This window comes from Rattus norvegicus, chromosome 8 (assembly GCF_036323735.1).
Source record: "Rattus norvegicus strain BN/NHsdMcwi chromosome 8, GRCr8, whole genome shotgun sequence".
Taxonomy (NCBI): Eukaryota; Metazoa; Chordata; class Mammalia; order Rodentia; family Muridae; genus Rattus; species Rattus norvegicus.
Window position 1 is genome coordinate 98,998,352 of NC_086026.1, and position 72,089 is coordinate 99,070,440.

The 72,089-nt window shown below is 42.0% G+C and overlaps 1 protein-coding gene across 2 annotated transcripts; it reads right to left on the reverse strand.

The window, feature by feature from the left end:
* Positions 1–18,876: 18,876 nt before the first annotated feature.
* Minar1 (membrane integral NOTCH2 associated receptor 1) lies at positions 18,877–50,652 on the reverse strand. 2 transcript variants are annotated; one of them, XR_001839494.3, is made up of 5 exons: positions 49,765–50,652; positions 31,159–33,511; positions 25,823–26,077; positions 25,400–25,465; positions 20,915–21,042 (listed from the first exon to the last, which is right to left on the reverse strand). XR_001839494.3 is itself a non-coding variant. In NM_001377067.1 (4 exons), exons 2-4 carry the CDS (start codon positions 33,457–33,459, stop codon positions 20,845–20,847), a joined length of 2,754 nt encoding a protein of 917 aa, NP_001363996.1. In that variant the 5' UTR covers positions 33,460–33,511; positions 49,765–50,638; the 3' UTR covers positions 18,877–20,844. The 2 variants fall into 2 exon arrangements, 1 of the variants encoding a protein (NP_001363996.1); NM_001377067.1 differs by lacking the exon at positions 25,400–25,465 and having other exon boundaries at positions 18,877–21,042; positions 49,765–50,638.
* Between the last annotated feature and the right edge of the window lie 21,437 nt (positions 50,653–72,089).

Here is a 72,089-nt window from a genome sequence, read left to right on the forward strand (position 1 = left end):
TTGTTGAAGATATTTACTGGTCCTTTGAGGTGGGAGTCTTCACTCTCTTCTATACCTATTATCCTTAGGTTTGATCTTCTCATTGAGTCCTGGATTTCCTGTATGTTTTGGACCAGTAGCTTTTTCCGCTTTACATTATCTTTGACAGTTGAGTCAATGATTCCTATGGAATCTTCTGCTCCCGAGATTCTCTCTTCCATCTCTTGAATTCTGTTGGTGAAGCTTGTATCTACAGCTCCTTGTCTCTTCTTTTGATTTTCTATGTCCAGGGTTGTTTCCATGTGTTCTTTCTTGATTGCTTCTATTTCCATTTTTAATTCCTTCAACTGTTTGATTGTGTTTTCCTGGAATTCTTTCAGGGATTTTTGCGATTCCTCTCTGTAGGCTTCTACTTGTTCTCTAAGGGAGTTCTTTATGTCTTTCTTGAAGTCCTCCAGCATCATGATCAAATATGATTCTGAAACCAGGTCTTGCTTTTCTGGTGTGTTTGGATATTCCGTGTTTGCTTTGGTGGGAGAATTGGGCTCCGATGATGCCATGTAGTCTTGGTTTCTGTTGCTTGGGTTCCTGCGCTCGCCTCTCGCCATCAGATTATCTCCAGTGTTACTTTGTTCTGCTATTTCTGACAGTGGCTAGACTGTCCTATAACCTGTGTGTCAGGAGTGCTGTAGACCTGTTTTCCTGTTTTCTTTCAGCCAGTTATGGGGACAGAGTGTTCTGCTTTCGGGCGTGTAGTTTTTCCTCTCTACAGGTCTTCAGCTGTTCCTGTGGGCCTGTGTCTTGAGTTCCCCAGGCAGGTTTCTTGCAGGGGAAAAGTTGGTCCTACCTGTGGTTCCAAGGCTCAAGTTTGCTCGTGGGGTACTGCCTAAGTCCTCTCCGCTGTGGCAGCAACCGGGAAAATCTGTGCCGCTCCTTCTGGGAGCCTCCGTGCACCAGGGTTTCAGATGACGTTTGGTGTTTTCCTCTGGCGCCTGGATGTGCACAGAGTGCAGTCTCTTCTGGTTTCCCAGGCGTGTCCGCCTCTCTGAAGGTTCAGCTCTCCCTCCCACGGGATTTGGGTGCAGAGAACTGTTTATCCGGTCTGTTTCCTTCAGGTTCCGGCAGTGTCTCAGGCGCAGGGGTCCTGCCGCTCCCGGGCCCTCCCCTACGGGAACCCAGAGGCCTTATACAGTTGCCTCTTGGGCCAGGGATGTGGGCAGGGGTGGGCAGTGTTGGTGGTCTCCTCCGCTCTGCAGCCTCAGGAGTGCCCACCTGATCAGGCGGTGAGGTCTCTCTCCCACGGGGTTTGGGAGCAGAGAGCTGCTGCGGTCCGGGATCCGCCGGTGTGGGACTTCCGGTAAACACAGGAAGTGCCCGGCCTTAGAGGAATTTTGCCTCTGTGTGTCCTGAGTTCACCAGGCAGGTTTCTTGCAGGGGAAAAGTTGGTCCTACCTGCAGTTCCAAGGCTCAAGTTTGCTCGTGGGGTACTGCCTAAGTCCTCTCCGCTGTGGCAGCAACCGGGAAGATCTGCGCTGCTCTTTCCAGGAGCCTCCGTGCACCAGGGTTCCAGATGGCGTTTGGTGTTTTCCTCTGGCGCCTGGATGTGCACAGAGTGCAGTCTCTTCTGGTTTCCCAGGCGTGTCCGCCTCTCTGAAGGTTCAGCTCTCCCTCCCACGGGTTTTGGGTGCAGAGAACTGTTTATCCGGTCTGTTTCCTTCAGGTTCCGGCAGTGTCTCAGGCGCAGGGGTCCTGCTGCTCCCGGGCCCTCCCCTACGGGAACCCAGAGGCCTTATACAGTTGCCTCTTGGGCCAGGGATGTGGGCAGGGGTGGGCAGTGTTGGTGGTCTCCTCCGCTCTGCAGCCTCAGGAGTGCCCACCTGATCAGGCGGTGAGGTCTCTCTCCCATGGGGTTTGGGAGCAGAGAGCTGCTGCGGTCCGGGCTAAAATGTTTTAATAATGAAAAATGATAATTATGAAGATTAAATCTATTTTTTTAGAATTTAGAAAAAAGGAGAAAAGACGTCGATATAGTGCACATTGGTTGCTTTAATGAAAAAATGCCACATAATCCGAATAATCCTCAAAGTTTAACAATGCTTAAATTATGAGTAACTGATTAGTGAGTACAATTTATAACCGAAGGATACTTTTCCGTTCCAACCTCAAGCTGAACAAAGCTATCTTTAATTAGAGCCCCCTAGAGGCAGATGAGAATCTCCTCTTTTCATTCCTTTCTCTCTTTCCCTTCCTTATCTCTGGAACTACACACACATTCTTATATGCACATCCTGACTCTTCTTGTGATTTCCTTGTTTATTTTCTTTCTATAGTTGACAGCAATTGAGCTTTACGGGGCCAAACCTAAAGACTTATCTCTTCTCCCCTTAAATTTTAATTTTTGTGACAAATTGACCCTACCCAAGAATGTAAAGCTAGTTCCGTGTTTGGATTTATTAAAAGAAGACACATCAATTTGCAAGCATTATCATACACAGAATCAGAGACTTCTGAGGTACCTGCTCTGGCAGATAGCCCTCTTTCCAGCCTCGAGCCCTCTTTCAATCCTGCGTGTGCATCAGCATATTGGCAGAGAGGGTTTTGGAAAATGCCGATTATGTAAAAGATCATACTCCCAGGGCAGAGGAGGATGAAGCTTAATAATTTGTATTTTGACTTCATTCCAGGTGAAGCTCATTGGGCATTAAGCCTGTTAGTACACAGGTTCTAGGAGCACTGCAGACTGAGAAGGTGAAATACTCTTTAGGAATTGCCCACAGCCAAAGGCAGCATTCTCCTCCAAGAGAACAAAATGCTTATGAAGACATTTCTACATAGGCATGAAGACCCACATACCCACTTCAAGGCAGAACAAGGCCTCTTGGGATGGGATGAAATGTGGCCACAAATTATCATGGTTCAACTCCACTTCCTGCTCAGTCTCACGTCTTTGCTTCTCTAGATTGTATATGCTGAGATCTCCTGGTTTAAATAAAAACTGTCAGTAAATGTTGATACATTTTTTTGTTTGTTTCTTGGGAACCTAGCCTGAGATAAATTCTCAAACTTAAACATTTATCCCTGAAATGCATAGAGAGTCTTGCAAACAGCTATGTAAAGGAGGCTTTGAGATTTATTATGTTGTGTTCATGTAAAGGACTATTTTAAATCATGGTTGTGTCATTTTTATAGCACATGCAAACAGTTCAAGATAGTATGCAAGAGCTTGTGCACCGGTTCATTGATCATTCTCATCCCACACTGATACTCTTCCCAGTGAGAAGTTCTTTTCAACAGCAACATGCATTAGTTTTCACCTTTAAGACAAAAAAAAATGAGTAATGGAATATTTCTCTTTCAGCAGACATTTCTTGAAGGTCTCTGGACTTAATTCTATGCTGTATTATGATGATATAAACCATACTTAATTCTATTTTCACATTTAAAAAAACAGAAAAAGAAAGTTCATATCAGTGTCCTTCAAACTATTATGGATGTTATGTTATTAACTGATGGAATCTTAGGTGATGTCTGGTGAACTGATTTTGATATCAAGAAATATTCTTGAGTAGTTGACATGATGATGATAGAATTTAAGGAGAAGACCATGTATGTCAGATACAATCATGGGAGATTCCAAGGGGCAACACAAATTCAGTACCTTAGAAATAGAAAAGTAAGGGACTAAAGAAGAGATGATAGCATCTAGCCAGACATGCAGACTTTAATGTAATGGGGCCCAGTGTAGGGTGAGGTCATCAGGTGTCATCTGAAGAAGGTGAACTTAGATTTCTGGGTGGATGATGAACTGTAGAGGTGATGGAAAAGCAGAGACACCAAGAGGTCGTTGCAGCAATTCTGGTGGAAGAGTTTAGATATTTCACTGTGAAATATGAGTTGCTGCTGCTTTCTCTTCCTGGCTGTAAGCATATATTGACTCTTTTATATTATGTAGTAAGATGTATCAAATCTTTATTTAAACTCTCCTTGGTGCCGTGCTTAGGAAAGGCCCTTTTATTTGATGAGATTTTTTTTTGCTAGTACCTTAATGGTTTCTTGTATTTCAACATTGAATTCTTTAGACCATCTAGAATTCATTTGGGTGTTACTGTAAGGCATTATTCCAGTTTTCACAAGTGGCTAGCCAATTGTGCAAACAATTTACTAGATAATCCATTCTTTCCTGAGGTATAAAAGCCTCCTTTATATACCTAAATTTACATGTAATTACATCTATATCTAGAATCTGTTTTATTCAAATAAATTATTCACTATAGGAAAATTACTCTGAGTGCCAAAATACTGACTTTCAAACTAATCATTAAAGCAAGTGTACTCAAATAGGAATAGTATGTGGTTTGAGTGCAGCAAAAGTTATTCCAGTTACCAGCCTCAGTGTCTTCAGGAGCAAAATGGAGATAGTGACACTTCTCTAGTTCTGATATAGTCTTGCTCTGACTCTAGGATATCTGAACTTCTTTGCACTCAGATTTCGTTTATAGCTGTTCATGTATTGACATATTTTCTTCGTGTTTCAGGCAGTTTCCTTTAGCTATAGAAAACTACTTGAAATAGTGAATCAGTTTAAAAAGAGGGAAGGTTAATTTAGGTCATAATTTCTGTCTATGATCAATTGGCCATCATTTGGGGCTGTGGTGAACACATGGCAGGAGTGCAGGCAGGATACTTGCCAAAACTCTTCACCGCATGACCAGGATGTGAAAAACAGATGAAGAGATTGACAACCCAATGTTTCCACAGACAATGCCCAACTAACCTAGCTTCCTCCCACTAGGTCCTATTTCTTAAAGGCTCTATCATCTACCGGTAGTGTAACAGGCTAGTGTGCAAGACTTGCCAAAGTAATAGCACTGAGTTTGGGACAGTGTTTTCATTTAGAGCTTTTGGTAAACTCTTGTTCATACTTCAAGACCTAAATACCAACATTATTTCTTCTTAGTTGGTTTTTGGGTCCCTCGGGGTCACAAGCACTTCTCTCCTAATGACTTGGATTCATGTCTCATTGTGCTATAATTATTTATTTGTACATCTTTCTCCCATGGTGGACTTTAAGCTTCCTGGAGAATCTTTTGATTCCATTATTTTTCTCTGATCACAATATTTAACACTTGCCAGGATAAGTGAACAGGCAGATGAATGGATGACCAGGTGCAAGGCTAATTAAATGGTTCAGCAAACTCAGTATCCCATCCTGCCCTTGGCAAGTGTAGCCCAGACAAGATGCTTTACCCCTATGTTCTAGCTCCCTACATTCTTCTTGGGTTCCTGATATTGTACTCTCAATGACAGAACCTTTCACTGTGGAATCCCTGACCCTGGTACTGGATTCCTTGAAGGCTAGTTCAAGTTCTACCAGTAGCTGTCTACTTATTTGTCAGTATTTTGCTCTCTGCCTTCACTGTAGACTGACTTTTTATGCCCCTCTGGACTCGTATTTTCAAATATGATGGGTCAGTCCCTGGTCTGTGAGCTTTAAAGATCATGTTATCTGGGGGGTTTTGTCATTGGCTTGTAACTTGACCCTCAGATCCTACTACTAGGCTCCCAGTGTTCCCCTAGATCCATTCCAACCCTTCAAATTAGAGAAAGGTATCAACATCGATTGATTAATTAAGAGTCAGGTGCTTTCTGTATGGCTTTGTGTTTAATCCTCTTGAAATCTTATGAGATCTGGGTTATTTCCATTTATAGAACTCAGAGAGGATAAGACTTGCTCATATTTAAACAGAAGATGACAGATGGCTGTAATCAACCTTGAATTTGTCTGATACTAAGCACTATAACCCTTCCACATCTTCTTGTGAATGCTGGGTTGTTCCCTGGTAACTATAAATGCTATCCATTCATCTCAGCTATCCTGGAGAGCCTCATACACCACCGAGACTGCCCTGGACTGTCTGGCTTGCACCTTTCTCATTTTCTTCTGTCTGATGTTTTGATACCTGAGTCTTGTTAATTATCTAAGACTTAGTCAATTCCTAGATATAGTAAACAATTTGCCTATAAGAATATTTGTCAAAAGTTGACCAATTCCTCCAGAGCCCAAACACCAACCATCCCATGTATCCATTTCTCAAATTCTTGGCTATTCTACACTTACCTACACTTAAAGATCAAATTATAAATCCATTTGAACTAGCCAATCCTAAGCCTTCTTAACTTCCCTTGCCTATTTCTTCCCTTAGAAATCATGATAAAGCTGCTTGACCAAGGTTCCATTTCTCTTCCTTTGCCTCACGGCCAATTCCTAAGGCTTCGTCACATGATCTCCCTCCCCTCATGTACTGTAATCCCCTTCTCTTGAACACTTTTTCTCCCCAGTGGCAATCACCTCCTTGTCTGTTGGTCTTATGGCTCAAATTTTCTAGCTTGATGGGATATGGACCTAAGATTCAAGATACTAATTATATAATCCTAGACGTGTATTTGAGCCTCTGTTTACTCTACTGAGCATTGAGGCTACTGTTATCCTACTTAGACTAATTGTAGGAATTAAGACATAGGTTTCCTGATGTATGCTCAATGTTGAAAAGCTAACCGTTCGTGTAATCAGCACTGCTGAGACTCTGTACTCATTAAGTTCCTACCAAGATACAATGCACAAGTCATGGTGGATAGAAAGCAATGTTGAGTTGAACATTGACAATTGGTTAAGACTCCCTTCTCTGTGCATTTTCACATTGATCCAAACATAAATTAGTGCCCTGGGATGCTGAAGAGTTATAAATTTGTTTACATGAGGCAAGATTAGATATTTGCCAGTCTTGGAAATGAAACATAGTTGTACTAAATAGCTTACAGTGCCATACCAAATGCAGGTGCAAAAGTTTAATCTTACCATCAGATTAACTTAGATTTGAGAGACACTTGGGAGATTTAGTATAGCACAATACTCCTATAAATCTATGAGGACATTTCCAGCACCAGATTAGAAGAACACAGACTTCAAAGTTTAATACATGGTTTATTCAAAATTAAAAAATAAAAACATTCTGAATAAAGTTGCCTAACCCTATATTACTACTGGGTGTCCAATTTTACCTCTAGAGATTTTCTTCTTTTGTAGATCTACGGTGAGAGATATGAGCCAACCACATCCATACCCTCCCCCCCTTTTCCCCAAAGCAAACTGCTTCCTTTCCCTACCAAGATCATTCCTCTCGTTCCATGAATGGAGAATTTGTTTCCACACTGTAGACACCAGACTTGGCTCTATGGTTTGACTTTGCCATGAGATGTGAATACATAAACTGTGTGCCAAGAACCAGCATGTACTTATGCCATCTTTTTCTCCTCTGTGATGAGGCCAGCATGCCCTAGACACAGGCTGCTCTTTCAGCTTGGTTTCTGTGATGACAAGATGAAACCAAACTGCATCTGATCACAAAGAACATGCCAGGTGGGACATAAATACATCTTTGCTGATATAAGCAACTAAGATTTGGTGACTGTGTGTGAGAGAAAGATAGAATGACTTTGACTGACAGCCAAACATTTTCAAGGAAAATGATGCTGATCAGAATTTCACTGGCAAATAGGGGGTACATAACATGACAGCATGCAGTATGAACAGTACACTGAATTCACCAAAGTGTGGAGTTTAGGAGAGTCTTATAGAGTGAACAGAGTTGACAGTAAAGTACTGTGTATCTCAAAATAGAAGGGAGGATTTTGAATGTGCTCACCATACAGAGAAATATAGTAAGGCCTAAAGTGGTAGGTATGCTAATCACTCTGGTTTGACTCTTATACAATATATACATGAATTAAAATATGTCATATCTCCAAATATGCTAAAGTATTATATATTCAAAATGCATAAAGCCATCGTGTAAGAGCCCAGAGGAAGAAAAATCAGATGTCATATGTCTTAAAATCCTAGACAATGCTCCTTCTAATGTCTTCTTTAATAAATAAATCAGTTTTTACCCTATTCCTCAAACCTCAAACACCAGAGACATCCTCGATGTTTTTAATTTCTTCCCTTCCTTCATGTGCAAGTGCAGTTGGCTCTATCTACAAATATATGTTCAGATCTTCTGCCTCACTCAGATCCCGGGTTATTGCAAGCAACTCCTGACTAGTCTCTCTGTTTTCGCTCTTGCTTCTGTCACTGCAGTTGACACTGAAGACACGTGATCTGTTAATATATGGATGATGCTGGATGATATGGCTCCATGCTAGCAAACTTCCAATCTTCCAACCACATTTAAAATGACATTTTACCTCTTTACTATGGCCTAAAAGACTCTACAAATCTAGCCCCCAGACCCCTTAGTTTAATCTTCTAAGTTCAAGCTCCTCTGAGGTTCCCTTAGTCTTCATGCTTATTTAAGGTCCTTTGCACTATAAATGGTCTTCTTTAGTTGTTCAAACAGCATCACCTCCAGGAGGTTTTCCCTGGCCTCTCCAAATTGATTTCTTGCACAGCACTTCCTTTCCTTTCTTTCATTGTACATATTGGTGATTGAAATTATTTAGCTTCGCTATTAATTGTCTGAACACACATTCACACTACAGTTATGAGAGAACAGAGGAAAGGCTCCTTTCCTTACATCACTGCATAGTCAGTAAACACTTACTTGGCATCTGGTATATACAAGACTGATGGATCCAGAGGCATCACAGCTAACAAGTCAGCAACAAGCTGTTGCTTTGAATATACTGTTTAGTCAATAAATACCACTTGGCGAAGTACATAAATGAACAAGTCAAACAGCAGGAGGTGGAGGAAAGCAGTTGTTAAATCAGAAACTGGTACATAGGTCCATTGTACATTGTTAGTGGTGAAACAGGATTGTAATAAGAAAGCAACCAAATGCTAATTAAGTCTGTGGGTACATGTAGATCAAATATGGTTGACAGAAAATGGGTTCCTTCTTGGGACTCTTGAAATTATACAAGACTCTTTAAAATGTAGAACATAACTCTGAGTCACCAGCATGAAAATGCCACGTCTACTTCTTTATTAGTGTGGTGACCATTCGGGCATACAGGCATAATTTATTAAGTGCTTTCCATGATAAATGAAAGAAAACTGTATTTGTAATAACCACACTTGCACTGCTGCTTCTAACAATACTTTTATGTGCAGGACTTGATGAATCTTTTAGGAATTTTAATTAAACCACAATGAGCTGGAGTTCATGTTGAGATTCATAGAAACTGTTTATCAGGGACATTCTTCCACTGGCTGGATGCAGAGCCCGCTTCTGCCCAGAAATCTACAGGCTGTCTTCCAGTTTTTGGGTTCTAATTTATTTACCAATACTGTAGTGGTACTTTCTTATTGTTTTTGGGAAGGTTGGTGCTGTTATGATGTGGTTTTGCTTCTGGGTTTGGCTAGTTTTGAGAATGGGTCTCAGTCTTGGTTGGCTTGGTACTCACTATATAGGGCAGTATTCTCAAACTACTGGACGTCATCTTGCTCAGTGTTCCAAATGGTGGAGTTATAAGCATGTGCCACTGATCCAGCCCAATGTAGTGTCCTATGTGCAACATACAGCTTGTTCTGTTCACTGACATCACAGGGACTAATGAAGATACAAATAAAATCCAAGTTCAGCAAGATCTCAATGATTCATGTTCATGTTAGAGGAAGCCAGTGGGGAATTACAAAGCCTGAATTCTAGAGAACTAGGAAGTGATATGTGCTTTTCCAAAAAGTGCATTCAATAATGTAAAGTAAATTAACCAAGTATTGACTTTTGCTTCTACTTGGATGGAGGAAGCTAAATTAGTGATAGATTAAAATGCCTTTCAGGAGCATATTGCATATTGATTTGTCTCTTAGGGAGAACAGACATTTATTTTCCTACAAGATAGCTTACATATTTTTTAATTCACTTTTTCAAAGCACTTAGAAAAATGTCAACTCAGATGCAGTCCAACTAAATAAGAACCTTGGATCAGTACATCTGAATTAATATTTTATTAGTTTTTATTATTTTATTTTATTAATGTTTTGTTGCAAAACAAAAATGTATTCTTTACCCACCATTGTTTGTGTACCCTAACATTTTTCCAGGCTTGTCTCAGAGATTTCTGTTTAGATGTCAAAGTATTCATTACTTCTTCCAGTTGTTGTGACTCATACTTCAGGTAATCACTCTTTAATGATTCAAGCAGGGAAGTCAGTGACATTTGAGAAGAGTAGAAGGGAGAAAAGGAACCAGATACATCCCATATTCACTGTCCCTCAAGACATCATCTCACAGGTGAGATGTGGACTGAGGTTGCTTACCAAGTCAGGAGTCATTCACTTAGTTTATAGTTGAGGAATATCTAAAGCTTCTAGGAGTTCAACAAAATTATGTTGAAGTTGTGTTCACACAAGGAAAGAGTAAACCATTAGAGCAGGACAAAATTCCAAAAAAAAATCATATAAGCAATAACTTTACATTAATGTGAAAAGATGATATTTCTAATAAGTGGCCCTGGTTAATGGATGGCAAAAATGTTAAAAAAAATTCTTAATCTCCTATCTTACATCAAATACAAAAAAGAATTTCAAAAAGATTGCAGACATAACTAGGAAAAAATACCCTACAGCATCTTCAAGACTCTGGAGTCTATAAAAATTTTTGACCAGAACTCAATTGTCAACAACAAGGAAAAAATTATACATTTTTATATTAATATAAGAACTTCTGGGGTTGGGGATTTAGCTCAGTGGTAGAGCGCTTGCCTAGCAAGCACAAAGCCCTGGGTTCGGTTCCCAGCTCCAAAAAAAAAGAAAAAAGAAAAAAAAAGATTAAAAAAAAAAGAACTTCTATTTCTAAAAATGTATCATCAAGATAGTTGAAAAATATAGTTCACGTAGTGGAAAATAATATATATATATTACTATGAATATATTTATATCCATAAAGGAGTTAGTGGACATGATACAGAATTAATTAATTAATCCCTATAAATCAAGAAAAATGGCATACAACTCAACAAGGAACTGAGTAGGTATAAAGATGAATGAAAACTTCTGGGTAAAAAGACAGACAGTTGTCTTCATGTGAGTTAGTGGAGAAGTGGATCATCATCATCATCATCATCATCATCATCATCATCATCATCACCACCACCACCACCACCACTACCATCATCATTATTGCCAGGGGCCAGCCCTAGCAAGGGTCTTCTTTCTTGTTGGTTCTTCTTGAGGCAATGGATGGGGAAAAACATCAGCAGAGAGTAAAACTTCGCCTTATGAGATACTTAGTGGGGGGTTGGGGATTTAGCTCAGTGGTAGAGCTTGCCTAGGAAGTGCAAGGCCCTGGGTTCGGTCCCCAGCTCCGAAAAAAAAAAGAGAGATACTTAGGATTGCTGTATAATAATAAAAAGTTTATTTATCTAAGTCTAAGTTACTATGCTCTGTAGCTGACCTGCCTTCCATGTTTCTCTGAGGCCAGGAATTGCAATTTCTGGTTTAGTACCTCATCCTAAAACAGCAGGAAATTAAGTAAAGGATTAATTGTTACAGTCTTTTCTCTTTTGTCCAGATGCCTCTTGCTTGTCTGACTAGGGGGAAGTTTGGAGCATAAACTTCTATTGAACCAGGAGAAGAAGGTAACACTCACAGAAGGAAAAACTTTTACATAAACAAATATGCATAAACTCACATAAATTCACATACAGATTCATGCATGTGAATTTATACACTTCCATGCAACCAATTGGGTTCAGCTTACATACGTTCTCACAGTTCCATACTTACACATACACACACACACATATCCACACTTACATATGCATGTGGAGACCAAGCACCAGTGCAGAAAGAATTCACTCATTCTGGATGAAAAATGGGCTCCAATCTTTATTGCATAGAGAAAGAAAAGGCTTTCACCCTTTTAATGCTAAATTAATTAAACCCAAGTTTGTAAGAAAAAAGCTTTCTTCCTTTCAATAAGACTAAGCCTGCCTTGTTAGTAAGAAAGGACCTGTTCTATCCCATGCTAAGGAGAAGCCTGCCTGCTCCTTCTGCTCTCCACAGCTTCCTTTTTACCTCTTTCCCTCTTCATTCTGCACATTGCACTCTTAGTATTTTATGTTACCTATAGTCTCTAAGTTATTCCACTCTGCATTCTCCTAATCTTGCTCTCTACTCCTGCTCTGATGTCCCAATAATGCTCTTACTCTCAATGCCTTTTCTCCTAATGCTATGCCTATACTTCTAAATTCTTCTTGAATTCAGTTCTGACTAAAACGTGTTCTGTCTAAAAACTTCTCCTCAGCTCAGTTCCCTCTCATAGCTCAATTCTTCTCTTTGTCCTCAACACTGAAACATCTTTCAGAATACATGATCATATGCTAAAAAGTTCATCAAAAGTTCCCACACAAAATCAAATCATAAATTGAAATAAAAGTTTACAACAGTGAATGTTTACATAATTATCTGGCTAAACATCCATCACCTGTCACAGCTCCACAAGTTCATTGTAAGTTGAAAACCATAACTAAGTTACTAGTAAAGTTTTGTATAGATAAGCCCAATCAATATTTATCTTCTGTCCTAGTATCTATAATGAATTGTTAGTTACCTTTTTATAACCTGTGGTTAATTGTTTTACAACCTCTTGGAATGCGCTCTGAGTAGGAGAAAGTCTGGTTACTATCTAAAAGCAATTAACTGTGACACATGGGAGACTGGCAGAGTTCTCATTGCAGTTTTGACTATGAGAAAATGACCTAATAGCAGTCCCACTATAAAAAATCTTAATAATCACTGATATAATTTTAGGAATTCTTATAGGATCATCATTAAAAATTAAGAAGTCATCTACTTGTCTATAGAGCATCACAAGACAGTACATCTTTGTAGATCTATAAAGAGCTGCTCAAAAGGGGTGAACTAATACCTAGTGGTTATTATATATTTTTAATAATAACAGAAAAAGCATAGTAATAGCAGGAATCTTTTCTAAAATGAATTCTTTTATGACCTTGCAATATAAGAGCGAATCTGTTGCAGATTATAAAATAATCCAAAGCAGATCATCCCAGGAAGATTATCTGCTAGTTATTAGCTTGCCCTATTATGGCTCCTGAAAAATAATAACTAATAATAATTAATGATAATAACTCTATTGCAAAGAGAGGAAGAGCTTTAGAAATCTACCAAGGATGTGACAGGATACATAAAAAGATCAGGAAAGGAGCAGAAGAAAGAAGAAGAGAAAAAAAGAATTGTTTTAAGTTCTCCCACATCCAGACACAGAAATAGCTATCTACAAACAAGAGGCATTTAGCCACAAATAGACATGAGCAGAGCCAAACTACTCTGTGACATGTATTTGTTAAGATGTAAAAAATACAAACAAAAATATTAAATGGCATAAGGAAAAACAGTAACTCACAAAGACAGAAACATCAGTGCAACAGCTAATCTATCATTGGTAACCCCAACAGTTAGAAAAACATGAACAGTATATTTCAAGTCCTGAAAAAAATAATTGCCAACCAAGATTACTATGTTCAGAAGATCTGCCCTCTGAAATTGATGAAGGAATAAGGACATTTTGAAAAGAGTACAAATTAAGGAAGCTTATGACCACCACATAAGCACTACAGAAGGTACATAGTCTTATTCACAGTGGAGGAAAATAAGACAATATTCAATCAAAAGAACATGGGAAATGATAAATTTCATGCCAGAAACAGATAAGCAATGAAGTGGAAAGGAATCCATCTTGTTGGACATAGTATTATCAAATCCACAATACTTGCAGGGAGACAACCAACAAAATCAGAGTAATTAGTAAACATCTCTCAATAATAACTTTAAATATAAATGGACTCAATTCACCAATAGAAAGATCCAGACTAGCTAACTGAATTTAAAAAATAAATCTAATTATTTATCTAATGAAGATTCCCACTTAGAGACTGAAAAGACTAATAAATGGAAATCAAACACAAGCTGATACAGCTTTTTGATCTCTGATCAGGTAGATTTCAAAGAAAAGTTCATTGGAAACTGTAAAGAGGTCATTACATATCAATAAAGAAATCAATTTATTAATAAGATATAACAATTATTCACATACATAATAAATTATATATAAATAAAGAAATTATATATGGAGACTTATAGTTTTATAAAATAAGCATTAATGGACATAAAAATCTTATGCAATAACAGTGGTGATTTCCCTATCCTACTCTCACCTGTATATATGTCATCCAAACTAAAGCTCAATATAGAAACCTCGAAGTGTCATTGAACAGCTTCCTAATAACTTCTTATTCTACCTGCAGACTATTGAACCTCTCAACTTCAGCTTTATAGTAGAAGCTTCCTTTGCTTCTACCCTTTTTGTAGATGAAGACTACTACAGAGATTCACCCACAACTGGTCAAGGTAGAATAAGAGATTGCCTGATGGTTAGCAACCCTTAACACAACATCTACATTCTTCATGCTTCCTCCTCCTCCTCCTCCTCCTCCTCCTCCTCCTCCTCCTCCTCCTCCTCATCCAAAAGCTCAGGGATCATTGCAGAAGAGTGACAGAAAGGTTTTTAAAGCTGGACATAGATATGGTGGATGACTAAATGACAACTCTTTTTCAGACATGCATATGAACTCACAGATTGTAAAAGCATTCACAGACCTGCATAAGTTTAAGTCAGACAAAGTCCCAGCACAGGGAGGGAAGTTGGTCATGAAGTTCCACCCCCAGATAAAGTGCTGTTAACAACTGGTAGCTGCTGGGAGAACAGCCACTTTTCCTTAAGGGGGTGAGTAGCTCTTGATAGATTAACATTATTTCAGTGGAAAGCCATACATTCAAGAATACATGGGTTGCACAAAATTTAATTGATGTGCTTTTAAAAAACAACCCAAAGTTGGGAGTTGGGTGGGTAGGGAGGTAATAGTGGGTCTGGAAGGAATTGGGGGAGTAGGTAGATTTTATGAAAATACAATATATGAATTTCTCTAAGAACTAAAGACAGAAAAAGGAAAACCAGAATGCACCAAGAAGATCATACAGTATGACCAAGGTGGCTTCATTCCACAGATGCAATTTGATTCAATATGCAAAAAATCAATAAGTGAAATAATTCAGTAGACTTAAGAATAGAAATCATAAGATCATCTCAATAGAGGTACAAAAGGCATTTGACAAAGTTTAGCATCCTTTCATAATATAAGCCCTGAATAAATTAAGAATAGAAGGAACATACCTCAACATATTAATAAAGGGTATATGTCACAAGCCTACAGCCATTATTATATAAAATGGAGAAATACTGAGAATATTTTATCTAAAATCCAGAAAAAGGCAAGGGTATACATTCTCTCTACTTTTATTCAATATAGTTCTTTTTAAATTTCTTTTGCAGGAAAATGGATACACCAGAGATCATGTTAAGTGAATGAAGTTACAGTCAGATAAATATTGTAGATTTTATCTCATATGTAGATTCTTAATTTAAAATTATGCATGCATGTGTATTTGTGTGTCATAAAATTAGAAAGGTGATCATGAGAGGATCCTTATGAAAGGGGAAAATAGGACCTAATAGCATACATATGAAATGAAGGTAAGAAAGGGGACTAGTTGGCCATATGGAAATAAGTCAGAGTGGGGCAAGGTACACAGAAGACAATGAGAAAGTAATAATAGGGACATTCTAGGATGACACACCAGTATCAACATGTCATAGTAAAGCCTACTGCTTTGTATGCTATCACAAAAATTACTTTTGACTTTCATATCATTAAAACTATCTAAAGGACCACTTCACAAAATAGGATAGCCATTGGGTGATAAACAAAACAACAAATTCCATTATTCGTCAGAATAATGATATTTTATTTTATCATATTCACAGGTATGTGTGTGTCCAAGTACATGTATGTCACAGTGCACATGTAGAGGTCAGCAGAGAACCTCGAATATCAGTCCTAAACTTCTACTTGTATGAGGCAGGCTCTTTGTTATCTAGCACTGTGCTATACACCAGGCTAGCTGGCCAGTCAGTTCCTAGGAATTTACCTGTCTTCATCTCCCATTTTACTAAAGGAGGAGTGGGGCTAGTTATAAATGCTTGCTACCATGCACAGTTCAAATTCAAGCTTGTGCAACAAGTGTTTTACTCACTGAGCCATTTCTACAGCTTGGATATATTAAAAAAAATGATGTGCCAGCGAATACCCATTATAATGAAAGCAACTCTACACTCTGTTAGAAAGAATGCAGCAATTGACCCTCCACATATAAACCGAATAACAGGGCATATTTGCAGAACTGTATGTAAGAAGTCTTCAGCACTGTGTCCTAACCTAGCATTTAAGCATCTTTCATGACCCAACAGTCGTATATATTACAAAAAAGGCACATCAAGAATATTTATAACCCTAAACCCTTTTCTCCAGAAGCACCAATACTCATCTCCCAGCACATACTAGAATCAGGGGTCGATTCCAATTAACCATAGTACTCTTGCAGCGTGGACCTGAATATCCATTCTTTAGTAGAAAGGAGAGAGAAATAATGATATATTCACGAGTTTCTAAAACAACAGGAAACTGCTAGTGGAGATATTCCTCAATTATGTCATACTGAGTGACGGATGATGTTTTTCAGTAAGGTTTTAGTAGGGGTGAGGTGGGAGGGGGACTAGGTTTCTCACATATTTTGATTTTTACTTCAGAGTCATCCAATTTGAGAAAAAGAATCAAGACAGGCAGTTTAAAACATGTTCATAAACTGGAACCATATAGTTTATGGAGAAAATAAAGTCTCAATGGAAGTTACTGCATATTTCCATTTATTGTGATTATATTTGGAGAGGCAGATTTTACATGATAGCTTCAAACCAACATTAACCAAATTTTACACGAGCCATTTGAAAAAAGATCTAAAAATGTGCTTAGTTATTGGTATTATATAACATTTATCAAGCACCAAGAGTGTGCTGAGAGCTGTACAGAACAAACATAGAAAGACAATCCCTGCCTTCAAAGAAACCCATCCCTTTAGGGTCTTCACATAAAACTTTGCCTTACATTTCACCCTCTATTCATAAGGCATAAATAAGGAAGGTTGCTGCATTTCTCACTGTTGCTTAATAAATATCTCATACTCTTGTTATACCAACAGTTACTCAAATCTTTGCCTTAAAATACATATTTCTGTAGTACAATATAGAGTATATAATGATTTGGTATTCACACAATTGACCACAATATTCTTGTAGGTTTGGCTATAGTAATAATAGGAAACATGTTGAATTCCAACATTTATAAATTCTCATACCATTTGACCATTAGCAGAGGGGCTTAGTGCAAAAATATAAACAGATAAGATGTCACTGTTCACAAAATGCACACTGCCTGTGTCTGACAAGGAATTAAGACAATGGCAACAATAGTACACTTATTCAGAACACTGATTGTTTTATCATATCTATTAAGCTAGCCTTGCAGTTATTATTCACATGGATGCATGCCCTAAAATAATAAACAATTTATGATTAGCTGGCAGCGGACTATGTGTGATTGGCTTCTTTGTGTCAGTAGCTTAAACAAAGTAGTGCTGGAATAAAATGCCTGATAGCAGAGAGTGGAAAAGTTCTTTTGATTGGCAATTGCTTTTCTGCAAGGCTGTGTTCGAAACAGTTTCAGATTAGTGAAAAGGATGAAATGATTCTGAATTTCATCATTGGCTAGAGATATCTGCAAAAAATCCCTTCAATAATAAAGTCATCTGGTTAGTTTAAACACAAATTTAAATACAAAAGAAAGAGGAGGGAGGGAGGGAGGAAGAGTGGAAGGGAGGGAGGGAGGAAGAAAGGGGACAGGAATAGAGGGAGGACAGGAAGGGAGGAAAGGAAGGAGGGAGAGAAGGAAGGAAGGAAGGAAGGAAGGAAGGAAGGAAGGAAGGAAGGAAGGAAGAAAGGAAGACAAACCAACAAAAGTGGAGTGAATTTGTAATACAGTGACTTTAGATTTGGGTATGAAACATGTACATTCTGTAAAGATTACAGAGTGGTAGAAGGGGTTGGGGATTTAGCTCAGTGGTGGAGCGCTTGCCTAGCAAGCGCAAGGCCCTGGGTTCGGTCCCCAGCTCCAAAAATAAAAAGAAACAAAGAAACAAAATCAAAAAACAGAGTGGTAGAAGATTACATTCAGTACAGAAGGCCAGTCAGTCACCTGTGCCTTGGGAGTGTTGCATTCCAACAGGAGATGAAGGAAACATAGTGAGGGATGTATACTTTTTTTTCTACTAAACTTTGTCTTACTTCATTATGAATATTGAGGGGTTAGGGGAAGTTAGGGAGAGTCTAGGATATAATAAAATCAAGTTGGTGTCAAAAGGAAAGAGATCTAACTATAAACATAATCTTTTATGGATTCTGAGACTTGAGGCATCCATGAGCTCATAAACATGGCAAAGGTGTGGTTCATCAACACCAGACTTGATATGACCTACTTGAGGACAACCCCTTTCCAGAGACAGCCTCCATCCTTACTTTGACCTTTATGATCTGGATGCTGGGTCTAAATGCTCTCAATATGGGACAACATTGAGTTGGACTTAGAGCAAGTCTGGATTTCTTTGACTACCTCCACAGAAATGAAAAGGGTATTAGAAAATTCTACAGGATTGATTTGTTCACTTCTGTTCTTGAATTGGGCTTATAGTCACATGACCCATTAGAAATAGATTTGCCCTGGGGCAGTGACAACAATTGGAATGTGATTGGCTTCATTATTTCAGCAGTTTCCTCACAGGAGTGCCATCTGGCCTCTATAATTCCACTGGTCAAAGGGAGGAGTCAGGTTGGGATATGACAAGATACTTATTATTCTAGAAAGTACATCTCAGCTATTCAGCTAGCCACAGAGCAAGAAGTTGAAAAGTGCTCTTTCTGATACTTTGATAGCTTAATCTGTGGTGTGGGGCAGAATGGTTACATCACAGTGTGGCACAGAAGTCATTGCTTGCAGGTGGGCTGGAATGGAACAGGGACTCCAAAGGATGTAACCTAATATCCATTTTGAAGTGAAACAACCTTATTTGAAGTGCCCAATCTAAAACAGAGCACCAAGAGACTAAACTTCTGACAACAGACATATATGTATGTATGTATGTGTGTATGTATGTATGTATGTTTGCATGCATGCATGTATGTGTGTGTAAGTATGCATTCATATTCAATCATTTTCAATAAGTCCTCCATTCTAAGGCTTAAGTTTCAGTCGTCTAACTGAAGACCATTAGTAAACATAGCATATCAATAGAAATAGATGCCATGAAGACCTCTAAGGACGAAGGCCCCCTACAGGTGAGAGACTCTATCCCTCACCTGTTAGCATTATAAAATGCACTGACCACTCTTCACTAGTGACAACAGAATCTGGTGCAGCAAGCTCAGCATTATTTGGAAATATTTAGGATGGATGCTGGACCCCTATTGCTTTAGAAATTAAAAGGCTCCTCAGATTCCACTTGCAGGAAGAGTACATACTTCCCAAAGTGATTCCTACCAAATGTGTGTACAATCCAGTTTGTTATTAAATAGATTTAAGGTTTCTGATGACCATTTTTTTTATTTAACCTATAGTAAGACATTAGACACAGATGTTGATAAGGAGTCTTTCTGCCCAATTATTGTCAAAGCACCAATCAGGTGGGAACAGAGATCAAACGCTAATAAAATTACAACAGCTTCTTGTACACTTGGAAAAAATCTTGCTCTCGATATTTACTTAGTGAAGACAAAAATGAAACTCAGGTATTTAGACATAGGTAGATAAATGATTAAATAGATACTTTTTTTTCTTGCACTGCAGACAAATATTTAAAACTCTGGAGTAAATGTTATTGTAGCTGAGGAGAACTTGGTACCTTTACCACATTATTGAATAAGCATTCAAAATCTTGTTTAAAGCCACATAAGTGGTCGGTGCCATTGGTGGATGGAAATCATGGTTTATAATTAGAATGTCAAAGTGTCACCATTGTCTCTGCTCTTCAAGGCACAAGGACAAGTTCCAAACTCTTCAGAATAGAGCATCAGGTACCACCAAGATTTAGAAAAATCAGGGAACAGAGCCACATGCCAGAGCTAGAACCAAAGATCCTTTAGGGTGGCTGTGACCTTCGGATGTTGAACGTCCCCTAACCAGCAAGCTTCCCCACATCATTTTGGGAACAACAGGAAGGTTGCCTATCCTGAGTATCTTGGCCCATTCTACAAAAGTAGGATGCTGTATATCATGCTTGGCTTGGAAGTACAGCTCCTTCATACCTGGGCCAAAGAAGAAAATTCAGAAAGCTGCTATCAAGAGCTGCAGCAATTCAGATGTTCTACAGACAATGGCAGAAGGGCAAGAAGGAAGTCAATAGCCCTTGATAAAAGTCCAGAGAGAAGCCACATTCTTGTGGACACACATCCAGTCACATCGCCAACAACAAACTTAGAGTGTTAAGGAAACCTTTGCTTTTTTTATTATTATTATTCAATTGTTGTGTCCAAGTCAGTCAGCTCCTTCAAAGAGCAGCTATTTGGATCTGTTCTGTATAACTTAATGCCCACCAAGAATCATCATCTGAATGGAAGAGTCCAATTTTTATTTACTGATAATCCATGGCATTCCTTATGTGGAAAAGGATATTGTACTTTTGAAAATATATCGGAGGGTAGCTATGCCTGCGCTTAACAGCAAGGCAGATGTCGTTCCGGAGTACGTACTCTCCGATGATGACCTTCGGCACTGTAGAAAAGCATCCAGGATTTTGTCTCTATTCCAGCAGACTGTAGCCACAGTGGAATCAGCTTTTGAAATTAGAGAGAAAGTCGTTGGGAGTCATGAGCTGCATGTAACGCTGAGTCCACAGGTTCAGGACTTCATTGTGCAGATAGGTACAACAATGACAAGAATGACTGTGCAAGCAGCGGCAGTGATAAGAGCAGCAATCTTGCAAACCTTGGCTCGTCTGAATTCAGCTTCTTTCCGTTTTAGTAATGAATCATAGCCTGGAGTATAAATATCTTCCATCCAGTACTCTAAGTTGTTTGGGTTTAAAGATTCTTGGGTCTGAAAGCAAAGAGAAGGCATTAGAAGTTAATACTTGAAACCAGGTCCTGATGATTGTCACTCCTGGAGCACTTAATAGCTGTCTGCAGCATTGTTCGATGCTTCCCCACCAGGCCTGTGCCAGCAATAGGTTGCCAAGGACCCACCCATTCCATACATCGCAGACTGCACTGGCTCCTCCCTCACTAAAACTGATAGAACAGCTTCAACACAGGGGACCCCAGGGACCATCTCTACATAAGTAAGCAAAGTAGCCAAGGCAAACAAGACTCCGTCTCAAGGGGATGTGACCAAGAGTAGTTTGGCTCCACTGTAGGGGAAGCAAGAAAAGTCGTTGAAAATATTTTTTACCAGAAGCCTCTAAGAATAGGTCTGTTCGCATCAAGACTGTCTTGCAATTTTCAGTCAGCTAGTTCCTCAGAGCTTTTACTGAAAATCAGAGGCACCTCCAGCTTAATCAAAATGTAAAATATTTCCATTCCAAGCATTTGCAAGTACAGGTTAGAACACGGTTCAAAGTCAAGGACTGCAGACTCATAGCAGACAGTAGTCACCCTGGTTGGTGAGGATTCTACAACAAGTAGCACTTTCCCCCAAACCAACTCCTACATCAAACGCCTTCCCAGAATTAATGTACTGTCTGCAGAAGAAATATCATATTTAACCTATATTTCCCATGAACCCTATTGCACATTGATGACTATAATCTATTTCCACAAAGCAAAGCTGTGTTCTTGTTTTATAGCAAGCATTTAATAATGTGTCATGCACAAAAAAAGGCAACAACACATTACAGTCCCAAGTGAGGCCACCTAAACTTATAAATTACAAATCAAATACTCATGGTGAGAAAGGTTCGTGAATTGTTTGAGTTTCATAAACACAAGCACATTAAAGTTACACACAGAGAATCAAAATAACAAACCACCCCAGGCCCGCCACACTTAGAAAGCTCAGCCATGTCAACTGTGAATGGAGTGGGGATGGCTAATATGTGCTCATCTTTTCTCTCCTGCCCTGCTAGCTGCTTCCTTCTGCATCTTCCTCTGTGTCTCTGGAGCTACAGTGTGGGCTCAGTTGAGGGAAACAAGGGAAGAGAAAATTGGAGTGATGGTTCTCGCAGAAGTGGCACCTGCCAACAGGTAGGTTCCTACCAAACCCTAACTTATAGAGCTGTGTGCCACAGTGTGCTTCAGAAATAGCTCCCTGCCCTTGGCCCTTCGGACCCAATAAAGGCAACAGCTCTTCTCTCTCTTCAGTGCTAGTGTCTGGGTATCGCACTGGCTATTGTTGGCCCTCAACCTTCTCACATTTACAGTGAATGATCCTCTTTACCAGCTTCCCGTCATCTCTTTGGGCATGCCATCTGCTTACTGTAGGGGGCTGACAACCCACTGTCATTCAGTCTCAAGATTTCATCACCCTCCTGTTGATAACCACCATATATTTGAGGATGGAGGGGGTCCATAGACTATGGACTGCAGGCCAGTTCCATCTGGCCTCCAACTCAAAGTGGCTTTTCTACTTTTAGATCATTTAAGTAATTCAAATGAAGAGGACATTTAAGGACATGTAAGAAACTGTATGAAATGCTAAGTTTGATGTACAAAAAACAAGGCTATCAGAAGAGTTAGGCCCATTCATTTACAGATCATCTGGAGCCACTCTGGTGCTACTGTGGGTAGGCTGGCCAGACTGGACAACACTGTAGAGGCTAGAACTTATAGTGGCTGACTTCGACACTGTTCATAAGTCCTGCAAGCTAGATAAATGGGCAGAAGCTAGTGCTAGCTTCATACCCATGTACCCAAATATACACATGTGCAAGCACAAGCAAACATATATATGTACATGCATATATACACAAACACACACACAATTCATATGCGCATGTATATGTACATATGTACACATACAAGAGAGAGGGGGAGAGGGAGAGGGATGGGGAGGGGAGGAGGAGGAGAGAGAAACAGACAGACAGACAGGCAGACAGACAGACAGACAGACAAGACAGACATTAAGATTGAGATCTCTGTCCTTCATGGACACAATTGGGCTCCATTTGCTCTCCATGACACGAAAACCTTTCAGTTTTCCCTGTCAGTTTCCCTGCCAGAAAACCTCAAGCTGCAATGGCACCACACCATAGAGAGGTAATCCACAGGTTCCCAGGGACAGCACACAAACACTCAGTTGTTAATTAGGCCGGCCAAGTGATAAAACACCAAGAAGGAAGAACAGATCCGAAGATGGTCCTGTCTTGTTGGAATTCTGACCTGGTACATGAATGGTGTGCCCAGGAAGGTTAGGTTTCGGTGGAAGGCTAGTCAGGCAGCCTTCCCTGCCTTATAACCTCAAAGGCAAAATCTGGCCATTTATGGCCAAACAAACTGCTCTTTGCCCCAATTTTCCACAAGTTGGCCCAGGAAGGATGCAGTACATACAGGGAACAACAGACGTTGTGCTCCATTCTCTCCATCGTGGGTAGAAGGAAATCAGCCTCTTTTCATAGCTATCTACGCTTCCTTAGAGGTTAAGAGTCTGCCCATGAAGTAAACTAATTTTAAGCTCAAGCTGTAATGGCACCACAGCAAAGAGAGGTAATCCCCAGGTTCCCAGGGACAGCACACACATTCTCAGTTGTTAATTAGGCCTGCCAAATGATGAAAGCTAGGCTTACACCAGCGCCTGCCCCCTCCATGGATATCACCAATGGATTTACATATGGACAAAAAGGACCCAAGAAAGCTGTTCCATTGCTAACCTGGATCAGCACTTGAATCTCTGCAAAGCAATGCAAACAAACAAGCTAATGGCTTGCTGTCCCACCTCGTTCCATGTCAGCTCTGCCTTACTACCGACGTGTCACCAGGCAACGGGTGCTCTATCCCCTCAGAACATGTGGCTGGAGTTTCTGTCCTTCCATTTCTAAGCAGAGTCACCTAACGCTCTGTAACCCAAATGTCCATTTTTATTTTATTCTTTCTAATTTTATCTTTATACTTAAAAACATCCACACACCCAAATTACATGTTCTTGTAAATGCAAAATCCTTTCTCTGTCTCTGTCTCTGTCTCTGTCTCTGTCTCTGTCTCTCTCTCTCTCTCTCTCTCTCTCTCTCTCTCTGTCTAAACTTTCAAAATCTGTTTTCAAAGCCACCTTCAGAGCAGTGTGAAATATTGCTTATTAAAATCTGTTGAGCCGTTTCTAATTCTGACTGTTTTCTAACTGACAGGTTGCGATTCAAGGGATACCACATATAGCAAAGTCGCACAGAGGTCTGCTTGTGGGAGACTGCTTGTCATCAGGAGGATGACAGGAGAAACAGCATCCCAAAGAGACAAATGGCATGTAGTATGCATGGAGATATTATATACATGGAGTAGGCTGGGTGAGGGGAAGCTTAAAATGCTGCAGCTGCCACCATAGACCTCTTTCCCAGGATTGGGCCAGAGGTCCCTTGAATTGCTACCATTTAGGGGCCCAGATATGCAAGTATGATTGCAAGCCTTTTGTCTAAGTTAAAGTTCTGTCAAACTCACAACAATAGCAAAGGGGAAAACTACAGAGGGAAGAGAAAAGAAAGAACAGGAGACATTGTCCAATGGTCTAGCATAGACTTAGACATGTCTGACCTGGACCAACTCACTGAGCTTCCTGCTTCCGTTATTTCCTGCTTGGTAAATTGGACGTGGTCAGAGTAATGCCTGCCTCACAGGCAAATGTGTCTGAACCCAAGAGATAAACGTGGAAAGTACTAAGGACATTGACTGACTTCAGTATCCACTACCAACTCCTGAGAGCCATGTCTCTCAACACCTACTTGGTGCCAGCTTCTTTACATATACTATATTCAGTTCTCACAATGATACTATTAATGTCAATCACTAATGTCCATTTCACACGAGAGAGGACCAAAGCTAAAGCAGGTGACATAAGTGTTCCAGGTCACAGTGTTCTTAAGAAGCCTTGGATTAGGCCTTGATGCTGTTCAAATCTGGTGTCTTTCTCTGCCACATGCTGTACCTCCCATACCCTCTTTGTATGGAGCAAGGCCGTGACACAGGAACCTGGCTCTAGTGAGCCTCCAGACAGCTCTCAGCAACCATACTTCAGATGCTGGGGCTGTCTAGAGATAACTCATCCCCTTGGTGCTATGGCCTTGCTGTCCACACAGTCAAATCCACCATGGTGATTCCTTTGTAGTGATGGAGAGACAGACGTGCTGTGAGTGGGACCGCTTAGAGTTGCCCATCAAAACAAAAGTGCAGCCAAAACCCAGTCCTGTGGTAGGTGAACAAAAAAGCATGCCCTCTAGCCATAGTGGCATTCACAGACTTCCAGGGGTGGCTCTTACCTGGGGTTGCTCCATATGGAAACATAGTCCATAGCTTGGCTCCCATAAACATGCTTATCCCACGTGCTACATGTGGAAGGAGAGATCAGCTTGTGTTTCATTAAACAGTTTGGCTCAGGTCTTGTGAGCAAAGACTAGAATTTGCACTTGGTTTTAAAAGGATCATTAGCAAATCAGATGGCCAACAAACACATAAAGCGAGTACCCTCATTGTTAAATGCTTACAAATTGGCAAGGTATAAACCCCCTTGTTTAAAATAACAACTACAACAACAGAAAAGACCTCTCTGCTCTCTTGTTTATTAAAGTTTAGAAATCCATGGTAGGAACCCAGGGAGTTTAAAGATTGAGAGAGAGGCCAAATTGACACATCATCCATAGCCCATGACTGGGCTCCTCCCACCCAGGAACAGCGAGGCTCACCTGCAGGTCCAGGGCTGTCAGCTTGCCTTTGTCACCAGTGTTCCGAGCATATTCCTCAATGTTCCAAGAAGGCTGGCCCCGCTTCACCTCAGCTAGCTCGGTCAGACGCATGTCTGTATACAGGGGGTTGCTCTTCATGTGGGCCTTGAGGGAGGAGGGGTAGGGATGAGGGCTGAACACCTGTTCCACCAGGAAGCCATCTTTGGGTTGCTTGGGCAGTCGGTGCTGTGGGGGGATGTCATACTGCCTGTCTGCCTGCAGAAGAGCACAAAGATATCCAGAAAAGCCACAGAGATGCTATCAGGTCTCTTAGTGCATTTGAGTAGCTAGCCAGCTATTTATCAATGAGGCCCCAGTAGACACCCATGAAGCAACAAGAATTTACTTATGAACACATCAAAGACTGTCTGTGTAGGTTAATGTCATTATGCAGTAAAGGCAGGTACAGGATAGAATGAGGCCTGTCATTGGATGAGAAGGAAGGATAGACAGGAGATAAGTTTTAGAGAGGAGGAGACTGGAGTGAGGAGGGGGAGCAGCCGAGAGAGTACATGGCAGCGGATGTTAAGATTCCTCTCTGCACATCTACAAATTGTTATGATTATTCTTAAGGGATGGATGTACAGGGTTTTGCATGTCTAGATGAGCAAATTATATCTTATCAATTGGATCAGAGGTTATTGTGTTGTGTGTTCTTTCATGTGGTGATTTGAGTTCAAGAGAGTGTGTGCTGGCTGGACACACTGTGCCATCCCAGAATTGGGATTTGTGTGTCTGGCACGGTGGCAACCTGCCTTGGGAACTAGATGGGTAGAGAGATTGTTGCGTGGTTCAGAGAGTAGCTGTTGGCAGTGTGATACGGAATGGTGCTTAGCGGGTGAGACGGTTTGCTGACTGAGATGAAAATATCCAACAGATGCCATGCGGCACTATGGTGCTGACACTAGTTGGGTTAAAAGAAACCTCCTTTTTTAATTTTACAGCAACATGCCTGTTTGAGGATTCTCTAAAGAGGACTTCTGATCTTAATAATATCAATAAAATCACATTCCCACAACAAAAATAAGTACCTTATAACCTGTTCCTTACACCACCCTTACCAGAATTAACTCTGATTGTGCAGTTGGCCATTGGAACTCAGGAAAAAAGCCTCCATTATTTGTCCCAGGACACAGAGCTGATTAAAATTAGGTTTTAAACCCAATAAGCTATTTTTGGACCCTTTACTTGACTCCTGCATATTGACTCCTTTCTTTTCTGTCCCATTTTTTTTTTTAACCTATACTCAGTGAGTAAAAGACAAGGGTCATTCTGTATGGAATTACCCAAGAGCACTGCTGAAAGCCGGCTGTGGAAGGAAGAAACAAAGCTGGAAATCCCACGTGCAGAGTATCTAGTGACTCCCTGGTGCAGGTGGCCCTCTCAACATGTCTGTACAACACTTAAGATAAAGTAGAAGCTTGGGCAGCAGTGTGGAGGTAGGAGTGTCTGAAACAGCTTGATATCAATCATGTCCTCAGGCCTTGAGACACATCACAGTCCTCTCTATTCTCAGCAAACCTCCAGAACAGGGTCTCTGATCTTTTCTGTAGGCCATGGGGTTTCCACATAAATGGCCCTCCAGCAAGTGCTCCCTCATAAATGGGATGGCATTTATCTCTGTGATCTAAGAGGACCGTGGACAGACCCTTTAGCCTGAATTTGCCATGCTGACTTGAAACTGTTTGTCTGCCAGCCAGTCTCCTCCACTGGACTGTGACTTCCTCCGAGGCAGGGGAATAGCTTGTTTATGTTTTAATTCTGGCTCAAAAACAATGATACTAATAAATAGGTCAACCCATTGTCCAATGTTGTGGCTCTAGCATGTGAGGAAGGGAGCAAAGTATCCTGTACGGAAGTAACAGAAAGAGGGAAAATCAAATGTGATGAAAGCCATTTGACATGTGGGCACTTGAGCAAATGTGAGCAGCTGTGAGTGTGCCTATCACACCCCTGGATGCTGGCTAGAAGCACACATATCAGTGTACCTCATGCACCAGCTCAGAAGCAATGGGGAAACCTCGGCTATCAAGGCTATGGAAAGAGACAGAGATTTAGGTAAGCCAAACAAAATGAATTTCCTTCTTATTTTCTAACCCATCAAGGCCCAGGAACTTCTAAGGCTCCACTGGTTTTCTTTATTCTGCTCACGTACCATTTCCCAGTCCTTGCAGAGCTCCTAAAGTAAGCAGATCACGCACAAAGCCAGGGGTGGCAGAAATTCTCATGAGGATGACCTTGGTGGTGGTCACTGGGCTGACTGTGTGTACAGCCACTCTGACTGGGTGTACAGCCACTCTGCCTGGTGCCAGATGTGCAACATCTCATACCACTGACTCATTAACATTTCAAGCATCAGAATGGAAATTATTCCCACTGTGGATGTGGAAGACTGGGTCAGAGAGTTTAGGATGCTGCCTGCACAGCTATGAAAATGACAGAGCCAGGATTTGGACTCTCACACTCCTAAGAACATCTCACTGAGGGCAGGGTTATGCCTGCTACCCATGAGTCTATCCTCTAAGATATATACATATACATATACATATATATACATATATATATATATTAGTCAGTATGTATATACAGAATCTCTCTGAGATAGTAGTCAGTATGTGTATACATAATCTGTCTAAGATAGTAGTCAGTATGTTTATACAGAATCTAAGATAGTAGTCAGTATGTATATACAAAATCTCTCTAAGATAGTAGTCAGTATGTATATACAGAATCTGTCAAGGATAGTAGTCAGTATGTATATACAAAATCTCTCTAAGATAGTAGTCAGTATGTATATACAGAATCTATATGTTCGAGTAAAGGGTTTTGCTCAGTACATCTAACAAAGAGAACCGAATATTAGAGACCAAAGATCTACAATCTCTGTAGAAGAGTCCAGATATGTGTGAATGCAGAGGCCTTGAGGAACACACAGAACCCAGAGGCCAGAGAATGCAGAGATCAGCACCAGCCATTCTCACTTTAGTCTAAGCACAGAAGAAGTAAATCACACTATCTTGATGTAGAAATGATGTAAAGAAGTGTTTGATCTTCTAACAAGGCCTGGTTGTAGCAGTTCCTTAAATATTTACTATGTAGGTGACAGAGTGAATGGCCATGGCATTTCGGGGTAAATACAAGTAGACTCATCAAGGCAGGGTGGGCTTTGAGGTAAAATACAGCACTTTGGTTAGAAAGAAGTATGTGAAATTCAGGCTCAGTGGGTAGAGGCAATTGCCACCGAGCCTGATTATCAGAGTTCGATCTCCAGGACTCACATAGAAGACAAAGATAATCAGTTTCAGCTACTGACCTCTTCATGCATGAAAACACACACACACACACACACACACACACACACACACACACACACACACACACAGAGAGAGAGAGAGAGAGAGAGAGAGACAGAGACAGAGACAGAGACAGAGACAGAGACAGAGACAGAGACAGAGCTAACCGAAAGCTTCCAAAGTCTGGGTGAGAATTTTAAGACTTCTTGCAGAGGCAAAGGAGATCTGCAGAGGATGTGAGAACAAAAGTCATTGAACACTCATAGCAAGAGTCATTGCACACCTAGAGAGAATTCTTTTAGGGAAGTAAACACAGAAGCAGCCCATGAGATGAGGTGGGACATGGAGGGAACGTCCCCAAGCACCAGGTAGAATGTGAAAGCTGGACTAGAGGATGCCCAATAGCGAACAAGGTAGAGGTGCGTGAAAAATCACACAAGGTAAATACGTAGACGCTGACAGCTAGACTGGGAATGTGTGAGCCACAGCTCATGTGGAGCTCCTTAGCCAGGAACATTGCTGGGTTCTGGCCATCCCCTACAAGTGAAGTGAAGAAAAGACACTAGCTGCAAAGGAAAAGAATGTGTCATCTGAGAACCGAGGACTTTGAGAGCTGAGCATGGTGACAGGACATTTTGAGGGCCTGGTCTCCAGCAATTTCTGACACTGAATCAAAGCTGAGACAGTGACCAAAGCTGGTTACCCCAAGAAAGATCATCAACAAGAGGTGGCAAATATCAAGAGGAAAAGTCACAATAAAAATAGTTTTTATTTTAGCGGGGTTACTTCACACAATAGCTCCTTGATGTGAGGCATTTTAAGTGGGTCATACTTAAGGTCCTGCAGGTTTGGTGAGGCATTGGAGGTCAGGCTGGCTCACTTGGGTTTGGTAATACAATCACCTAACCACGTGAGTTCTCTAATGGCCATTTTTTTCAATGTTATATAAGATCCTGGGTTCCAGAAGTCTGGCCTGAGCCTGGTATTCATGGCAAGCAGTATAGGGAAAGAAAAGTACCATGATTCCATGGGCTTCCTTGGGGTCAGAAAAACATAATGCTCTTTCAACTTTCCCTTTCCTCTCATGTGGACCCTGAATTTAAACTGATTTTTGCAAGTTTGTCCTTCTGAACAGCACTTGGGAAACTCACACCTCTTCTTTGGCTCAGAATCCTTGAAGCCCATCCTATTCCTCCCTCCCACTGAGAGTCCAGACCTCAGAGACCCTGGGAGGGCAGCATATGGCCTGTCCAATGACCATAGAAGCTGAGAGTATCAGGAAGACAAGCTACTGTTTGAAACTGCATCTCGCTGGCAGAGAGGAGTCACTAGAGCCTAGCTGGAGTGAAGGGAACAGTCCCTTCCACCACAGGACAAAACAAGGAAGTGTCTGAACATATACACATGGATTCCAGCACTGGTAGAGTAAGGTCTTTGATAAATGGTCAGAAGTAACACAGAAGAAGTGCAGAGACTGTTATATAGGAAAGAGACAACTAAAGAAGAGGAGACATTGTTTACATTTGCTCGTTTTTCCATGGCTGAATAATGAAATTGTTTCCCTAAACTCTACTCATCTTAGAGTGAAAGGGCTCATATTTTCAAGAATATCATAATGCATGCAACAAAATTCATGCCAGAGACCTAACAGCAAGGACACTAGCAAGCCTCTTCCCATGTTTGCCTGGTACAGATCCCACTACTTCAGCAAGGACACGAAGATAACCTTGATGTTTGCTTGCCTTGATGCACTCCCCCTCCTGCAAAGTCCTTCTCACACCACCTGTCCAATATCCCAACTGTACTGTCTACTGGCGGCAGCATCCCAGCATGAGCTCCACCCAACTGACTGGCACCTTGGCAGAACAAACAGCCCGTTCACGTTGCCCTCTCTGTTCTAATGTGAAGAGGCTGCCAATTCTGGAAGGGAAACCAGCAAGAGGCAAGGCTTTTCATGGAATGTCTGAGGCTGAAACCAATCACAAGAACTTAGATTTTCATTACCTCCTTTGATTTCCGATGCCAGTCTTTGTTATTGGCTGGGCCGGCATCTTTTATCTCCTCCTCATTGAGGCTCATCCGGTTGGTATATGTGATGGTTCGCCAGTCTCTGGGAGAGTTCGAGATGCTGGCAATTTTGGACTCTGTGGCACTGTTCTCCTCAGTCAGGGACCTGGAAGATGGCCTGGTAAAGAGGCTTTTCTTTAAGGCCTTGACTCGCAGGCTTTCACTGTTACTTCCACTGACATCGGAGCAGCACCAGTCAGGACTATTCTCCAGCTTTGGTCCATGGGAGCCACTGTGTGCATGGAAGACCCTCGGAGAGGCGCTGTCATCAGAAGGTGCCTCGCTGGTCAAGGAGTTCAGGTCAATCTGCACATTCACTTTCTCTGGCTGCTGTATTTTCTGATCCAGTTTATTGAGTTTTCCAAGGACCTGGGAAATTTCCTCTCGGACCCCTGCTAGTGATTCCAGCTTTCGCTCGATCTCACCAATCCTGAGAACCAGTTTGCACACGCTGCTCTTCAGCTCTTCCTCGGAATGGTGGACGTTTTCAGGCCGGTTACATTTGTCTCCCTTGCTCCCGGAGACCCCATTGGTGATTTTGGCAAGGTTATGCTCTGGTGAACTATCACAGTCTGACTTATGAAGCTGAGACAAGGAGCCGGTACTGTTGTAGCAGGATGACTGTATCACTCCCGTGGAGCCGCTGATGCTCATGTCATCAAGAAACCGGAAAATGTCACTGATGTCGTCGCTGACAATTTCTGAGTCATCATCCGAGTGCTTCATGGCATGCCTGTCGCTGTACTTGGCCTGCCCCGCAGAACACAAGTCTTTGCATTTTGGGGGGTCCAGGACATGCTGCTCTGTCTGGGTACCCACACTGCTGGTATCTGAGCTGTGCTGCCCACTGGTGCAGCTGATGCTTTTGTCTTTAAACTTCTTGACTGCTTCGTGCTTCTCCAGGTCAACAGGGGATGGAATCTCTTTAGATTTGAGTCCATTCGGTTTCACTGCGTAGCCAGCAGGGAGAACCTTCTGTTGATCCTTTGGCACCAGATAAACTGGATGCCTGTCTGGGCCTGAGAAGTTGGGTGTCTGGTTGCCAGAATTTGGATAGCGTAGCTTCTCTTCAGAGGGATTTCTATTGAAAAAGGAGCGTTCAAAATCAGGCACTTCCTCTGTGTTTAGGCTCCAGCTTTTGGCGGGCCATGGCGTCTGTTTACTGGGCCTCCCTGGACAGCGCCTGGTATCTTGTGTTCCCATCACTGGAGTGGGTCCAAAATAGGTAGAGGCTTGAAGGTCATCTAAGCTTTCATGCTTTGCTCGCCTTTTGTCAGGGATGGGGGAATACACTGGGTTCAGGTACTGGCTGTGGTAAGGCATCTCAAAGCTATGGTTGAAGAAGGGTGGCTTGTGGAGCTCCTTCTGACTCCGGGGCTCCCCATGATCCTCCTCTGCTTTGTTAGTTGTACCAACCAAACTGGGAGACACAGTCATCAGATTGTGGAAGTCTTCTTTGAAGATGTTCCTTTTCTGAACACAGGACTGAACCATGAATGGTTCCTCACTTGAGATGAAGGTCTCTTTGATGCCTTGGCCGATAGGCAGAGAGTCCTGATCTGAAATGGACTCATTCTCAATATTCATAGGGAAATATGTCCTCTGCATTTCACAAGGCTGAGGGCTGGCTACAGAATACGGAGAGAGGGCTTGCAGCCTGTCCAGAGAGGCTGCCCGATTTTTCACCTCTTTGCTAACACCCAAAAGGAAGTTGGGCTCAGAGGCAGGGACGAACTGTGGGCATTCCTTACAGTCCATCTTCCGGCATTTCGATGACTGCCTGGTGGGATAGCCTCGGCTGAAGGGCCTCTCACTCAGCTCGCAGTTGAGAGGCTCACAAACTGTGGGGCTGCACACCTCGGCGTCCGACCGGCAAGACTCAAAGGAAGCCTCCTCCTTGCGCACCTTGTGGCAACTTGTGGGCAGCTTCTCCTTGGCAGTGCCCCCATTCATCTGGATCAGGTTGAAGATTGTCACAATATCTGCCGCCACCATGATTTTCTTTGACTGCTGATTATTTACAGAGCATTTCATCTTGTCTTTGAATAAAGTGGCTGGAAAGTTGGGATCGAGGCATGCTGTGTAGAAAAGCACACTTCTCAGTTTTGCAAGCTGAGACAGATCAAACTGAGCACATAGTGACTTGCACAGGTCTTGATAAGAAACAGTATTTTGTTTACTGTCCAATTCTTCTAAGATCTTCACCAAAAAGAGAGAAGCTTCCTGATTGGCCTCCATGGTTTAGATTCGCAAGCTCACTGACTACACTGGAACATCAGTCAGTTCTATCCTGATGATAACAGAAAAGAAAGGGAGGAAAAGCAGTTAGAAACAGCAGCAGAGCTCTGGGTCCAGATTGGTCTGAACCATTTAAAGAAACACAAGGAAAGCAATTTAATAACTAAAAATGGTTCAGGGCTTTAAAATGTTCATGATATGTGGCTTAAAAATTCCTTTCCGACATGAAAATTTCATAAATGTACATTCTTATACTGTAAGGTATCAGCTTAAAAAACAAACTGCTAGGACATACAGCATAAATAAATTTAAGACAGAAGCCAGAGTTAAGATACTGTACTATATGATTCCATTTTAATACCATTTTGAAATATAGATCAGTAACTATTGATGATGATGATGATGATTTGGTAATTGCATAATATTTGCTTACTGGAGGGATTTTAGAAAAGAAAAATTATGAAGAAAGGCAAAAGTAGTTTATAAAATAAGAACAGTGTTAGGGACTTTGTGAGGGAAGCAAGGGGGAACATTCTAGATCAGAGATTCTCAACTTGTGGGTAGCAACCCCTTTGGGATTGAATGATTCTTTCACAGGGGTTGCCTAAGACCATTAGAAAACACAGATATGGGGTTGGGGATTTAGCTCAGTGGTAGAGCGCTAGCCCTGGGTTCGGTCCCAAGCTCAAAAAAAAAAAAAAAAAAAAGATGGTTAAGAAAACACAGATATTATGTTATAATTTATAAAGGTTACAAAATTACAGTTATGAAGTAGCAATAAAAATAATGTTGTGGTTGGGGGTCACCACAACACGAGGATCTGTATTAAAGGGCTGTAGCATTAGGAAGGTTGAGACCCACTGTTCCAGATCTTTCAATAGGCATTGGTTACTACACAGACATATATATTTGTCAAAACCAGCCAACGTACTGTTGATATTTGTGCTCTTCATTGAATGTAAAATTTATAGGGAAAGAAATCAAACTCACTATTGAACTTGCAGCAGTGATCTGCATTATAAAGTATTTAGGGGCAAAAAGTATAGATGCCTGCAAGTCACTTTGAAGCAAAAAAATCAGACAGCTTGGTGATGGATAGATATGTGATCAACCAAATATAGTAAACCATTTAGTGGTTGGATCCAGATGTGGATGCGCAATTATTCAAGATAACACTCTTTCAACTTTGCTGCAAAACTGAAAATTTGCATGATAAGATATCGAGCTAAAGAGAGTACTGTTTCAGAAAGAAATCCGTATTTAAAACCCAAATTTAACAACTATTTACATTTTGGTATACATCATCTTCTTTCATTTTAGTTTCTAGGAATACATAATTTCGAATCATGAAGACTGTACTTTATGCAGATTTATTTTCATAGTCTCTACTCAGTAGTGTGTCATACTTTTGTTGTAAAAGTTTTGTACAATTTTTAAGTTAAGGCATCGTTTGTATGCAGTAAAATTCATATTGCTTGCTCTTGATGGATGTATATAGCAAAACAACTACCACAATGTAGACTATCACTCTAGATGATTTCTTCATGCCCCTTGCATATTACCCATGGCAACTACTGATCTATATTTCAGAAGGAGAATAAAATGGAATTATATAGTATAGTGTGCAGTCTTTTGACTCTGGCTTTTTTTATGCTTTATTAGTGTTGCCTGTCCTGGCAGGATTTTTTTTAAAAAACTGATATCCGTTGCACTGTAGGAATGTACATGCATTCTTACATGTATGGAGTTTTCATGGTCAGTGAAGCTCGTTGTGTGTTGAACTTATTTTACTTATGCATTTCATATTATTTGGATATTTACAATAATTCTCTTGCACTTATGAAGACCATATAGTGGACACTATCATTTCTAATTGTCACTGGCCAGCCAAGCCCGCAGAGGAGAGCTGTGCTGGTGCAGCTGCAGAGCTGCAGTCCATCTGCAGGCCTTGTCAGTCTGTCTGCAGGACTTTGTCAGTCTGTCTGCAGGCCTAGTCAGTCCCACTGCACAGCTTATCTCTAGCCCTTGAATTCCAAACAAAAATGGCCTGCAAACTTCTCCTATGGAAAAAGCTACCACCACCACCACCACCACCACCACCACCACCACCACCACCACCCCACCCCCCCACCCCCCCACCCCACCCCCGTGTCTCAGCATCTGATGTCAGTTGCTGACCAGGGAGGCCAGCCTAGCCAGCTTGCAGGGCAAGGTATCCTTCATCATAGTCATTTTGTTGAGCATATTGTTTGTTTTCTGTTGGTTCTGCCATTTTTTGTAGTGGATACATCAGTACAGATTGTCCCCTCCTTTTCTCCCTACACTGGCCACCCTGATTGCTAACCTGTAGGGATCATAGGTGGATTTTAGACAAGGCATGTTTCCCATACCAGGCCTAGGCCACACCAGTGCCTTTCTAAGACATGGAATGAAAGCTTCAACCTTCGCTCCCAAGGGTTCACTGGCAGGCGTAGGCCCTCCACACCACGTGGGGCCTCCCTGTGTGTATGCCCGCCATCATAGCATTCAATCCAACTGGGGAAGAAGAGGGTGAAGTGGAAGAGAATCACAGCATGAACTAATCTGAAACAGGAAATTTTAAAACATCTAATTGAGTCAAATCCCTATAAGAAAACTCACTATCGATAAACATAGGCACCAGCCTCTGAGGTTTAAGATACAGCGATGATGCCCACTGTGTGTTCACTTCCGTAAGCACATGCTGTGTAGAAAGGGCCAACTGAAGCCAGTTTTGTTACCCTCCTGTGATACACATACAAGGCAGAAGCAGGAGGATTACTGCTAGTTCCAGGACAGCCTGGTCTACAAAGTGAGTTCCAGTCCAGCCAAACTCTGTCTCCCAAACACTAGACGCATACTAATTGCCATTGATTTTTAAATTGACAATGTTCTGGAAGGTCCAGCTCATTTTCAACAAAAGCAATTCATTTCCTCAGACTATACTTAAATAACAGGAGGCCGTGGGCACTTTCTCTGTCCTGAGGGCAGCTGCTCTTAATAGGTTTGTATAAATCTTAGCATGGTATCTGTCATGAATATCTGGAAACCCATGGCTAGACTTTACTTGCATGAGAAAAGAAAATAAAGTTTAACGGGCTCTGTTCCTGCCAGGGACAAGCCACCAGGAGATGGACTTCGCCCACACAGTGCCTCTGCCCTGCCCCAGTCCTTGCTTCCTTCGGATGAAAACATTCTGTGTCAGGATGTTCTGGCTTGCTGGAGGCGAGGACAATCTGTCACACTTGGTCTTGAAGTAAATAAATGGGTGTAGCTATCGGAGCAGAGGACAAATGAATGTAATTTAGAGAATAGTGTGCAGCAAATGCGTACCATATTTTATGGATCTGGTGGCACAAATTGCATTCACAGCAATTTTTTTACTTTAATCCCTGTAACCACCTTAAGAGACCTCTTTTACTTTCACAATTACTCTCTGACAGATGAGGGAAAGGCACTGGGAAACTCGGAGTACTGCAGCAACTGAGAACAGTAAGACCTAAATCCAGGGCTGCGGAGCTGAGCTCGCTCCAAGTAGTGTACACTATGTACCTCCCAGGAAAGCCCCAAGAAATGGCTCCCCGGAGAGGCCTTCCTCGTTCTCACTGTTGCTTTATTTGGCTTAAATGCATCCCCAAAATATCTATTTGCAAAAAAGAAAAAGAAAAAAAAAAACAACAACCCTATTTACAAAACGGAGACTCATTGTCTCCTGATAAAAGTATGAAAGCTGTGGGTAAGCCTGGGTCCTTCTTTATTATTATGAAAACTGACATTAGAGAGTTGAGGAGATGGCTCAGTAGTAAAGTGCTTGCTGGGCCAACATAAGGCTCCAAGTTTGGACACCCAGCACCCACATAAAAAAGCCAGGCACAGCAGCATGCATATGTGTCCCCAGTGCTGGGGGTTAGGAGGAATGAGATGAACGGATTCCTGGAGCTCATTGGCTTCCCAGCCTAGTGCAGTCAATGAGTTCAAGGGTCAGTTCAAGACCCTGTCTCAAAAAATAAAGTGGAAAGCAATAGGGAACTCACCCAATGTCAACAGCGGATGCCTTCATATTGTGCTGGTTAGATTTTGTCAACTGGCCATTTGGGAAGAGAGAACCTTAATTGAGAAAATGCCTCCATTCGGCTTAGCTTTAGCCAATTCTCTGGGGCATTTTCTTAATTAATGATTAACGTGGGAAAGCCCAGCCCACTGTGAGTGGGTGGTGTCACCCCTAGGCAGATGGTTCCAGTTTTATAAGAAGCAAACTGAGTGAACCATGGAGAGCAGGACAGTAAACAGCACTCCTCCATGACCTCTGGTTCAGTGCCTGCCTCCAGGTTCCTTCTTTGAATGACTGCCCTGACTTCCTTTCATGCTGGACTAAAAATCTGTAAGACAGAATAAACTCTGTCCTCCCCAAGTTGCTTTTGGTCGTGATTATTTTATCACGGCAACAGAAAGCAAAAGCAACATGTGCACATACTTGTGCGAACACATCATACACACAACTGGCATTAGATGCCTGTGGATGAGAAAAGGGAAGTGGACGCAGGGGTGGCACACACACACAAAGGATGATCAACCATTAGAGAAGCTGTAAGATTCGCTATGAAACTTCAACATACCCAGAGAGGAGCAGGGGTGGGGATGCTGCACAGTAAACTTCTAGGCTCTCTGGATGACATCACGAGCCGATGTTCAATAAGGAGCGACTGGCAGACTACCTCCCTGACCACACTAATGATTCTACAGGGTAAGAGGAACAGCCTCAGTTCACAGAGAAGGAAACTGAAGAACTGGCAGACAAATACTATACTAACGAGAGAAAATACCTAAGTTGTCTGAAGTCCAATAATGAATAAGAGACCCAAAGCCTTCTGACACTGCACCAGATTCAACCTTGTATAAAGGGAGCAGATGTCCATAGGTGATGAAGTAGGGGAAAGGGTCTCTATAGGGCTGGTCTACTATGGAGCATCAGCTTTGAAAATTGACTCATTCTGTAAAATGAGCAATACAAGTCTGCCTGGAGCATGACTTGGGCCTCCCTATTTTTTTCATTCCCGAGTTCTTTAAAGCCTTCTGATTCCCCACTGTGGAAAACTCCATTCTCAATCACACATTTCCAGAGACCTTCATTAGTCCCATGAGTTACTGCCTCTGCCTGGTTTACACATCTCCTCAGAGGGGAAATAACAAGCTGGTTGTAAGACTCATTATTCAACTCTTATTAAATTGGAAGAAAGATCATAAACTCATTCCATAGGGAAGTTCTGAAAGCCAAGGATGAAGTTTCTACCTGGAGAAAGTGGGGATGTCCTCTCAGTTCTCAACACATGGGACTCCCAGGCCAACCCACTCCCCACCATTTCTACTTGGTGCTGACTCCATGCACGTCTCTTGTCTGCAATCATTCAGCACCCCTCTTTCTGGGGCTGGAGGATGGCTCGACTATAAAGTATTTGTAGTAGAAGCATTGAGGACTGCGCTAGGATCAGCTGGAAAAGCTAACACCACTCTTTTCTTGGAGCCTGTGGTCTCAGGGATGAAAACAGTCTTTAGGATCAGTGCTGGTTGTGGCTACAGTGATTATCATTTTATGAATATAGAAATTGAGGACAAGATGATGACCTGACTGTTCAAACGCACATGTGGAAGTAGGGGCAGATCTGGCAGCTGGAGCTCCTGACACGTATCCTACGTTTACTGGCTTTCATACAACATGCCAATGGCGAACAGCAGAGGCCAGGGGAGTTTAAGCAAGGTATCTCAGTCGGTGATGAGATGAAATCCAGCCAAAGGGGGAAAGAGAAGACAGTTCTGTGGAGACAGTACCACCCCCAGTGGCCTAGAAGACTGAAGATATGGGGGTTTTGAGTTGAAAAGAAAGGGTCAAGAAGTGTTCTAGTCCAAGGGAAGGTGGCTAGAAGGTGCAGGGCAACAGAGTTTGGTTAGGATGAGAAAAGGGGAAGGACGAGCAGGAAAAGTAGGGTATGCTGTGCTTTGAATAGATGCCTTCAAAATTCAGATACAACCAAGAGACAGGCTTTTAAGAAAAGATTATAGGTCATGGGGTGTTTAATGGCTAGGATGACATTCCCTTTGAAAGACACTTCATACATCCTGATACACGGTCTTCTTCCTTCGGCCAGGCTGAGGATATAGCAAGAAAGTCCTCACCAGACATTAGAAGCTGTTACCTTCCTATGAACCACCTTGCTTTTAGGACCATAAGCAATAAAATAGCATTCTCTCCCAGTTACAAAGTCTCAAGAACTCTGGGACAGTAGCACAGTTGCTTTTCACGGGCAGGATGCTGGCTCCAGGGATGGAGGCTACAGGAAACCGTCAAAGGTAGCTGGTGTAAAGGTAATCCTGGGATGAAGCTAACCACACCACATATAGGGTGTTCAGACTGGCACCCACATTCTTGAACCCACATTCTTTTCTACCTTTCAGAAACCTTGATGTGCAAGTCCAGGTTCTTCTGTTTCCTGGCCCATGGCTGCTCTCAGGAAAGGGCAGGAAGCAGACGCCTGACTCTGCTCCCCACCCCCCATTCACTGTGGAGTCTTGTTACTTTTCCAGCCACATGCTAGTAGCGATAAGGGCTGGTGTGCAAAGGCTGAAGTGAATGTCTGCACTTTCTCCTCCTGAGATGTTAAGTGCTCACCGTGCTGACATCTGATCTTAATCAAACTAGAGCAGAAGAGAGGCTTCTCTCTGGTTGTGGCTAGCAGTCTCTAGGAGTGCTGGGTGAGATCTCTGGACAGAAGATAAGCTTCTCTACATCATTCCTGCTCAGTCCTTTAGCGGTTTAATCATCCCTCTGTCGCTAACTGCTCAGAGATCTGATGAGAATGAAAGACATAGCCTTGAAGTGGATTAGCAAACGTCAGCTGTAAAGTAAGGCATTCCCATAGCCTTTCCCTTTCAAAAGGCAAGACGAAGTAGCCATAATGTTCTCACTACACACTCAAAAGAAGCACAGCATGAGAAAATCCATCTGCAGGTTCCCTGAAAATCCTGGCTTTTTTCTTTCTTTCTAGATTATGTTGTTCTTGTGATTTGATGCAAGTATGGACTCAGGACTATAAAAGAAGGGTTTCAGCCTAGAGATCTAAAATCTGGAGCAGCAGCCTTCTTTGTGTTACCCCTAATTTAAATTACAAATCAAAGGAAGGAAAGCCCAGGTTCTTTCTTACAGATATGCTGAAGAGGGTATTAGCGAATTGGGAAGGAAATTGCTGTGCTATTTACCTAGTGTGTGCCCCTGAGAAACGTAGCCTTGTCATGAAGCCCTTAGTTTAGAATTCAAAATGTTATAAAGCTAAGGCCTAAGAGAAAGGAACACTCCTAACACAGTGGTAGAGAGAGAGCTCCCATTCTGAGTTCCTAGAAATGCTGGAAAGCATTTGTGTTGCTGGGAAGTTTTTGTTGTTAATATGTAATGCTAAACCTGCAAGAAGGCAAGATAAATGCTTAAAAGTCCAAAGCAGAGATAAAGCTGGAGATCACAGAGGGAGGCAAGGAAGTGCTTAAGCTGGAGGGCAGGGAAAGTCCTATTAGAGGGAAGGCAGCGAGAGAAATCTGGCAGACAGCAGGAACTAGGACTATGCACTGACTGTTCTTTATCTGGAGTGGAGTTTGAGGTGTGTTAGCCAAAATAGGGAACAAAGGCATTTGTCACCCTCTGCCTAGGTTCTGTATTTAACAATGCAATGCTTGTGTGTGTGTGTGTGTGTGTGTGTGTGTGTGTGTGTGTGTGTGTGTGTGTGTACCTTAGAAATATAAAACAAGGTCACCATCTTAAATGCTCTTGGGTCTAAAGTTGTTGCCCCAGGGTACAAAAAATTTTAATCTAAGAAATCAAAGCCTGTTGTGTGTTGATCATATCCCTGATGCCAATATGTAAAACTGCCTTGGACAATTGCAGGTGGCATGGTCTTAGAGGAAAAATAGTAGTAACAATTTTAAAAATTAAACACGAAAGAAAACAAATCTTGAGACACAAAGTAACTAGCAGGATTTGAAGCTCAAGATTTTTCCAAAAGGAAACCACAATTTTAAAAAATATAGATAAATTTAAAATTAAATACATCGCAATGTATGAATACACACACACACACATAGAGTAGGTAGTCTAGATACAACACTGATAGCATAACATAGAATTTGGAAAATAAAGAGTACTTGTGGAAAAATAATCATTCCGTAAAAAACCATGAACAGATTAAATAATATAATACTTAAGCGAAGTGAAAATTAGTGACCTGAAAGACCTAAGGAAACATAGCCAAAACAGGACTAAGGAAATGAAAATAAAAGATATGATATTGGGCTGAAAGACAAACGCATAGAAGGACAGGTTTTAGAAAATGTCTCTAATAGCTGTTCCAGAAAAAAGAAAGAGAACAGCAGAAAAATGATAATGTCTAGGAATGTTCCAGAATTTACAGTACAAACCTTCAAAGAGCAAAACGACCAAAGCAGAACAAAACACACAGCAAGAAAACGTGCCTAAGTGCAGAAGGCCATCAAAGGGTGTTTATCCTTAGATGCCTAAACCAGGCACATGGAAACTCAGGTACGCCAGAAACAGAAGGAAACCCTTAACTTAAAAAGTTCAATTTTAAAAGCCTTGGATTTCAAGAATAAAATGCAAAGCAATAAGCAGAAATCAAATGCTTAACATGGTAAAGAAAGTAAAATGTTCATAGTTACAAGATAAACTATTATTGAGGAACTGAAGAGTTAAAGAGAAACTCAGGAGTTTTTCATTCACGTTCCTCAGGAAGAAACTGAATTTAGGTGAAAGAAACAAACATGTTGTAATATTGTACAAATATAAAATGATTTGATGACTTACAAGCAAAATGAAAAAGGGTAAGATGAGATTTTTAAACTTTTTTTGAGTTTCCTTATATTCTGTAGAGTAGGAAAGAGAAGTAAAATAAGGCTGGATGGTAAGTTAAAATAATGTTAAAAAACATTACAGGTGGTCATTTAAAGAACAGAAATAAAATGTAACATTTATGTAGGGCTTCTGAACCAGATGACAGAATTATTTCTAAGTACACAACACAATAAATGTAAAGAGTATGAATTTGCCAGGTAAAAGTCAATGACTCTCAAATTGTATTCTTGAAAAGTAAAATAAAACAGCTACCTATAAAAGCTATATCCAAAAATAAAATCACATAATGAAAACATAATGAAAATCAGATATATTGGTCCAAAAAAAATCAGAGTGTAGTTTATATTCACTGCAGGTAAAATGACACACTTCTTAAAGATCACAGACTCTGGGAAAAGCTGCCCAAGTTCTCATCTAAGCGATTCTGTCCTCCAGCTCTGCGATCACAGAATCTACAGGTTTCTCTGTGTGTGTCTGCTTAGCTTTAACATGTGGATGACGCAGCACCCATGTCATATGTAGATGATACAGCACCCATGTCATGTGGCTGAGTTACTTTTGAAACAGTACTTGCTGAATGCTAAGAATCCATTATAAGTATTTTTATTATATTAACACAGAAGAGATGACTTTAAATTGAACAAAAGTGCAATTCAGAAAAGCAATACGACACAATGATGAAAAAAATTCACCAGAAAAATACAACCTTAAATTCACAAAAGTGTAGGATGCATGCCAAATTCATGATCTCTCTCCTCTCTTTTACACACACACACACACACACACACACACACACACACACACAGAGAGAGAGAGAGAGAGAGAGAGAGAGAGAGAGAGAGAAAGAGAGAGAGGAGGGGGAGGGAGAGGGAGGAAGAGGGAGGAAGAGGGAGGAGAGAGAGATTCTAAAAAAAAGAAAATTAGCCTCTTAGTAAAATTCTAGACAGGTATTATAAACAGAACTCTGGACCTAAAAATAAAGTTCTTAATTTAAAATAAATTATTTTATAGTTAAATTCTATTATTATTTCTTTAATATAAGATGTTTTACTTAATCACTAACATGGGTTCACAAAGAAATAAAACTGTTCCCAGGTGCTCTTAATAGGAGGAGAATGGCATAAAGGGATTGACTCAGAATTACTCAAAATATAAAATCCATATATATTTAATCAATTTGAGAATAAGACTCAAAACATAAAAAAATTCATGGGAACATACACTGCCATGTGGATCTTCTACACCACTGCCACTCAGAAACAAAACCCAAACATATCATAGGAGTGTGTTGTGAAAAGAAGATATAAAGGCACATGCGGAAATGAAAGCAGCAAGCTTGGGATGGTGGGGACAGAAAGATGTAGCCAGTGTCCTAAGACCAAGGCTTCTGCTCATCCAGAGCTTGTCCATGCTTGGCACCCAGCGAAATCAAGAGAGCCTCAGATAGACTATATGTAAGTTCCCTCTCTGTCCCCATGCGTAAGGCCCTTTAGACAATCTTCCTTATTAAGGAACACTACACTGTTCCTACCTATCCCCCCAAAAGCAGGGTTTGGCTCCCTTCAGCTCTTCTAAGTATTCAAAAAAAGCGAATCCTGTCCTCCTGTGAGAACTTTAAATATTACAGAGTCCATTTGTTTGCACTGCTTCCAAGTTCAATCCCATCTGGCCCTAGGCAGTGTGCAGTGTTCACCAGGTTCCTTAATAAATCCATGTCAATCCCAATGCCACAAGCCACATGTTCAATTATTTGGGGGAATGGGCACCTTCCTCATCAGGGGGAAGAACAGCGAGTAACTACAACAGAAACTCAACAAACTGGAAGAGCCTTTTCTTTAAACAAACAAAAACCAGGCGCTGGAACAAAGATGACACCCATTGCCACCTTTGAAACCTCATTTGCAAGTGGGCATCTGTTAGATTACTTTACGTACTTGTCTTAAAAATTTGTCTTAAGAACTCACTAATAAAAAAAAAAGAGTAAAGTCAGGCATGATGGTGCACTTGAGACAAAAAGCAGGATGGTCAGAAGTTCAAGTTTAACCCAGGCTACAGAGTGATCTGCAAACCAGCCTGCTTTACATAAGACCCGGGGTCAAAAAATACTAAATAAAAATTTTAAAACTAGAAGATTAAGTTTCTACTTGCCTACTTCTAGCTGGGACATGTTAAATGTGGAGCTAACATAAACTTTCAGATATAAGGCTCTACAAAGGCAAAAGCCACTAAGAAAACTAACCACGCATGCCTAATTTCTCGTTTGTTACCATTTGTGTTTTGCCCCGTTTCCTTTCCTTGTTTCATTTTTATGAGGAAAGCCCTTCATGTTAGAGGAAGCATAATAATTATTTCCTCAAGGTAACTAATTAAGAATCCTTGTTGGTAGAGCTGGGGAGAAAAACTCAACTGGTTAAGAGCTGGCATTGCTCTTCCAGAGATTCTGATTTTCATTCCCAGCACCTACATTGAGGACTCATGACTTCCTTTAATCTCAGCTCTAAGGACTCTGACGTTTTCTTCTGTCCTCCTGGGGCCTGTAGTATTCCAACACACATACATGTAAATAAAAGTAAGTGGTAAAAGATAGAAGAATTCTGGTCAAAGTAGAAAATAGTTCAGGTAGTTAAATATTAAATCATAAATAAGTCAATGGCACAGACCGACCAGATCCAGGTGTAGGTCAGGATATGATACAGACAGCATTGCAAGGCAATGACAAGATGGTGGTGTGTTCAATCAAAGTAAGTGTGTCTATGGTTTATTGGTTAAGTACTGCTAGAATAGTCAGAAAAACAATTGGCTTTAAAAATTTGGCTTCATCTTTACTCATAGTGTGTACATAAAAGCTGAAACCGAAAAAGCAAAAGTTTGAGTCGAAGGTCAGATAATCTGAGACCCTGAAAGCATCTTCTGCAAGTTCCCAAATGCTCAAATCAGAAAGAAAAGAGAAGACCCATTTACATACATGAGAAGTGCTTGGTCACCCATCTCTAGAATTATAAAACCTGGAAAAGGCAGGAATCAGATGCCTCTTGTATCTTATGGAGAGCTCTTAAAATTAATAATGAATAAATAACCCAAGCAAAAATGGCCAATTTACAAAGAAAAGAAGGAAGGCAAAGAAGAAGCTATAATATCATAGCAAACAGAGCAGAACAGGAAAACAATTTGTTTGATTATTTTATTATTCATAAACATAAGGAGCATAAAAATACTTTCTTTACCAAGTGGAAAAGCACTAAGTCTGTACAGTCTTTACCTCCTGATATAGTTCAGGTTACCCCTAAAATCTTGTGTTGAAGGCTTGGTCAGGAGCCTACACTGCTGTTGGAAGGTGGTAGAACAGCGAGGTAGAAACCACATACTCCCTAACATTTCATATGCTACCTCCCCACGGCCATCGCCCATGCTTTACACACACTACTATACATACTCCCTAACATTTCATACGCTACCTCCCCACAGCTATCGCCCATGCTTTACACACACTACTACATGAGCCCCATCTATACCAACTTCCCATATCTAACACAAAGTCCCTTACCCAAAACTAAACACCACTACCTCCCCATGCCTTATACACACCACCTACCCATAGCCAACACACACCACTTAGCCACACCAACACATACCACCTACCCACATCCTACACATATGGTCTCCCCATATTCTACGCCCTACATCTCTACCCTCAACTGTCACTCCACACCCACTACTTACCAACAGCAACACTTTACCCATACCCTTCATAGACATGGCCTACTCATACTCTACATATCACCTACTCATACTCTACATATCACCTACTCATACTCTACATATCACCTACGCATACTCTGAACCCTACACTTTCCCTATCCATTCCCTACACACTACCTGCATGCTCCGTAACACTCCCTACACGCTTCTAACCCTCCATCCCTTTCACCTACCAATTCCACACACACACATAGTCAAAGGACTCCAGTTTCTACAGCTCTGATGAATCTTCCAACAAGCTCTCCCTGATTTCCGACAGTGACCTCTCATGCTGCTGGTCATTTAAGCTGCCCTAACGCTCTAAAGTTCTCCAGTCCCTATAAGTTTGTTGACCACTTATATTGGTTTTTATTTCCTCAGCTACTTAATTTTAGGCTTTTAACATACTCATAAAGCTACATGGTTATCATATTGCTTGAAACAACCTTTTTTGTAAGTTCCAGAGTTATTCCAGATGTTGCCTTGTGGCCGCCAACCATACCACAGGAGTCACTGAAGGTTAAAATTAGCAAACACAAAGTAAACTGAGTAAGGCCACAGAGAATGGGCATCACTGAGGAGCCTTCTCAAGTCAGAGCACAGCAGATCACTCATTGGCAAGCTCCATGGAAGCTCTCATTCGTAGAAGGCATTTGGAAAAATACTCAGGACATCAGGAAAGCCACATAGTGGTCATATTCATTCAATAAATCATGCTGGAATGATGGCATCAAGTCCTACGCGCCTGTATCACACACACACACACACACACACACACACACACACACACACACCAGCACACACCAGCAAACACACATACAACCGACAGCACATTCTGAAGGTCACTCTCTCAGTAAAGAATTAAAAAAAAAAATCAATCAGTATGCCATAGCTATATGACATGGCCCATTCAGCTCATCCCACTGCCACATGACTCAATAAGATAGGATTTTATGGCAGTCAGGGCTGATGCATAAATACCACATCCAGGTATGTGCTTGTTACTGGGGTAGGAAGGACTCGGTGCAGGTTAAGTGTGCATGGCACACTGACTACATTGAGCTAGAGAGCACATTTCATTTGGAATCCTGAAAGGAGGTAGGGTGCCACATTCTTAAGAGAAGCCTTCCAGTGGCTTGCAAACTATTCTCCTGAACCCTTAAGCACTCCAAAGGGGGCCAGACACCACACTGCGAATAAAAGAGGCTTCCATGCCCCTCCCTGATTTTTAATCAGTTTTGTCCGCTTAAATTTTATGTAAGCCTATTGTATGTGCAACATACGATATATATATGTGTGATTATATATATATCGTATATATATGTTACATATACATATATATCTTATATATATCGTATGTTGCATATACAATAATATGCAAAAATACATACAGAAAGCTAAGCGTTGCCCAGATCACACAATGAATTTGAAGCATACAACTGCTTCTGCCTGCCTTACGTTCAATATCCTTCTTCTCTTCTTTTTCCTTTAATTTACACTGAGCCTGCAGGGTAAGCTCCAAAAACAAACATTTGAATGTCAGCGGGAAAAGCTAATCAGAGAGCATTAGCACCAAATTCACAGAGGAATCTGGAACCTTTCCCCAGCCAGTCTGAGGAACGCATTGCCACTTGGCTGGAGCAGCAAACAGGGCCTTCCCCTTCCTCCTCCTGGTCTTCACATTCCAGCTCCCCGTGCACAGGCCATGGCCACAGCCCTGCTTTCTGCTTTTGTCCAAGGTTTCCAAAGAGCTTGTGAGGGGAAAGCGAAGAACAGAATCTCATGCCCATTCTATGTGCTATGGACAACTTGCCAGAAGCACAAATCTTTCAAAGGGAACATTAGAGTTTTTAGATGCTGGTAAGACACAGAAATTTTGCCCCTGGTGTTGGCCAGGAAAATACTGACATTATATATCCAAAATTCCTAAGGACTCCAGCACTGGCAATGAAACCTCTGTCTCTCTTCCAACTATTAAGTGCTATGCAACACTTTCACACACTAAATTCATCAGAAATGCAAATGAAGCGTTTGATCTGCTCTTCCCCTAGCAACTGACGTTTATTTTCACATACTTGCAGATCTATACAAATCACTCTCACACACAATAAGAACCAGACTTTTCTAAGCAGACATTGAAGGTTTCCCTGCAGGCTCTAGGACCTTAAAAAACCACTCCTCTAAACTGGCTGATTTTGCAGACACTCCAGCCTTTCTCGGTTTACTCCTATCCTCTAATACATAAAAAGAAACCCAATTCAAAGGGCTTGTTCAGGACAGCCACCCAACTCTCTCCCACTACTCTCATTTGAGCAAAGTCCCCTCCCCAGGCCATCAGTGAACTGGCCTAGAGCTCATCTCAGAAGGCACCTATACCCAGAGCAAGTGGCTAGCTTCTCCCTGCAAGAAAGACTCCATCAGGAGAGGTGGGAACAGAAGATTGTTTGCAGGAAAATGGGGGGTAAATAACTGGCCAAATGCACTGCCCCTCAGTTACTCCTGGAAATCCTTCATGTCACGCTGCATAACCTCATAGCCGATCCAAACTGTCAAACCCCCAATCACAGACGCAGCTGCCATGGTCCTTAAGCTCCTAAGAAAATCACCCCCTCCTTCAGACAAAATGTAAGTTTTACAAAACCGACCTGGGTTACAACCCAGACTCCATGTCTCTCTTCCTGGTCTTGGCACACCTTACTTAATCCCCACTGAAAAGACTATCTGACCACAACTCACCTTACCACCCTCCGCCACCCTCCGCCACCCTCCACCCCCACGCCTGTGTTCACAACCTTTAAATAGCGGCCACTATTTCACAAACAATGCTGGCATGCATGCTGTTAAGAGCAAGCTACTCAAATGCTTCCGAGAAGCTCCCTACACTCTTGCAGAGAGGACCAATGATTACTTGCTGGGTTTGTGGCTTCGGAGAGTACTGGACTTGGCAGGGCTGGCGGCAGAGCAGGTGGGAAAGGCTGCAGAGCGGTGAGCTAGTGTGTGAATGAACTCAAGCCCCGCTGCCAGCCAGGCCCTGCTTTGGTTTTCTGGCAGGGGAACTTGAACATCTCCCGGAGGAAAGACACCCCCCTTTCCACATCAACAAAACTGAAAATTTCAATTTAAGAATGGGATGCACTGGTCCGTTCTTCTAGGGTTTGTTTGGTTCTCCACCTTACTCTGATATGTCGAGGGGTTTTCATACAGACAGCTCACCTACTTGATCTCCAAAACACCCTTGTCTGAAACGAATTCTCAATCAGGAAAACTTACCCAGAACTATGTGGTCTTTGGCCATTGTCTCTCTACCGTCATCTCTTTTCCCTCCACCAGATATGGCCAAGCCTACCACCTATCATGCGCGCGCGCACACACACACGCACACCACACACAAACACACATACCACATGCGTGTGCACATGCACACCCCCTTTTCCACTACAATACCGAGCTCAGCGAAAAGGATTCCCGCACCCAGCGGCTTGCAGTCGGGAGGCTATCGGAGCCAAGGAGAAGGGTCAGCAGCCCGGGACTTTACAGAGTCCCCGTGTAATAGCAACCGGCACATAGAGATCACACCTTGCATGCACACACTTGCACATGTGCGCCCGAGTCCCCATCGCTCTCCCGCTTTCTGAAGTTACCTCTGGGGGCTGCTCCAGCTCTTGGTCCCCGGTCCTCCGCAGGTTTTGAGAGGCTCTGAGGTGGTGGTCCACTCCGCCTCCAACGCAGAGCTTCCTGAAGGTTCCCTAGGCAAAAGAGTCCTAGGCTGCAGGGCAGCCCAGGCTTTGCACTTGGGGCAACGTCCCTGGCATAGGGCAACTTCAGCCCCCGCAGCGCAAGATCCGGATCTGCAAGCTAGGGTCTCACCCGGGTTTTCCTGGGCAGTCGGCAGCCAGTGCCCACTTGCATAATGTTGGGGCTTTCTGCGGCCTCAGGATGCAGCCCTGATCGGTTTCTGAGGCTCAGCCAGTGTCGCCACGTCACGGACTTTGATACCGTGGGCAGTTCGGGCCAGGAACCCTATGGTCAGAGATCCAGTCTAGCCTCTCCATCATCTCCCGCCTGGGGAGCTGAGGAAGGGAGGACTCTCCAGCACTGGGTACGCGCTCCCTGGGGCGGGAGGGGCGGACTGGAGAGGGGCGCGGCAATAGCGCCGAGGGCGTGCCCTGCCAGAGGCTGCAGCCACCTAGAGAGTGGGTGCCCGCACCCCCAGAGTCCTAAGAAGGCCTCTGTCTCGTTTTGAGTAGCGCCTGCTGCGCTGGGGCAAAAGCAAGCAGAGGTTGGAGCTGGAGCGAGCCTAGGGCCAGATCCACCCCCGGGGTTTGCTTCTCCCTATTTCCCGATGGTGAAGGTGACTGCGGCCCCCAGTGGAGAAGCAGAAGCTAACATTGTCAGTCGCTCTCCTTTTCTCCCAGCGCACTATGCTCGCCCTTCCGGGGCCTCAGACTCTGCAGTGCTTCAGGAGGCCAGGGCAAACTGGTCACTTGGCTCATTGATGTTTTCCCTCTTGGCCGGTGTTTGCTTCATTGTTACCCAGATTGGAGAGACTAGCGTTCACGTGACCAGCCCTCCCCCAAACACGCACGCACACACTTAACCGAATAGATTTCCAAAAGTCCAATTGGATACATCGATGAGGACTGGAGGATTTTCCCAAGCCACTCAGGGTACTGCAGTGGGACTGAAACTCAGCAGTCTCCCGGTGGTGCCACCATCTATACAAATTGTCTCCTTAGCTGGGAAAGTCACACCAACAGTGCTTTAAAGAAATGGAATTATAGTTTCAAACTCGTGAAATCAAGAGGAAAAAAAAGAAGGGAAGGGAAGGGGGAAGGGGAAGGGGAGGGGGAAGGAGAAGGGGAAGGGGAGGGGGAAGGGAAGGGAAGGGAAGAGAAGGAAATAGGAAAGGGAAGGGGAGAGAAGAGAAGGGAAGGGGAGAGGAGGGAAGGGGGAAGGGGAGGGGAGGGAAGGGGGAAGGGGAGGGAAGGGAGGGGGAAGGGAAGGGAGGGGGAAGGGAAGGGGGAAAGCCTACTATTGGGGAACAAATAGCTAAGGGTAGCACCCTCTCTGGGTCATATTAGGTGGCTTTTCCAAGAGTGCAACCAAATGCATGATCCTGGCTAGCTTTGTGACCTGTGGTCTGTCTTCTGGCCTTGGGAGGTGGTGGGGGCTGGAGGGATGCAGGTCTCCATGACAGCTCCCCTGTGTGAGTTTCCTGCTATGACTGGAAGCATTCTAAAAGTGAACCTGTTAATACATGAATACTTCAAATAAAGCCTCGTGGGGTAATAAGTTGCCAGCTAGATTTTCCCACAATTTCACCCTTATTTAACTTTAGTATCAGGCAAGACCAAGCTCATAGAGGGAGGACAAAAGCAACTGAGAGGGAAACATAAAGATCAAGCTTATTTGACCCACTGTACCTTGCTTGCCTAGGAGTCTAGATTTGTCATCAATGGTGTCTTGGTAATAATTTATACAGATTAATTCTAATTTATCCAGAAGGGAAAGAAGGGCAGAAGGAGACCCAACCCCGAGGAATAATATGTAACCATGCTGAGCAAGAAGTCCACTTGGATTCCACTGGAGAGAGCTTGGATGCTGCAGCAGACTCGTTGCTTAGAGAGTAAATTGAGACCTAAGCAAACAGATATTTCCTCCAAAGCCAAGACTAGTAAAATCCAGAGAATTGAGTAAGTGCAATGGGAAGTTGGATGGACACCATCTGCCTGCTCCTTGACTCTTTTAATTTTTAAATGTTGTTTTCCCTCCCATTTCATCCTAAAAGAACACCTCTGAGTCCAACCTCCAGAAGGAAACACACATAAATGGGAAGAGAGGGTTGTTTTATTTGATCTTGTTTCCTTGTACACTAACATTTTTTGGAAATTTGAAACAGTATGAACTTTCAAAATGTAAACAGTGTAAAGGACACATGAAGAGTACAGGTCCCTACACTGCCTCCTCTAGACAGATTCTGTAAATCTACCCCTCAGGTGACTTCAGGCCTTGCAAAATTCTACTAGTGTTCTATTCTGTACCATACTCTCCCCGGGGCAGAGTACATATGCTTAGGATAACTGTCTACCCAGAGGTCCATGTGTTAAAAAACAAAATTGGTACCAAGGTTGGGGCTGCCCAGTGGAAAGAGGAGTGGCCTAGTAAGAGGTTCTTAGGTCACTGGGGCCCAGCTCCTGTAGGAACTCCTGGAATTCTGACCTCCTCTCTTTTGTGCTTTTTGGTGCAGAAGTGAGCCGTCCGTAAGATGCTTCCCACCACCGTTGCTATCCAGAGACCGGAGCAATAGAGTTTTCTGAGCATGGACTTGAGCACTCAGAACTGTGGACTAAAATAACCCTTTTCTGTTATAAGTTAATGTCTCATTGCTCTGTCTAGTGGCAGGAAAATGATTCATGCACAGAAGTACTAGAACACTGAAGCCAGAGGGGCTCATATGGAATCTCTCCCTGGAGAGAGCCTGGGATTTTGCCTTCCCCTACCTCTGTGTGCAAACTAGACAGTCTCCTGCACACACCTTTGTGTAGTAAAGGTCGTTTCTCTGCACCACTCACCTCACTGTACCCAGATCAGAAAAAAAATTCATTTATAAATTTTCTACTTGAACTTAATACATGAATTGAGAAACATGGGTAGTTCCAGCCACACAGACCCTCAGGTGTGAAATTGATAAATCTACTGAGCCCATGATATGTCTCCATGGGTGTTCCAACCACTGAAACCCCACAAAGGATATGCATCAATAGTCACATTCTTCATTTGGATTTCTCATAGACTAACACCTCCTCTGCTCTTCTTCTTGCCTTAATTCTTTCAAAATCTTTCTCTCTAATATGCCCCATATCCTCTCTAAATGCATAACTTTATCTTTCTACATATTTCCTCTCCTGTTTCCTTCCTACTGTCTTTCTTTATATCTACACATACTCTCTCTCTCTTTACTTCAGAGGAAAGATGGGAACAGAGGAAAGAAATGGGCAAAGTCAGATTTCTCCTTAAGAACTGGCAAAGGCTACCCTCATTTACACAGGAATACTTTTTTTGTCCATCACAATTAGATCTCCTTTGAGTGTGCCATAGATATACCTCAGCATTAGGAATGACACAGGCTGTCGCATCAGTGTTGTTGCTTCTTACTTGGTGGCTATATAGGCACGTGAGACAGTTTCTCACTCAGTCTCTCCTGAACTTTGGTTTCTGAAACTATAAAAGCAAAAACAGGAAGCCTCATAGGGTTCTGAAGAACATTAAACAAATACTTGTGTAAGCCTCATCGTAGACATCCAGCCAATTTGTGTGGCAAGAGAGACAAAGAGAGGAAGAAAGGGAGAAGGAAGAAGAAAAATGAAAGAAGAAGGGAGTGAGAAAAAAGGATGGGAGAGAGGAAGAGATAAAGAAAAAGAAGGGGAAATAGAAAGGGAGGAAGGGAGAGAGGAATAGAGAGGAGAAGGAAGGAAGGGGGAGGGGGGAGGGAGGGAGGGAGAAGAGGAGAAGAGGAAGAGAAAGGAGAAAGGAGAAGGAAGAAAATAAAGCTTTTATATCTTGGGGATCTAGGCAAAAGCTTGACTGTACCAGTGAACAAGGGAAGCTTTTCCCTCCTCTGGGCTGAAAGGATAAAGTGTAGCCTCCCTTTTGAGCACTGAGAGATACTGCCTTGCTGGTTTAAAATGTCGTGTAGCACAACCCAAAGGGCATGGGCCCAGAGGTCAAAATTCACTCAACAGCATCCTCTATTGCTACTCTGGGCAGAGGAGAATCCTGATTCTCACAGCTCCTGGGGGATCCAGGATTGTCACCTGTCAGTACAGTGCTTACCTGGAGCGTTCTAGGTCCCATCTCACTAAACCTCACTAGTCCTGTATCATGTGTAAGGACTTAAAGGATTATGTATTAAGCAGAAAAATCTCAGAGATTAAGACACTGGTTTGAAATAATGGAAAAATAGCTTCTACCCTCTAACTTAACCTCCCAATGAAAGTGTTTTACTATAATACCTGTTCCCAGTGGAGCTTCGTCACTGTCAGGAATGTACAGCAATAGGCTTATGGGACATGAGTTTTGGATTTAGTGGCTGTGAGTCCAGTGGGTGGGTAGAGACTGATATTAGTAGATTGCTGATCAAACAAGTGATCCCCAGAAGCGGCTATGAACTTCTGAACCAGACTCTGCAGATCTGAAAATAGAACAGAGCTCTTTCCAGTGCAGCACGGGCTTCACAGCAAACTCTTCCCTAAATCTCCTCAACTGCATTCCGGCGCACAGCAGGGCACCTACCTCATGCTGTCCAGAAGCTTCCCTGAGTCCAGCTGGAGATCGGTGGTATGTTTGGAAGGTCATAGGACATTTGTTATTATTCACGTTATTTCTGTTGCTATTTAAGGCTGTCCAGGTTTTTTATTCTCTTATTTTGGAAGAAGCTGACATTGTGAAATGTTGAGGTTTGTACTTCTGAACCTTGGCAGCTAGAGCAGGAGCAGGTGGCCTCAGTTGGCCAATCCCATTCTCTCGCTTGAGGTTGTGAATTTGAAGCCAGCCACATGGCTTAGTTTAGACCTTGTTCCACACCCATGTGGTGTCTATGGTATAGCGGCCTGGGAGTTATGAAAGCAATGGAGTCTTAGCAGGCCTTTGTGTGGCATGGCATTGCATGGGATTTCGGCCACCCTTCCCTTCTCCTCCAGGTTCCTCGGTCCCTGTACATTTTCCAAGATGCTTCTTCTGCATGACTGCTGATTTGTCAGCTTCTGACTTCTTCCAAAGAAATTCCTTTGCTGTCAAGGAAAGGCAGTCAGTGTCTGCTGGTGGTAACTCAGAGTCCTGGCTGCTTAGTACAGGAAAGATTGGCTTTGCACCCTTGGAAACTCTCATACTCTGGAAAACCTAGATGGGGGCTCTACCCTGTACTAGAATGCAGAGTCTTGGAACTGCATTCATAGGGCCACATGACCACCCAGTGCTTCCTTCTCCACAGATGCACGAATATGTTAAATGGCAGACACATCACAGTGTGGTCCACTGAACAAAGAGGCAGGGAACTTGTTCTCCACTCCCAGCTCTATCATCTCTGACTCCTGCGCCAGGTGCTTCAGTCTTTAGCCTTCTGTTTTCTCACTTATTTCATGAGGGGGCTGCACTAGATGTTCCTAGAGACCTGTGCTGCTCTGACATTTAAACATCCATAAAAGAGAGTTCCCAAACATCCCAGCTTCTAGATTTTTATAATCAAATGACTAAGGTTGCTTAATGAGCCATCCTGAGGAAGATGTGAAGGAAGGAAGCAGAGAAGGGAGAAGGAGATCTTCTCATGATGCCCATTTGATTCCATCATATGGGAAGGACAAGACAGGGAGATTTGCTGTCCCAGCACATGAATATGTAAGGAAGAGTCAGGCAATGTACTTTGAAGAACCAAACATTGTCATTACCTGTTAATTTGAGTGTCCAAAAGGGGCCATAGCCTTGCACTCTATTAAGAGGAAACCACAGTTCCATTGGTGGATCATTCATAGATAAAGTTTTTGTGAAGTTGAAACTTGAATCTCTGATAGAAATGACTAGGACTTTCTTCTTTTTCTTTTCAACGACACCTCAATATTCAACATCCAAGGGACTTGGAAAGCCAAAACAATGACTTTGCATGGATCTGAGTTAATATATATTGAGCAGGGAAACTGTACTTGAAGCATAGGCACTCTGTAAATATTTACCTCATGACTTAGATGACCTTGTTAAAATTACTTCAAACAAATCTCATCCACTAATAAATCCTCAGAATAAAGTGTGAGACCCGAGGCGTAGGAGGTGCTTTACATGTGTGTGCAGACTTATCTCTCTGTATTTCCGGGGTGTCCCATCTGGGTAGTTCTCTGTGAGCCTCACATTAAACTCACAATACTTCCCTGAGAAGAGGTCCCGTTTGTTTGTTTCCTTATCGTGACGTGACAGATGGGTGAACAAAACCACACACTGAATAAAAAGACTTCACCAAGGTCATATGGAAAACAGGGATTGTCAAATGCTGATCTGACATTTTCTCCACGAGACTGAACTTCAAAAAGAAATTAGAACTTAATTCAAGACTCTAAATGTTATTATTGTCTTCACAGAAGTCAGTGAAAAAACAACTCAATTCAGAAGAATGGCTACAAAAACTTTCCCTTAAGGCTCTGCATGGGTTGCTGGTGCTGTGGGTGGTATTTTATGATCAGATAAAACCTGGCCTCTCCATCAAACAGTCTGAAAAACCAAGCCCTCGATTTCCCCAGAGTTCTCTGGGTCTTTGAGATAAACAAAACTATTTTTAAGGTTGGCACAAATGTACATGTCTCCAGGTTTCTGCTGAAACAGCCATTTACTTTCTCATCCAGAATGTTGTTTCGCCCAGCACCATCTCTGAGCTAAGCAAAAGAAAGGCAGCTTCATTAGCAGAGACAACAGGGTAACATGCATGGACTCATACCTCAGACACTGACTACACCTAAAAGCAGCAAAGTCACCAATAGATAACAGCTATTTAGAACATTATTTCTGGAACATCTGTCCTAGGACCTATCGTACTTAAAATGCTATAAATCAGGCCATGTCCTTGTTCCCATTTCACAGATGGGATATTGAAGCAATGGGAGATTTAGTTCTTACCTAGGGTCACTTTGCTCGTAAGCACTGGACCATGGACTTGAACACAGGATTTTTGACTCTAAAACAGTGATCTTCGACCTTCCTAATGCTGCGAGCCTTACAGAATACAGTTCCTCATGTGTGGTGACCCACAACCACAAAATTAATTTGTTGTTACTTCATAATTTTGCTACTGTTATGAATCTTAATGTAAATATCTGATATGCGACCCCCAAAGGGGTCTTTACTCACAAGTTAAGATCTGCTGCTCTAGAACTTGTTCTGTATCTTGTATCGTGTGTCTTTTGTTTTTTAGTCTTAGCAGACAAGCTTTCTTTTCTATATGGTACATATTTCCTTTGGTATATGTAATGTATCCTGGTGTTATACCCATGCTCTATTGAAGCAACACAAGGCATTGACAGATATTACCTTATCCTCACTTAGTTCTTGACTTGCAAAGTAGGAATGCAACTTAAAAGTCAACAATAAACAACTCCTGCCTAAGATAAACATAATATTAACCATTTCTCATTTCCCTGGCTAACAACTGAATAATTAAATCTCCCTTTACCATCACAAAATACAATGTTTAACATGTCAAGGCATGCCTCAAATTTTATAGCATTTTCTCTTTGCTTTTCATTTTGCTGCATTACTTATTTTTCCAATGTAATATTTTTATTGATTATCTGGAAATTTTGCATAATACACCCTGATCACACTCACTTCCCAGTCCTCTCAGGTCTACCTCCCCCACAAAAAAAAAAGAAAGGAAGAAAACAAAACAAAACAAGAAGAACAACAAAACACCCCACAGAAGTTCAATTTGTGTCGCCCATATACTCACTAAGGCAATGGTCAAACTCTTAAAGTCCAGCCCCCACCTGCACCTCCACCAAAAGCCATGAATTGTGAAGAGCATCCTTACTACAGTTCCTAGAAATTTTCTTTGATGGCTTCCTGTCTAGGCTGTTACTTTTTTTGTTGTTGTTTTGCTTTCTTGGTGGGGTCATAGCATTCTATCTTCATTTGAGAGTAGATAAGTGACAGGTGACTTCTTCAGAATGCCTTACTCTCCAGAGAGATACACCAGAAAAGTCCTTAGAACAAGGGCTTATCAGTTGAATACAGAGTTGTGTGGAGACTGGGAGGTCATAGAAATGAAAGGAGGGTCATTTTGTGGATGATTGATTTAATGCTTTGAATAGGCAAAAGATGCAATGCTATAAAAATTTGCAGCATTAGTTACCAAAGGAGCTATCCTCCCCTGAAAAGCCACTTTGCCAGCTTTTTAGATGCCCTTCCATAGGTAGACTATGAAAACAAAAGACAACTAGTATAGTGTTATTTTAGCCAATGGTAATTATCCTATACACACTATTTACATATTAATTACAAATTAATTTCTACCACCACTAAAATATTTTGAGGAGCACTATATATTGGTACACACACACACACACACACACACACACACACACACACACACGACTTGCCTCATTCTTTTCCTAAACTTTATTTTGAGATTACAGAGCCTCACCTGCACTTGTCTCATAACTTTTATAGTTGTTTGACATTCCATTTCATAAATCACAGCCTTTCTGTAATGGCTCCTTCTCGGTGGATATCCAAATCATTCCCAGATTTTTACGGCTGGAAATTTTGATGCGACTAATGACCTTGAGTGCACCATTTCACACAGCAGTGATTAAATACCTGTAGGAAAAAAAAACCCTTGCAAGTGTAACTGCTGAGGCAAAGGGCATATGAAATTTTAATGTATCAATATTGAAATTTTACCCGGCTTTGAGGTTCTGTCAACACACACTGTCCTTCAGTTGGGACTTCAGTCCAGCAAGTGTTTCCATCTCTCCTCCACTGCTCTGTGTTCTCCTAGGTCGTGCTTACCTTCTTGGCTGTTTGGAAACACTTTTCCTCGCCTTTCTCTTCTGTTCTTTGAGCTTTGCTTACATATAAGAGGTAAAATTATTACAATTATTTTGGAAACCATGGCAAATACTCAGACCAAAATTGTGATGGTGTTTTTCCACTAAATTTCTTCATGTGTTCTTTGTATGTTTGGTTGAGTGGATTTGTTTGTTTGTTTGTTTTGTTTTGTTTTTCTGTTCTATACACTATACTACTTTAGTCTCCATACTGATCTTTGTTCTCTATCTCTGACTGAAGTTTGTGTTAAAATACCTGAATCTTCTCCCTCCCACTCCCACAAACCCCTAACTCATCCCCTTTACCCCCTGCTTCTATGAGAACCAATCAGAAACAGTTATGCTGCAGGGCCCTGCAAACCATTTCCAGCTTGTGAATTTGTGTCTACCAGGGATAGGCTTTTAACCCAAATCACCACCCCAAACTGCTGCTGATCAGGATTCTACCTGACAAAAACATGGCTCCTTACCCTTTGGACCTGCTGTGTGCTTGCTCTACATTCTCAGAAATAGAAAAGAATTCTGTGCCACCTAGAACAACTAGTAAGAAACTAAACAGTCAAACAGGGACCACTGAGCTTGCAGCAACAAATAGAGATTTTTAACCTCCCTTGCCCCTGCTTAATGGAAAAGTCATGGGAAGCTAAGGGAAGACACTGGAAATGAGCCAAGGAGAGATTACTAGTGATGAAGAAAGAGACCTTCCAGAGGGCACTATCTGAACTCAACACTAAAGCCTTGCAGTTTTAGAGAGGAGAAAACTTGTCTACAGGACCCATATGTTACAACTACCATGGATGGTTTCTTAGCCCAGCCTTAGTGGAGAACTACTGTGCTGCTTAGAGTCATTAACTGCACTTAATAGGACTCGCCTGCAGGGATTCCTGAACCTCCTTGGGTTTAATGGCCAGGTCCTTAAGTTAACAGTTTTCTAACCTGTATTCTAGGTTAAGGAGTGTTAAGGACTGATCTGCTTGGACTGAGCAATATTTGAACTCAAATCCTCACATCTGGAGTACAAATGGAAAAAAAAAGGCGTTCCCGTCAAGAGATGAACTTGACAGGGCAACTTCTCTATTGGAGCAGGCTAGCAGGCTAGCTCTCTCTTGGGATGAGCAAGTGCATCTCAGCTCACTCAATGTTACTATGCTCCATGCAATGCCAGCCAACTGCCTGCCTAAAGACAGACAATATCCTGCTACTTTCAAGGGAGATGTGAACAAGCATCTACTCACCCCAAGTATAACATTGATTATAGACCAAAGAAACAACTCCACCCAAGCCCAGCTAAACCAATAAGCTTATTGGAATATGGATGGCCCCACAGTGGCTACCCCAGCATGAGTGATGACCTTCTGAAAGCTGCATAAGCACAATCCCCTTGTCAGCTAACCTTATAACTAGAATTGTGTGGGTCACAGCTGCTTTGTTTTCAAGATGGACATGTGTCTTACTTAGGGTTTCATTGCTGTGAACAGACACCATGACCAAAACAACTCTTACAAGGATGACACCTAATTGGGGCTGGCTTACAGGTTCAAAGGTGCAGTCCATTATTATCAAGGCAGGAGCATGGCCATGTCCAGGCAGATGTGGGGTTGGAGGAGCTGAGAGTTCCACCTCTTGTTCCGAAGTCAGCTAGCAGAAGGTAGGACTAGGTTATTAAAGCTCACGCCCACAGTGATACATCTATTCCAACAAGGCTACACCTCTTTTTTTTTTTTTTTTCAGAGCTGGGGACCGAACCTAGGGCCTTGTGCTTGCTAGGCAAGCACTCTACCACTGTGCTAAATCCCCAACAGCCAAGGCTACACCTCTTAATAGTGACACTCCCTGGGCCAAACTGTCACAACATGTCATACCCAGAGGGCAATACTCTGCAACAGAGACCCAATATTTCCCGAAAAGGTGCAGATTTACCAGATTCCATGGTAAAAATATTCCTTGGTAGTTATCATTAATAGAAGCTCACAAGGACAGATAGAGGTATTTTTTTCTATTCTGTATTATAAGAATACACTTATACTCTGTATTGTTCGAAAGAATATGCACTTATGAGTGGCTCCCACCCAAGCAGACAGTAACTGAGACTCAATCATTGGGTGTCAACTCAATCCAACTCAGAATCATTGGGTGTCAGAACCCAGCTACCCAGACAGTTGATACTGGATGATACATACAAAAGGCAATGAGAAGAGGGTCACTAAGGCCATGAATCTCAGGGACAAAGATGACTACTTTGTTAGTAGTCATCAGTACTTTGTAGTGGGATAAGACTGAGGTTTTGAATGACTGCCTTTCCTTTCCTTGTATGATCTGCTGGCTAAAGATGAGCTAGCTCTAAGACTCAGTGCCTTCTCAGATCACTGGCTCCTTTGGTAAACCACAGCTTCCCCAAAGTTTAATTCTTGTCTTTATTCATTGGCATCTGTGGTAACAAGTAGTATAAATTCTGGTTTTCTGGATACAGTGCCACAGGCCATCACTATATTTAGGTGGGTAGAGAGGAATGCTGAGAATTAGAAGATCACAGTTCAGATTGATAGTTTCTCTGTCAGTAGAGTACACTGCTTGGAGACTGAGGTGTCTGTTCCTGTGTGGTCTTCATTAGCCAGCTACCATGCTCTCAGCCTGTCTTACAAACTATTGTAAGTTTGTGACAGTTAGAGGTATATCGTTAGACTTATTCTCACTTTTCCCACTTTCTGTTCCTACTTTCTTCAGTGTCTCAAGCTATTTCCACAATGGGTTTTCCCCTTACAAATGTTCACCTTGAAGATCAAAGTCCTCAGGAGGTGGGGGGAATCTCAAACAGGAGAAGGAAAGGAATAGTCCCAACACAGCATGAAGTCATTTATTAGTAAGGTGTTGCCTGTTCCTTGTGTCACTTGGGAAGAGATGGCAGGACTGGAAGGTGAGACTCTCATTACAGGCAGCTGACACTAACTGGCCTGGGTCCAAGAAATCTGTGCCATCACAAATCAGTTCCTCCTTTCCAGATGTGTCAGGTGAGAAACTTGAGAGACACTTGAAATACAAATGCCAGCTGCTAGTTCTGAGTTGAACTAAGATTTGCAAAGACTTATTTTTTTTTTTTAAAAAAAGATAGAATAGGGAGCAGAGGTGTGTGGAACAGCTTTAGCTGTGGCGGAAAAAAATTTTATAGTGCTAAAGGAAAGGTTTTGAAAAGTATGGGACCCATTCTTAGGTGATTTGTTCTTGGATGCCATTAGGAGGAGGAAGAGGAGGAAGAGGGGGAGGAGAAGGAGGAAAGAAGAAGAAGAAGAAGAAAAGGAAGAGGAGGAGGAGGAGGAGGAGGAAGAGGAGGAAGAGGAGGAAGAGGAGGAGGAGGAGGAGGAGGAGGAGGAGGAAGAGGAGGAGGAGGAGGAGGAGGAAGAGGAGGAAGAGGAGGAAGAGGAGGAAGAGGAGGAGGAGGAGGAGGAAGAGGAGGAAGAGGAGGAGGAGGAGGAGGAGGAGGAGGAGGAGGAAGAGGAGGAAGAGGAGGAGGAGGAGGAGGAGGAGGAGGAGGAAGAGGAGGAAGAGGAGGAGGAAAACTACTCAAGAAGCCAAATGCAAAGAAAACCCCTCAGTATATGAGCAAGAATGGGAAAGCATGGAGAAGAAGTATTACCATAACCATCACAGGATTTTTCTACAACAGTTCTTCTAAAAGTATTATCTTGTTGTGAGGGATTAAGAATAGAAATAAGGTTCAGGGAGGGAGAAGATGCTTCCCCAGCACACCATGGAATTATTGTATGTGAGCCATCTCCAGGTTGCCAACTATGTTCTCAACATTCACACCTGTAACAAAAGTTGAGGTTTTATATATTAGATAATACTATTTTTATTCTGATGATGGCTCACACAGACACATGTCCCAGATCAAAGCAAAAGAAGAGATCAGCAGCCTCAAGATCCTGGCCTCAGCACCCCTGTACTGACTTGCTTGACCCAAATTCATCATAGAGTTCTCCTAGTTAAATCCACTATACAAAAGTTTTAGACACCACATTTGTTGATTTTGACTTGTAGTTGCCAAAGATTATAGCCTCCTCTTTTCTAATAGCAAGACAATAACTAACTAAATCCACCTCAAAATCAGAAATACAAATATAATCAAGAAATTGCCTGTAAGGAAACATAGAGATCTAAGTTGAGCAATGTGTAGGCTCCTTCAAGCTCTAGAATATATTAAGATGTTTCATTGTTGTTTTTTTAGTAAAAATAAGTGATCTGACCAAAACTTTAAGACTGTAAAATTAAAATCGCTCAATGTGACCAATTCTGTGAGTCATGCCTGACATTACAGTCGTAACAAAGTGACATTAGTCTCCTCACCCTATAGGGAACTGGGACAGGGCTGCCCAAGTCTTACATGTATCTCTTCGTCTCAACATGATTTTAAAGTTGCTGCTCCACAGGAAATATATGAAGTCCACTCTACCATGTCCTCCTAGTGTCTGGCACATGATCCATGTGCAATAAACATATTTTCAACACACCCCCCCCCAAAAAACCTCAATGAATAATGAACTGAGGCAAAGGGAAGGCTCCTGTTTTTGAGTGGCAGTTTCCCCTCCTCAGATCATCCCAGGTCTATTAATTACTCTAAGCAACATGTCCATTGAAAGGGTCAACATAGACTCTTGGATTCCTGATGATTTCTGCAGAGCAGCACCCCTTCATTGGGCTCTGCAGAGCATCCGCCACATGCTCTGCTCTTTGGTGGTCCATTAGCAGGGTGAGTCAGAGTACAGTGATCAACTTGCTAGTGCTTTGGGAGCAGCATCCGTCCACAGCTATATCCCTCCTGTAAGTTGTATCATCATTCCAAGGGATGAAGATATTTAAATAATGAAATTTGGACACATGAACTACCCAGGATGAAGCCTTCTATTTGTAGGCTCTGTTTCTACTGTTTACTCAGCCTCTTCTGGGAAGAACTTGACCTTTCCTTTACCTTTATGGTGCCTCAAATTATCCTCCCATAGCTAGCAAGTTTCTTCATTCACCTGACAGAAGTCAGGAGTTCTTAAGAACCATAAAGCACCCAGAACAAGTTCTAGGCTTTTCCCCTCCATGTCTGCCCAATACCAGGTGAGTTATCAACCTCTGAACTATTTCTTTCCACATGCTTTATTTGATTTAGCAAAATAATTGACCCTGAGAGTCTACAAATCTCTTTGTTAATGCTAATGGTGAACAACCAGAATGTCTCTTGGGTGGACTTGAAATCAGAAAAACAAATACAAAGAGGATGCTTTGAGATAAGGAGTCAGAAGGACAGACAGACAGACAGACAGACAGACAGACAGACAGACACACACACACACACACACACACACACACACACATGCTAACATAAGCATGCCTGTTCCTTTCCATCTATTCTTATTTAAAATGCAGGACATGCTTCTGGAAATTTATTGTGACAGACTTGGGAAATTATAATTGAGATTGAATCTCTTGCAAATCATAGCTTCTGAGATGTTGCCGCCAATTTTCATCATCTCACTAGGACGACATGTACGAGGCACAGTCTCGATTGGACATCTGTGAGAAGTTGTGTGCCTTTCACATACATATCTTCTATTCCCACTTCCATAAGCCAAAGTTTAAATACATGTGAGAAATTGTCAGTGTTTCATAGGTCCCAAATGGCAGGCATTTCCTGTTAAATTAAGTTACTGATGTAATTTATTATATTAACTAAACCAATTTCCACTTGATGGCAATAAAAATCCTGTCTGCTGTCCTGGAACTAAAGGCAGTCCTTGGCTGGGCACATTTTGAATGCCCCTGCAAGCGCTGTCACGGATTAAGAAGATGCAATTAGATGACAGTGTCACCATCTCCTGTGTCTCCAGTAATAAGGATGGATGCTTCATTCTGACCAACAGAATTGGCCCTTTTCACACTCATTAATGACCTGAATGAGAATGGAATGTTTCGTCTGTCATTTTCCTCGGCTTGCAAGAGAGATAGAAACTTTAAAATCTTATTTATTAGCCTGTAAGGATGATAAATGAAGGAGATGTCATGAATCATCCCATGAATATGAACTTGTGGACTAGAAATAACATCATAGGTTTTGCTTTGGGGAAAAATATACAGGCTTATAGTCAATGGGTTTATTGGCATTTTAAATATTTGCTTGTGTGGTGAATAGATGGTGAATGTCCACTGTGTAAAATTCGTAGGGTAAAAAGGGGATACAAGTTACCTGGAAAAGTACCAGTCCAATCAAGCATAGCTTTAATCAGATATAGCACATAATGTCCTAAAACTTGTTCCTAGGTAATTACTTTATCTCTCTGAGAGTAACTAAGGTCAATGATTTCTTGTAGATGCTATGGCTTATTTTACAGTTAGGAAAAGTTGAGCTCAGAACAGCAAAATGATTCATCTGCAGTTGCATGAAGCCAACTAGAACTCAGAGTTCCACTCCAGCCAAATTAGAAAGTTGTTCGGCCTCTTCACTGGAATGCATTTTCACCCAGAGTATGCGGCTGTCAATAAACCACAAGGGGAAAAAAGTCATCTTTTCCTATAGTAAAAAAATTAAGATTTTTTTTAAATGAAGACAGGAGGCTGGAGAAAACCCTAGAAGTAGTTTTATTTGGCCAAATGCTCAATTAAAGTGTGTGGAACATTAGCTTTGAAAGCCGTGTATTAAAATCTGTTCTAACAATCTCAGTCTGTCCGTGAAGAAAACGGAGACTTGTTTGGGGAATAATCATCCAGCAAATTAATGTCGAGTGGGCCCATCTGCATGAACAGCGAGCAGCATTTCTGACTTTGCAAACAGTCGGGAATGCACTCGTCGCTGTACTAATCATTATCACCTGCTTCGCTGGCCGTATCTGGGGCAGTGTGCCTGGGTTGGAATGGAAAATAAAGGGTGCCCATTGATCTTCTATAATGTTTTTGTTTTTAGAGACTTGTAGAGACATCCCTTCATTAACAGCCTTGGCATTGGCTATCTGAACCCCGAAGTGGAGAGTAAAACAGAGGGGTTTGACTGTGTATAAACGAGCTGTTGCTCTTGAGAAATGCCTTGCCAGATGTAACAGTCCCTTGCCATGTCCTCCTTACAGGATTCATGCAGTTGGGGATGGGTTGCTAGGCACCAAGGGTTTCTTGTTGCCTTCTTAGTAATGCTACAACCAAAACCAATTACAGACCCATGCTTCAGACAGGAGCCATGTACTTGACTTAACAAGCAAATCTATGTCACATTGAGCTTCCTTTTACCTCTCTAGTTACATTGTACTGGGACATTGTAATTAACAGAGACCAAAGGGGAGAAGGCCAGTAGGGAAAGATGTAAATACAGAGACCTGGGCACTTGCTGTCCCTGCTCCTACCAGTGACAACTCTGCACTTTTTCCCTTCAGAGTCTCACCATCCCGAAAGGCAAGAATTCTCACAAATTCCATTTTAGAGGTGAGAAAAATCAAGAGCCAGGAAGAACTCTTGATTTACACCCAGCCACACAGCAAAGATATCCAGTTTGAGAACTAGACCCAGGTTTCCGGCTTCTGGGTACCGTTTTCCATGAGTTCTCTTGCCACCTCCCTCCCACACCTTTTCTAACTCCCCCCCTCCATCCGCTGACATCCAGGTATACAGTGAAGAATCAACAAAAATATCACACTGAGAAGCTGTTACCCCCTCTGAGTGAGATTCACTTATCCTTCCTTGAGTCCTACTTGTTCCTTAGCTTCTTTGGGTTTGTGGATTGTAGCATGGTTATCCTGTACCTTATGGCTAATGTCAATCAAAAGTGAATACATACCATGTATGCCCTTCTGGATCTGGTTTACCTCACTCAGGATTATTTTTCTCTAGTTCCATTTATTTATTTATTCTCTAGCTCCTGCAAATGTCATGATAGCCTTGTTTTTAAGAGTTGAGTAGTCTACTATTGTGTAAATGAACCACATATTTTCATTATCCGTTTTTCAGTTGAGGGACATCTGGGTTGTTCCTAATTTCTTTACTTCATGAGTAAAGGTGCTGTGAACATAGTTGAGTAGGTGTCTTTGTGGTATGGTGAAGCATCTTTTGGGTATATGCCCAGGAGTGGTATACCTAGCTCTTCAGGTAGAACTATTCACAGTTTTCTGAGAAAACACCAGATTGATTTCCATAGCTGTTGTACATGTTTGCACTCCCAGCAGCAATGGAGGAATGTTCTCCTTGCTTCACTCCCTTGCCAGCATGTGCTGTTGCTTGGGTTTTTGATCTTAGCCATTCTGACAAGTGTACAATGGAATCTCAGAGTTGTTTTGATTTACATCTCCCTAATGACTAAGGACTTTGAACATTTCTTTAAGTGCTTCTCAGCCATTAGGAATTCCTCTGTTTGGAATTCTCTGTTTAACTCTGTACCCCATTTTTAACTGGGTTATTTGGTTGGCTGGTGTTTAGTTTCTTGAGTTCTTCACATATTTTGGATATTAGCTCTCAGTTGGATGTAGAGTTGGAGAAGATCGGTAGAGAAGGGAACAGGGGTAGAGATCAGAAGTGCGGAGTGGGAACACTGAAAGAGAGAATGAAAATCAGTCCAGGGAAGGTCCATCTCTGGAATAGGGGGTACAAAGTTAAACAGAATTCTCAACGGAGGAATTTCTTAGGGTCAAGAAGCACTGAAAGAATTGTCCAGAGCACCCCGCGAGCAAACTGGAGCCTTGGGACCACAGGTAAGACCAATTTGTCTGCTGCAAGAGAGCTGCCTGGTGAGATCGGGACACACAGAGGCAGAGTTCATCTAGGACCAGGCACGTCCTGTGTTTGCCAGAGGTCCCACGCCCACGGATCCCGGCCCGCAGCAGCTCTCTGCTCCCAGACCCCTTGGGAAAGAGGCCTCACCGCCTGGTCAGGTGGGCACTCCTGAGGCTGCAGAGCGGAAGAGACCACCAACACTGCCCACCCCTGCCCACATCCCTGGCCCAAGAGGAAACTGTATAAGGCCTCTGGGCTCCCGTGGGGGAGGGCCCAGGAGCGGCAGGACCCCTGCCTGAGACACCGCCGGAACCTGAAGGAAACAGACCTGATAAACAGTTCCCTGCACCCAAATCCCGTGGGAGGGAGAGCTAAACCTTCAGAGAGGCAGACAAGCCTGGGAAACCAGAAGAGACTGCTCTCTGTGCACACATCTCGGACGCCAGAGGAAAACACCAAAGGCCATCTGGAACCCTGGTGCACTGAAGCTCCCGGAAGGGGCGGCACAGGTCTTCCTGGTTGCTGCCGCTGCAGAGAGCCCGTGGGCAGCACCCCACGAGTGAACTTGAGCCTCGGGACCACAGGTAAGACCAACTTTTCTGCTGCAAGAAAGCTGCCTGGTGAACTCAAGACACAGGCCCACAGGAACAGCTGAAGACCTGTAGAGAGGAAAAACTACACGCCCGAAAGCAGAACACTCTGTCCCCATAACTGACTGAAAGAGAGGAAAACAGGTCTACAGCACTCCTGACACACAGGCTTATAGGACAGTCTAGCCACTGTCAGAAATAGCAGAACAAAGTAACACTAGACATAAGCTGATGGCGAGAGGCAAGCGCAGGAACCCAAGCAACAGAAACCAAGACTACATGGCATCATCGGAGCCCAATTCTCCCACCAAAACAAACATGGAATATCCAAACACACCAGAAAAGCAAGATCTAGTTTCAAAATCATATTTGATCATGATGCTGGAGGACTTCAAGAAAGACGTGAAGAACTCCCTTAGAGAACAAGTAGAAGCCTACAGAGAGGAATCGCAAAAATCCCTGAAAGAATTCCAGGAAAACACAATCAAACAGTTGAAAGAATTAAAAATGGAAATAGAAGCAATCAAGAAAGAACACATGGAAACAACCCTGGATATAGAAAACCAAAAGAAGAGACAAGGAGCTGTAGATACAAGCTTCACCAACAGAATATAAGAGATGGAAGAGAGAATCTCAGGAGAGGAGATTCCATAGAAATCATTGACTCAACTGTCAAAGATAATGTAAAGCGGAAAAAGCTACTGGTCCAAAACATACAGGAAATCCAGGACTCAATGAGAAGATCAAACCTAAGGATAATAGGTATAGAAGAGAGTGAAGACTCCCAGCTCAAAGGACCAGTAAATATCTTCAACAAAATCATAGAAGAAAACTTCCCTAATCTAAAAAAAGAGATACCCATAGGCATACAAGAAGCCTACAGAACTCCAAATAGATTGGACCAGAAAAGAAACACCTCCCGTCACATAATAGTCAAAACACCAAACGCACAAAATAAAGAAAGAATATTAAAAGCAGTAAGGGAAAAAGGTCAAGTAACATATAAAGGCAGACCTATCAGAATCACACCAGACTTCTCGCCAGAAACTATGAAGGCCAGAAGATCCTGGACTGATGTCATACAGACCCTAAGAGAACACAAATGCCAGCCCAGGTTACTGTATCCTGCAAAACTCTCAATTAACATAGATGGAGAAACCAAGATATTCCATGACAAAACCAAATTTACACAATATCTTTCTACAAATCCAGCACTACAAAGGATAATGAATGGTAAAGCCCAACATAAAAAGGCAAGCTATAACCTAGAAGAAACAAGAAACTAATCGTCTTGGCAACAAAACAAAGAGAATGAAAGCACACAAACATAACCTCACATCCAAATATGAATATAACGGGAAGCAATAATCACTATTCCTTAATATCTCTCAACATCAATGGCCTCAACTCCCCAATAAAAAGACATAGATTAACAAACTGGATACGCAACGAGGACCCTGCATTCTGCTGCCTACAGGAAACACACCTCAGAGACAAAGACAGACATCACCTCAGAGTGAAAGGCTGGAAAACAATTTTCCAAGCAAATGGTCAGAAGAAGCAAGCTGGAGTAGCCATTCTAATATCAAATAAAATCAATTTTCAATTAAAAGTCATCAAAAAAGATAAGGAAGGACACTTCATATTCATCAAAGGAAAAATCCACCAAGATGAACTCTCAATCCTAAATATCTATGCCCCAAATACAAGGGCACCTACATACGTAAAAGAAACCTTACTAAAGCTCAAAACACACATTGCACCTCACACAATAATAGTGGGAGATTTCAACACCCCACTCTCATCAATGGACAGATCATGGAAACAGAAATTAAACAGAGATGTAGACAGACTAAGAGAAGTCATGAGCCAAATGGACTTAATGGATATTTATAGAACATTCTATCCTAAAGCAAAAGGATATACCTTCTTCTCAGCTCCTCATGGTACTTTCTCCAAAATTGACCATATAATTGGTCAAAAAATGGGCCTCAACAGGTACAGAAAGATAGAAATAATCCCATGCGTGCTATCGGACCACCACTGCCTAAAACTGGTCTTCAATAACAATCAAGGAAGAATGCCCACATATACTTGGAAATTGAACAATGCTCTACTCAATGATAACCTGGTCAAGGAAGAAATAAAGAAAGAAATTAAAAACTTTTTAGAATTTAATGAAAATAAAGGTATAACATACCCAAACTTATGGGACACAATGAAAGCTGTGCTAAGAGGAAAACTCATAGTGCTGAGTGCCTGCAGAAAGAAACAGGAAAGAGCATATGTCAGCAGCTTGACAGCACACCTAAAAGCTCTAGAACAAAAAGAAGCAAATACACCCAGGAGGAGTAGAAGGCAGGGAATAATCAAACTCAGAGCGGGAATCAACCAAGTAGAAACAAAAAGGACCAGAGAAAGAATCAACAGAACCAAAAGTTGGTTCTTTGAGAAAATCAACAAGATAGATAAACCCTTAGCCAGACTAACGAGAGGACACAGAGAGTGCATCCAAATTAACAAAATCAGAAATGAAAAGGGAGACATAACAACAGATTCAGAGGAAATTCAAAAAATCATCAGATCTTACTATAAAAACCTATATTCAACAAAACTTGAAAATCTTCAGGAAATGGACAATTTCCTAGACAGATACCAGGTACCAAAGTTAAATCAGGAACAGATAAACCAGTTAAACAACCCCATAACTCCTAAGGAAATAGAAGCAGTCATTAAAGGTCTCCCAACCAAAAAGAGCCCAGGTCCAGACAGGTTTAGTGCAGAATTCTATCAAACCTTCATAGAAGACCTCATACCAATATTATCCAAACTATTCCACAAAATTGAAACAGATGGATCACTACCGAATACCTTCTACGAAGCCACAATTACTCTTATACCTAAACCACACAAAGACACAACAAAGAAAGAGAACTTCAGACCAATTTCCCTTATGAATATCGACGCAAAAATACTCAACAAAATTCTGGCAAACCGAATCAAAGAGCACATCAATACAATCATCCACCATGACCAAGTAGGCTTCATCCCAGGCATGCAGGGATGGTTTAATATACGGAAAACCATCAACGTGATCCATTATATAAACAAACTGAAAGAACAAAACCACATGATCATTTCATAAGACGCTGAGAAAGCATTTGACAAAATTCAACACCCCTTCATGATAAAAGTCCTGGAAAGAATAGGAATTCAAGGCCCATACCTGAACATAGTAAAAGCCATATACAGCAAACCAGTTGCTAACATTAAACTAAATGGAGAGAAACTTGAAGCAATCCCACTAAAATCAGGGACTAGACAAGGCTGCCCACTCTCTCCCTACTTATTCAATATAGTTCTTGAAGTTCTAGCCAGAGCAATCAGACAACAAAAGTTGGTCAAGGGGATACAGATCGGAAAAGAAGAAGTCAAAATATCACTATTTGCAGATGATATGATAGTATATTTAAGTGATCCCAAAAGTTCCACCAGAGAACTACTAAAGCTGATAGACAACTTCAGCAAAGTGGCTGGGTATAAAATTAACTCAAATAAATCAGTTGCCTTCCTCTATACAAAAGAGAAACAAGCCGAGAAAGAAATTAGGGAAACGACACCCTTCATAATAGGCCCAAATAATATAAAGTACCTCGGTGTGACTTTAACAAAGCAAGTAAAAGATCTGTACAATAAGAACTTCAAGACACTGAAGAAGGAAATTGAAGAAGACCTCAGAAGATGGAAAGATCTCCCATGCTCATGGATTGGCAGGATTAATATAGTAAAAATGGCCATTTTACCAAAAGCCATCTACAGATTCAATGCAATCCCCATCAAAATACCAATCCAATTCTTCAAAGAGTTAGACAGAACAATTTGCAAATTCATCTGGAATAACAAAAAACCCAGGATAGCTAAAGCTATCCTCAACAATAAAAGGACTTCAGGGGGAATCACTATCCCTCAACTCAAGCAGTATTACAGAGCAATAGTGATAAAAACTGCATGGTATTGGTACAGAGACAGACAGATAGACCAATGGAATAGAATTGAAGACCC

Excerpts from the sequence above, each read along its gene's own strand:
- Minar1 (NM_001377067.1), bottom strand. The coding sequence starts at position 33,459 with ATGGAGGCCAATCAGGAAGCTTCTCTCTTTTTGGTGAAGATCTTAGAA. Across the intron at positions 26,078-31,158 it reads GGCATCGGAAATCAAAGGAG|GCAGACAGGCAGTATGACAT; the intron begins GTAATGAAAATC and ends GCTCTTCTGCAG. Across the intron at positions 21,043-25,822 it reads TGACAGCCCTGGACCTGCAG|ACCCAAGAATCTTTAAACCC; the intron begins GTGAGCCTCGCT and ends CTTTGCTTTCAG.